Below are 61,684 nucleotides of genomic sequence, written 5' to 3' on the forward strand. Positions count from 1 at the left end.
TAAACCCACAATCCGATCCAAGTATCCAAATTAACCACAGCTCTCGACCCGGCAATCCGGACACTTTAAAAATTAAGCATCATTATATATATATAGATGATATGTAGAATTGATAAAGTCAGGGACGAATCTATGTAGGGTTCGGGTGGGCTAAAGCCCACCCTGAAAAAAAAAAATAATATATAATTTTTTTACGGTAGAAATATGACATTACCCTTAATTTCTTAAAAAAAATTAATATAATTCATTATTTTTTTTATCTAATTATTAAAAAATGGTAAAATTTACTTTTATATCATTATTTTTTTCAAAAAATTTTCGTTATTATTTTAAGTTCACCCTAAATTTTTTTCGGTCCACACTAGTTCAAAATCCTGAGTCCGTCTCTGGATATAGTCTTTCATGACATTTTATGAATTAATAATTTTTAAGAGACAAATCTCTTAATGAATTTGGCTCATATGACACTAATTAAATAATTATGGGTATTATTATCGAAAAAAAAGGTGATTTTAATATTGGGAAGAGAGGATGAGTATTTGATAATCTACTTTAATCTCAACCATAAATAATCATTTTCAATGGGTTCTAATAAAAAGTATTTTTTAATAAATATTTTGATTTTTTTTTTCAACTTTTTAAAATGAATATAATAATTTTCATCTAAAGATTTATTTGAATTTGATGAAATATTTGTAAATAAAAGTGAATAAAAAATATGTTTTTAATAAATAGTATTTTTTTTATAATAAAAAGTATTTTATAATAATAAAAAAGTTGGTTTAATAATAATAAAGTTTTTTTAATAATATTTTTTTAATAAAAAGTAAATAAAAAAGTAATACTTTAATAAATATTTGGATAAGTTACTACTTTTTTTTTTTAATTTTTTCTAAAAAAAATATAATTAATTTTGATCTAGAGACTTATTTGTGAAATTTGATGAAATGACATTAGATACCTCCTTAAAAGTGCCAGTTAAAAAAAAAAAAAAAGAAAAAAAAAAAGAAAAAAAAAAGAGAGCCAGAGACACTTTTAATTTTTTTCGGACGATTTTGCTCATGTCGCGAGACGTACACAATCGCGAGACGCAATCGGCATTCGCGAGACAATCTTTATTTTTTATTTAAAAAAAAAAAATTCGTCATACGAATACTGTTTGCGTCTCGCAACAGGGGCATTTTCGTAAAAAAAAAAAAAAGTGTCACCAACGTCTTCTTTGACATTGATATAAATATTTTTAAATAAAAAGTAAATAAAAAAGTATTTTTTTAATAAATCTTTAGATAAGTTAATTACTCATTGTTTTCAAACTTTTTATAATATACATAATTAATTTTAATTTAAATATTTGAGATTTATATAATTTTTTAAAAAAAAAAAGTGGATGAAAAAGAAATTATGTAATAAATTTTATATTAAATTACTATATTTTTTATAACTTTTTTATAATGATATAATCTTTTGATTTACAGATTTATTTAAAACTTTTTTAAATGAAAAGTGAATATAATAATAAACTTTAGATAAACTTCATATAAAAAAATGATATTTTTAATAAAAGTTTGGATTAAACTTAAGAATATTTTTTTTATTAACAATCAATCTTATCTTTGAGATGACCAATTTTAATTTGAGTAAAAATATTATCAATAAGTTTAATTCAATTATATGAATAATATAATTAACTATGGTTAAATCTTAACATTGGGGTATAGTTCCCTCTCCTATTTAACCGCCTTCTTCTCTGATCATCTTCTCCACACCGAACAATTCTCTCTCTATAGTTTCCATAATGAGTCCTGAAATTCTCTCCCTGTTCGGGCCCTTGGCCGGTTACACTTCTCTACTGACCTTTGATTTCATCCTGTTTGCTTCTCTCTTCGCCGCCGTTTCGTTTCTGTTCCTAGCTCCCGGCGGTCTAGCATGGGCTCTTTCCAAGAGCCGACTAGGGTCCCAGCAGGGATCCGCCATACCTGGCCCATCCGGGTTACCTTTACTAGGCCTTGTTTTCACTTTCACCGGCTCTCTCACTCACCGTGCCCTGGCTAAGCTGTCCGAAAGCTTAAAGGCCACCCAGCTCATGGCGTTTTCTATCGGTTTCACCCGTTTTATTATCTCGTCGGAACCCGAAACGGCGAAAGAAATCCTGAGTAGCTCCGCCTTCGCCGACCGTCCGGTGAAAGAATCTGCTTACGAGCTTCTTTTTCACCGGGCGATGGGGTTCGCTCCGTTCGGTGAGTACTGGAGAAATCTGAGAAGGATTTCGGCCACTTATCTGTTCAGTCCCAGACGTATCAACGCTGCGGGTGAGTTCCGCGCTGAGGCTGGGCTTAAGATGGTTAATCAGGTGAAGAGTTCCATGGCTGTAGATGGTCGTGTTGGAATCAAAAGCATCTTGCATTTCGGATCGTTAAACAATGTGATGATGACCGTGTTTGGGAAATCTTACGAGTTTGATCAAAACAGAGCCGAGTCTGCTCAGCTTGAAAGCCTTGTTAGCGAAGGTTATGAACTGTTGGGTATCTTTAACTGGAGCGATCATTTCCCACTTCTGGGTTGGATGGATCTTCAAGGTGTGAGGAAGAGATGCAAGGCTTTGGTTGACAGGGTCAATGTTTTTGTTGGTAAGATCATTGATGATCACAAGATGAAGCGTATGAATGATGACGGTGCTGTAACCGACGTCGAAAGCTCCGGCGATTTCGTTGATGTTTTGCTTGATTTGGAGAATGAGAACAAGCTTAGTGACTCTGACATGATTGCTGTTCTTTGGGTATATATATCATTCTCTATTCTTCTTCTTTTCTTTTTTCTTCTTAATCTGTATCCAAATTAAGTCGACATTGGAATCACAATCATTAATTATAAGCAGCAGCAGCAGCATATGATATATGATGGAGAAAACAAGATTTCAATCTCTCTCTGACTTGACTGACGAACTCTTTATTTATTTATTTATTTCAGGAAATGATTTTCAGAGGAACAGACACAGTTGCCATTCTCCTTGAATGGATTCTCGCAAGAATGGTCCTTCACCCCGACATACAATCCAAAGCTCAGGCCGAAATCGACGCCCTAAACCGACCGATAACCGACCAGGACATCCAAAACCTACCATACCTCCAGGCTATTGTCAAAGAGACACTCAGGATGCATCCTCCGGGTCCTCTGCTCTCATGGGCAAGGCTGGCAATTCACGACACCAAACTCGCCGGCGGTCACTTTATCCCTGCCGGAACTACTGCCATGGTCAACATGTGGGCCATAACCCACGACGAGAAGGTGTGGGCTGACGCCGCCTGTGTTCAGGCCCGAGAGGTTTGTTGAGGAGGAAGTTAGCATCATGGGTTCTGATCTAAGGTTGGCTCCCTTCGGCGCCGGAAGGAGGGTTTGTCCCGGGAAAGCCTTGGGTTTGGCAACTGTTCAACTATGGCTTGGACAGATGCTTCAGAACTTCAAATGGATGCCTGTCGAGGATGAAGCTGTTGATTTGTCTGAGGTTCTTAAGCTTTCAATGGAGATGGAACACCCTCTGGTTTGCAAGGCCGTTGTTAGGGCTTAGACAACAAGGTGGGCGGCGATGGGCGGCGATGGGCGGCGGTGGTGGTTTGTTTGAATTGATCTCAACCATGATTTTGAAAGCTGTGTGTATGGAAGAGATCATAGTCTTTTAGTAGTTAAGTGTCATGTGTTAGGGATATAGAATCATATAACTATAATATATGATTAATGGTTTGAAATAAAACGAAGAAGGTGTTTGGTTTGTTGTATGTTTTGTGCTTTATGATATAAATGGATTATCTATATTTGTTTTGTAATGGTTTCTTTTATGAGTCAACTATGAAAGATTTGTATTTTGTCTTTAATCATCTTATTCAACTTTAATATTTGGAAGAGAGGAGTATTTGACAATCAATTTTAATCTCTAACAACAAAATACTTCACCAGTAATCTATAATCTACTGATATGACATGGTTTTAAGTGGGGACAATGGATATTGAGTGTCACGATAATTCTTATTTAATTTCAAAAAAAATCCTTAACAAAAAAAATAATCATTTTCAAATCCAAGTTGGGATTCTTAGGAATTGAAAAAAATGTTTTAATTAGACTATCAAATTAATAAAAAAAAATATTTTATCACAATTATCATTATTATATTACATTTAAAAATTATCGTCCAATTGTTTAATGTATTACACGATATGCGTTGTACAACGTCATTTGTACCCATAGAGTATTATGTGGAAATATTAACCAATGAGAAATGATCTGTTCCAAATTTGAGCGATGATGCAAGATGATGAACCTAGGTTCACGAGATCGATCCTTCTCCCCGACGACGAGGTCCCTTTCAAGGGTATGCATCATGGGGACGCGAATAAATTCCCAATTGATACGACACTTTCTCTTAGTCATCAATATTTTATGCTCTCCGACGGGGTGAATGAATCCTTTCTTTTGATTTCTCCATAGAAACAAAATTACAGTTACGATTTCCAAGACCTTACCGTTCGCCGTTCCTGAACGGTCAAACCACGTCGAAAGCCTTTATGTGCCTACTATATTTATATAAATAAGTGTATGCATTATAGTTGAGATAAATGTCCAAGAGTACATTCTGACTTAAAAAAACAACATTTGCTTGTCTTTGTTGTTTGTTTTGTAGGTTGATCAATGCTCGACGCCACAATGTTTTCTATTCAGATCGCCCATCGCAAGTGTTATGGGCTTCAATACGATGTTCAAGTTAGACGATATGCCATCTCCCGAGGCATTCCGAGGACGATGCCTAGTCATGAAGGTCATTATCAACCACAAGTCACATGCCTCATATTCTTCTAAGTGGATCGACACGAAGATGATGACGATTGATAAGAGAGATCTGACCTTTATGGTTAAGTTTTTATAAGAGGCATGCCAAAACAAACGAAGAAGACGAAAGACCAAATGACGAGGAAAATATGAGTTCCAAGAAGACTATATTTTATTTTTCTATCCATTGAACGTCAATCATTTCTATACGTTGCAAAAACATTGTGTGCATTTTTAAGATGTGACAAGGGTTGAATACTTGTGAGAATTTATCTTGTTTACTATTAACCCCACATTTAAATACTTTAATTTTAACTAAAAACGACGATTTAGCAAGTGTGCACATATTTCCCCTTAAGAACACGTATGTGCCTAGATGATGACACAGGTCATCATGTGATTGATGCGAATTCTCTTCTTAACCATATTTAGAGATCTACAAGTTGTTCATGACGAACCAAAAATGAGATCCGCCGTTTCTAAGCATCACAAAAATCACATTGTTGATTAGGCTTCACATACACTATATTTGCATTTAAATATAAGCATTGAAGGGTCATCATTCCAAATGATGCACTCATGACATTTGTCTTCCCCTTGCTTCGAGATAAGGACGATCATGTCATCTAGACAATGACATTTATCGATCCAGACAACGATAATGAGAAATGCAAGGAAAAGAATGAAAATCATTTACTCAAAATCATGTACATTGGTATGTTCTACAAAGGACTAAATAACGATGTAACATAAGACATCTATCCCCGATAACGCATTCTAAGTCATCCAAACAAAAAAGAAAAAAAGGCAAAAAAGATATGTGATGTAAGATGTATATCCTCGATAATCCGTTGTAAGCCATCTTAAAATGAAAAAATGGTAATGAAACGTAAGTCGTTTACTACAAGTAGCGCATTCTAAATCATTCAAAAAGTAAAGAAAAAAAAGAAAAACCTAGCATACTAGGGGTATTCCCCCAAAAAGAAAGAATATAATCTTAGTTCACATTAGGGGAATTTAAAAAATAAAATCGACGCGTTTGTACATTGAACTACGGTTTAACATAATTCCTCTCTCAATATGATACATAGACATCATTGTCTAGAGGCCCAATTGTAACCATTCGTTTTCCAAAAAAACAATATGAGGAGAGGTCGCCACGATCCCTCTCTCAAAAAAAGTAAGACAAGAAAGTAAAATAAAATCGGATATTAGAAAACAAGTATGAGTCGAGATAATAGTGTCCCTTTGATAATCGTTTAAAAAGAACTCGATAATTTTCTCGACGGTTCGAACAAAGAATATTTGATTGCATCGTTTCATGTACTCGCAACTAATTCTTGAAAAAAGGAAAAAAAACAAAGAAAATGGAAGTTCGTGGAAAAAATCAAAGCCTAAGCTCAAACCACATGAATAAAGAACATTGTTCCACTTCCTAAAAGAAAAAAAATGTTTCAAAAAAATTGAAAGATGACTCGAAACTTGATGCTTGAAAAAATAATAATAGGTGAGCCAAAGTAGTCATCAAGGTTGATGCATTGAAATCACCACTACGTGTTCATCTAGACTATTGTCTTTATTGCCCAAAAGAGAGAACACAAGTGTATCGATTTTGTCAGATATACCCATGCTGCTAAAAAACAAAGAGCTCCCCTCATGGTTGAGATATTGAAATCACCACATATTGCTCACCCAAACTCTTGTTTTGATTGCTAAAAACAATAATATAGGTGTACCGATTCTATCAGATATACCGTATTGCAAAAAATATATAATAATACTCAAAATGGACGAGACATTGAAATCACCACTCGATGTTATTGAGACCCACATCTTGATTTGTCTCAAAGTAACACGATTTTACCAATTATGTTAGATTTCATCCCAATTATAATAAAAGCTCTCTCAAGACGAGAATGACAAAGAATCTCTCCAATAAAAAATATTTAATAAAGAAAGCGGGACGAAATTCCAAAACACGTGGCGCAAAGATGAAAGATTGATTTAAGACGTTAGAAATAATATTTGGGAAAGAAAATTCCCTTCCATACAAAAAAATAATTGCGAGAACACGAATTCAAGTGCATTATTATTGATCTTTGAGCCGAAAAGAAAAGATAAGAAAATTTGGCCTCCTTTTGGAACGGTCAAAAAGCGACACTCGAAATGAGACTCCGTACATGTTTTGATCCAGAATTCCTTTTAAAATGAGAGAGATGAAGGCACGTCTTAAATCGCAATAAAAAAGAAACAAACATATGAAAACCTTAGACAAGTGTTAGGGCATTTTCCAAAAATAAAAAAACAAAAAGTTAAGAACTAGAACATTTTCAAAAAAAATAGAGCATCAAAGTCTTATTTTAAAGAGAAACCCTCCAAAGTCATTCACCAAGGGAATTTTCGAAAAAATAAAGTGTCTATATTTTCAAATAAAAAGAGAAACCAAAATCATGATATAAAATGTTTCTACAATAAAAAGTAATCACGACCTGAAAGTTGAAAAATTGAAAAAAATGATGAAATAATTTGAGACAATCTCCTTAGGATTATACCGTTTGGGTTCCATATTTATAGGGTATTGTGAAATGTGTACACCAAATAAACATTTAAATATATTTTTGTACATAAGTGTCACACCGATGCATGAATCATGAATCAATTGCAAATATTTTGTAGTAAGCCGTTCATTGTGCAAATGACGCAATCCAAACCACATTTGTGTGATCATGCGTCTAGCTCCCCGAACTACACTTCATATGACCGGTAAAAATTTTCAGACGTTATTCTACCAAGCCGACGCAAACTTCTAGCTATCTCACGAATTCTATCACGTAAATCTGATTAGTTTGACACGTACACTCAGACTAATTATATACACACTCAAGACTAGGACCGTGAGGTTAAAATGATGCAATCGCATACCTGAGGAAGGGCGTCAACCCTCTAGCTATCTACGTAGCTGGTTTACGGACTACATTGGCGTAATATTAATATATTTAGTTTTCCACTCGATTCGAAAAACAATGAAAACCCCATTGTCTATTTCACACAACTGGTATACGGACTATAGTGGCGTGAAATTATTGTAAGTATAAGACGTCCACCCGCATAAGAACGCAAACTCTTCAATTATCTCACATTATTGGTCCTCGGACTATAATATCTTGAGATCAATACATTGTGTTCATCAATACATAGGATAATGAAAACACTTTGACTATCTCACATAACTGGTTTCCGGACCGTAATAACTTGAGATTAATATATTGTTTCCTCAGTTCGAGAGATGACGTGAACCTCGTGCAACATTTCGTAATATCTTGATATCAATGCTCGAATGAGATATTTGCATCACCACTTAACATATTGGCATGAGTTAAACGCCAATCCAATAATATTTCACATATGAAGAAGGCAAACATCTTTCAAGATTCAAACCCTTCGACAATGCAACCAACGAGCACCGAAATCGGGTATCATTGATCATGTGATCGCAGTATTTTATCTTTCAATATTTTTAATTATTTTCTAAATAAATAAAAACGAGTCTAAGTAGATTATAAATCAAGTTGTTTGTAAATGTGGTGTCTATGGTGTTACACTTGGACATGCGTTTCTAAAACTCTACCATAATTTCTAAACTTTTTTCAAGTGGGGCAGTATTTAATAACCAACATTTTACACCCATTTTATAATTTAAATTTGAACTACTTTATCAAAATAAATTATGTGAATGAATCAAACAAGTTAAAAATGGATTTGAAATAAATTATCTCTATTTTAATTAATTTGTTTAATGTGTTTTGTAGGTAAAATAAAAAAAGAAGAAGGCTGAACACACCTAACAAGGTCTAGGCTCAACAACACTCAGACCCCAAATTGCCAAATCAAATAAGGCTTAGATGTGTCAAGCGTCTAGACCCAACAAAAACCCTTCCCAAAATGATCATGAGCGTGCATTTGCCCAGACCTTCCTCTAGCAATCCAAAAGAGTGAAAAAACTTGAGAGTTTCTTCATTTGGCGATTCTAGGCAGAGGGCTAGGCAGAGGGGCCACGAAGAACCCTCGAGGCAAAGACCAACAAACAATAAATTCATCCACACGACCGAAGGTCCACATATAGAATCGCGCGTTTAATGCTATGTAAGAGTCTGTGTTTTCCCTACATGGTGTTGTCAAAAGAAAAAGGAAGAAAGCTTCACACCAAGGAAACCGTTCCAATCGAGTTTTTCTCAAGGCGGTAACGCCAAACTAGGAACCATACCATGCTTTTGACCGATGCGTTTTGGGAATGTTTTATGAGGAAACCTTAAAGTAGGATAGACCTGTACTAGGTTGGGTCAGGGGTAAAACAATTTCGACCAACATGAGAGATTCACTCAACTTACAAAAAGGAGATCAGAAAAGCACACTAACATATCATTTTTAGAGACCGGACATGGGAGATTTCGGTGGACAACTCTACACAAGTGAAGGAAAGGTGATTCCTATTCGAAGCCCTTAGAAGAAAAACTCCTAAAGACGTTTGTAAATGCTGTGTTGTAAAATCTCTTGGTGTGTATATGGTTATGCTGTAAAATACAAAAAGACAGGAATATTTGTTTTCGAGCTTTCGTGATTTGTTTAAAAGTATTATGCATTTTTTTTACTGTTTTAGCTTTGAGACCAATGATATAGACAAATGTCTTAATAATAGAATGATACAAAACTAGATACATGTTTATGTTCAATAATGTGACATGCACTTTAGACATTGGGCTATAGCCATTTCTTGTGTGTAACCAAACTTTGAACCAAGAATATAATATCTAAATAGCGTTTGAACACGCGCAATATTTTTTTCATAATCTCTCGAGTAGTAAATTATATGACTATTTTAAAAAGTCAAAGTTAGTAAAATCGACGTTTTTAAATACATTCTAGTTAATCCTACCATTTTGGTTACTTGTCTCAATCGAGAGGAATGTGAGTTATGGATGCGATTATCGAGTGATAAAAAAATTCTTAGGAATGATTGATTTTTGGCATTACAATTTGGATAAAATTACTAATTTTTTTTCTATTTTTTATAATAAATATAATTAATTTTTATTTAAAATTTTATTTGACTTAGAAAAAAAGTAAATAAAAATAATTTTTTTAATAAATATTTAAAAAGTTATTATTGTTTTTCCAACTTTTTATAATATACATAATTAATTTTAATTTAAATATTTTAGATTTAGATGATTTTTTGTTGGTGAAAAAGTAGATGAAAAAGGAATTTTATAATAATTTTTTTAATATTAAATTACTATTTTTTTTATAACTTTTTATAATATATATATAATCTTTTGATTTAAAGATTTATATAAAACTTTCTTAAGTGAAAATAATAATAAAAAAATAAATATTTTAGATAAACATCAAATAATAAAGCTTTTATCCTTATCTTAGAGATAACTAACCTATTTTAACTTGAGATAAATATTTTTAGTAATAAATTTAATTCTTTAACTATGGTTAAATCTTAACAAAGGGGGGACCCATCCCCTCTCCTATTTAACCGCCCGTTTTCTCCACACTCTCATCAGCACCACCTAACAATTCTCTCTCCATAGTTTCCATAATGAGTCCTGAAATTCTCTCCCTGTTCGGGCCCTTGGCCGGTTACACTTCTCTACTGACCTTTGATTTCATCCTGTTTGCTTCTCTCTTCGCCGCCGTTTCGTTTCTGTTCCTAGCTCCCGGCGGTCTAGCATGGGCTCTTTCCAAGAGCCGACTAGGGTCCCAGCAGGGATCCGCCATACCTGGCCCATCCGGGTTACCTTTACTAGGCCTTGTTTTCACTTTCACCGGCTCTCTCACTCACCGTGCCCTGGCTAAGCTGTCCGAAAGCTTAAAGGCCACCCAGCTCATGGCGTTTTCGATCGGTTTCACCCGTTTTATTATCTCGTCGGAACCCGAAACGGCCAAAGAAATCCTGAGTAGCTCCGCCTTCGCCGACCGTCCGGTGAAAGAATCTGCTTACGAGCTTCTTTTTCACCGGGCGATGGGGTTCGCTCCGTTCGGTGAGTACTGGAGAAATCTGAGAAGGATTTCGGCCACTTATCTGTTCAGTCCCAGACGTATCAACGCTGCGGGTGAGTTCCGCGCTGAGGCTGGGCTTAAGATGGTTAATCAGGTGAAGAGCTCGATGGCTGTAGATGGTCGTGTTGGAATCAAAAGCATCTTGCATTTCGGATCGTTAAACAATGTGATGATGACCGTGTTTGGGAAATCTTACGAGTTTGATCAAAACAGAGCCGAGTCTGCTCAGCTTGAAAGCCTTGTTAGCGAAGGTTATGAACTGTTGGGTATCTTTAACTGGAGCGATCATTTCCCACTTCTGGGTTGGATGGATCTTCAAGGTGTGAGGAAGAGATGCAAGGCTTTGGTTGACAGGGTCAATGTTTTTGTTGGTAAGATCATTGATGATCACAAGATGAAGCGTATGAATGATGACGGTGCTGTAACCGACGTCGAAAGCTCCGGCGATTTCGTTGATGTTTTGCTTGATTTGGAGAATGAGAACAAGCTTAGTGACTCTGACATGATTGCTGTTCTTTGGGTATATATATCATTCTCTATTCTTCTTCTTTTCTTTTTTCTTCTTAATCTGTATCCAAATTAAGTCGACATTGGAATCACAATCATTAATTATAAGCAGCAGCAGCAGCATATGATATATGATGGAGAAAACAAGATTTCAATCTCTCTCTGACTTGACTGACGAACTCTTTATTTATTTATTTATTTCAGGAAATGATTTTCAGAGGAACAGACACAGTTGCCATTCTCCTTGAATGGATTCTCGCAAGAATGGTCCTTCACCCCGACATACAATCCAAAGCTCAGGCCGAAATCGACGCCCTAAACCGACCGATAACCGACCAGGACATCCAAAACCTACCATACCTCCAGGCTATTGTCAAAGAGACACTCAGGATGCATCCTCCGGGTCCTCTGCTCTCATGGGCAAGGCTCGCAATTCACGACACCAAACTCGCCGGCGGTCACTTTATCCCTGCCGGAACTACTGCCATGGTCAACATGTGGGCTATAACCCACGACGAGAAGGTGTGGGCTGACGCCGCTGTGTTCAGGCCCGAGAGGTTTGTTGAGGAGGAAGTTAGCATCATGGGTTCTGATCTAAGGTTGGCTCCCTTCGGCGCCGGAAGGAGGGTTTGTCCCGGGAAAGCCTTGGGTTTGGCAACTGTTCAACTATGGCTTGGACAGATGCTTCAGAACTTCAAATGGATGCCTGTCGAGGATGAAGCTGTTGATTTGTCTGAGGTTCTTAAGCTTTCAATGGAGATGGAACACCCTCTGGTTTGCAAGGCCGTCGTTAGGGCTTAGACAAATTTCTCTGTTTGAATTGATCTCAACCATGAGTTTGTAAGTTGTGTGTAGGGAAGATATCAGACTTTGTATGTCATGTGTTATGGATGTTGAAATAAAACGGAAGGAGATGCATGTTTTGTGGTTTATGATATTAATGGATCGATTATCTATCTTTGGTTAGTAATGGTTTCTTTTATGTGTCAACTGTCAACTATGAAAGATTTGTATTTGGTCTTTAATCATCTTATTCAACTTTAATATTGGGAAAATATTGGGAAGAGAGGAGTATTTGATAATCAATTTTAATCTCTATCAACAAAATACTTCACCACTCTCAATAGTTTTAAGCGGAATTTTGAATATAGGATGTCACTATAGTTCTCATTTAATTTAACAAAAAAAATCGTCAACAAAAAAATAATCATTTTCAAATCCAAGTTGGGATTCTTAGAAATTGAAAAAAAATGTTTTAATTAACCTATCAAATTAATAAATAATATTTTATCACAGTTATCATTATTATATTACATTTTAAAATTATCGTCCAATTGTTTTCATGTATTACACGATATATGCGTTATGCGACGTCATTTGTACACATAGAGTATTATGTGCAAATATTAACCAATATGAAATGACGACCTGTTTCAAATTTGAGCGATGATGCGAGATGATGAACTTAGGTACACGTGATCGATCCTTCTTCCCGACGACGAGGTCCCTTTCGAGGGTATGCATCATGGGGATGCGAAGAAATTCCTAATTGTTACGACACTTTCTCTTAGTCAGCAATATTTTATGCTCTCCAACGGTGTGAATGAACCATCTCTTTTGATTTCTCCATAGAAACAAAATCCCAGTTACGATTCCCAAGATACCGTTCGTCGTTCTTGAACGGTCAAACCACGTTGAGAACTTGTATGTGTCTACTATATTTATGTAAATATGTGTATGCATTATAGTTGAGATAAATGTCTACAAGTACATTATGACTTACAAAAAAAGTTTGCTTGTCTTTGTTTTGTAGGTTGGTCCATACTCTACGCCACAATGTTTGTCATTCGGATTGCCCATCGCAAGTGTTATGGGCTTCATCACGACGTTCAAGCTAGACGAGATGCTATCTTCCGAGGATGATGCCTTAGTCATGAAGGTCATTATCAACCACAAGTCACATGCCTCATATTCTTCTAAGTGGATCGATATGAAGATGGTGTCGATCGAAAAGAGAGATTTGACCTTTATGGTTAAATTTATATAAGAGACATGCAAAAATAAACGAAGAAGACGAAATACCAAATGACGAAGAAAAGAGGAGCTCGAAGAAGACTATATTTTCTTTTTCTATCCATTGAACGTAAATCATTTCTATACATTGCAAAACATTGTGTGTTTTTTTAAGATGTGACAAGGGTTGAATACTTGTGACAATTTATCTTGTTACTATTAATCCCACATTTAAATACTTTCATTTTAACTAAAAATGACGATTTAGCAAGTGTGCGCATATTTCCTCTTAAGAACACATATGTGCCTAGATGATGACATGGGTCATCATGATTGATGAAACTTCTCTTCTTAACCATCTTTAGAGATCTACAAGTTGTTCATGACGAACCAAAAACGAGATCCGTCGTTTTTAAGCATCACTAAAACCACATAGTTGATTAAGCTTCACATACACTACATTTGCATTTAAATATAAGCATTGAAGGGTCATTATTCCAAATAATGCACTCATGACATTTATCTTCTCCTTGCTTCGAGATAAGGACGATCATGTCATCTAGACAAGGACATTTATCGATCCACACAACGATAATGAGAAATGCAAGGACAAGAATGAAAATCATTTACTCAAAATCATGTACATTGGTATATTCAACAAAGGACTAAATAACGATGTAACATAAGACATCTATCCCTGATAACGCATTCTAAGTCATCCAAACAAAAAAGAAAAAATGGGAAAAAAGATATGTGATGTAAGATGTATATCCTCGATAATGCGTTGTAAGTCATCTTAAAATGAAAAAATGGTAATGAAACGTAAGTTGTTTACTACAAGTAGCGCATTCTAAATCATTCAAAAAGTAAAGAAAAAAGAAACATAGCACACTATGGGTATTCCGAAAAAAAGAAAGAATATCCCTAGTTCACATTAGGGGCATTTTCAAAATAAAATCGACGCGTTTGCACATTGAACTACGATTTAACCTAATTCCTTTCTCAATATGATACATAGACATCATTGTTTAGAGGCCCGATTGTAACCATTCATTTTCCAAAAAAACAATATGAGGAGAGGTCGCCACGATCCCTCTCTCAAAAAAAGTAAGACAAGAAAGTAAAATAAAATCGGATATTAGAAAACAAGTATGAGTCGAGATAATAGTGTCCCTTTGATAATCGTTTAAAAAGAACTCGATAATTTTCTCGACGGTTCGAACAAAGAATATTTGATTGCATCGTTTCGTGTACTCGCAACTAATTCTTGAAAAAGGAAAAAATAAAGAAAATAGAAGTTCGTGAAAAAAAATCAAAGACTAAGCTCAAACCACATGAATAAAGAACATTGTTTCACTCCCTAAAAGAAAAAATATTTTTAAAAAAAATTGGAAGATGACTAGAAACTTGATGCTTGAAAAAAATAATATTAGGTGAGCCGAAGTAGTCATCAATGTTGATGCATTGAAATCACCACTACGTGTTCATCTAGACTATTGTCTTTATTTCCCAAAAGAGAGAACACAAGTGTATCGATTCTGTCAGATATACTCATGCTGCTAAAAAACAAAAAACAAAGAGCTCCCCTCATGGTTGAGATATTGAAATCACCACATATTTCTCACCCAAACTCTTGTTTTGATTGCTAAAATCAAGAATATACGTGTACCGATTCTATCGGATATGCTGAGTTGCCAAAAATATATAATAATACTCAAAGTGGACGAGACATTGAAATCACCACTCGATGTTATTGAGACCCACGTCTTGATTTGTCTCAAACTAACACGATTTTACCAATTCGGTTAGATTTTACCCTAATTATAATAAAAGCTCTCTCAAGTCGAGAATGACGAAGAATCTCTCCAATACAAAACATATTTAATTAAGAAAGCGGGATGAAATTCCAATACACTCGAAATGAGACTCCGTACATGTTTTGATCCAGAATCCTTTTAAAATGAGAGAGATGAAGGCACGTTTTAAATTGCAATAAAAAAGAAACAAATAGGTGAAAACCCTAAAAAAGTGTTAAGGCATTTTCCAAAAATAAAAAAAATAGAAAGTCAAGAACTAGGAGCATTTCCAAAAAAATAGAGAATTAGTCTTAAAAAAAAAAGAAACCCTCCAAAGTCATTCACCAGGGGCATTTTCATAAAAATAAAGCATCTACATTTTCAAATAAAAAGAGAAACCAAAATCATGATAGAAAATGTTTCTACATAAAAAGTAATCACGACCTGAAAGTTGAAAAATTGAAAAAAAATGATGAAATAATTTGAGACAATCTCTTTAGGATTATACCTTTTAGGTTCCATATTTCTAGGGCTTTTTGAAATGTGTACGCCAAATAAATATTTAAATATATATTTTGCACAGAAGTGCCACACCGATGCATGAATCAATTGAAAAAATTATGTAGTAAGTTATTTATTGTGCAAATGACGCAACCTAAACCACTTTTGTGTGATCATGCGTCTAGCTCCCAGAACTACACTTCATAAGATCAATAAAAATTTTCAGACGTTAATCTACCAAGATGACGCAAACCTCTAGCTATCTCACGAATTCTATCAAGTAATCAAACTAGTTTGACACGTACACTCAGACTAATTAGACACACATTCAAGACTAGGATCGTGAGGTTAAAATGATGCAATCGCCTACTTGAGGAAGGGTGCCAACCCTTTGGTTATCTACGTAGCTGGTTTACAGACTACAATAGCGTAATATTAATATATTTAGTTTTCCACTCGATTCGAGAAACGATGAAAACCCCATTGTCTATTTCACGCAGCTGGTATACGAACTATAGTGGCGTGAAATTAATGTAAGTATAAGACGTCCACCCGCATAAGAACACAAACTCTTTAGTTATCTCGCAATATTGGTCCTCAGACTATAATAGCTTGAGATCAATACATTGTGTTCATCAATACATAGGATAATGAAAATATTTTGGCTATCTCACATAGCTGGTCTCCGGACTGTAATAACTTGATATTAATAAATCGTTTCCTCAGTTCGAGAGATGACGTGAATCTCGTGCAACGTTTCGTAATATCATGATATCAATGCTCGAATGAGATACTTGCGTCACCACTTAACATATTGAAATGATTTATACGCCAATCCAATAATATTTCACATATGAAGAAGGCAAACATCTTTCAAGATTTAAACCCTTTGACAATGCAACCAACGAGCGCCAAAATCGGGGTATCATCGATCATGTGATCGTCGTGTTTTATCTTTCAATCATTTTAATTATTTTCTAAATAGATAAAAACGAGTCTAAGTAGGATTATAAATCAAGTTGTTTGCAAATGTGGTGTCTATGGTGTTAAACTTGGACATGCGTTTCTAAAACTCGACCATAATTTTTAAGCTTTTTTCAAGTGGGACAGTATTTAATATCCAACATTTTACACCCATTTTATAATTTAAATTTGAACTATTTTATCAAAATAAACTAGGTAAATGAATCAAACAAGTTAAAAATGGATTTGAAATAAATTATATATATTTTAATTATTTTTTTTTTTATGTGTTTTACAGGTAAAATAAAAAAGAAGAAGACTGAACACACCAAACAAGGTCTAGGCGCAACAACACCCAGACCCCAAATTGCCAAATCAAATAAGGCCTAGACGTGTCAAGCGTCCAGACCCAACAAAAACCCTTCCCAAAATGATCAGGCATGAGCGTGCATTTGCCCAGACCTTCCTCTAGCGATCCAAGAGAGTGAAAAAACTTGAGAGTTTCTTCCTTTGGCGATTCTAGGCAGAGAGGCGACGAAGAACCCTCGAGGCAAGACCAACAAACGATCAATTCATCCACACGACCGAAGGGCCACAAAGAGAATCGCGCCTTTAATGCTATGTAAGAGTTTGTGTTTTCCATACATGGTGTTGTCAAAAGCTTCACACCTGTTGTCAATGAAACCGTTCCAATCGAGTTTTTCTCAAGGCGGTAACGCGAAACTAGGAACCATACCATACTTTTGACCGATGCGTTTTGGGAATGTTTTATGAGGAAAACCTTAAAGTAGGATTGACCTCTACTAGGTTGGGTCAGGGGTAAAACAATTTCGACCAACATGAGAGATTCGCTCAACTTACAAAAAGGAGATCAGAAAAGCACACTAACACATCTTTTTTAGATACCGGACATGGGAGATTTCGGTGGACAACTCTACACAAGTGAAGGAAAGGTGATTCCTATCCGAAGCCCTTAGAAGAAAAACTCCTAAAGACGTTTGTAAATGTTGTGTTGTAAAATCTATTGGTGTGTATGGTTATGCTGTAAAATTGAAAAAGACGGGAATATTTGTTTTCGAACTTTCGTCACTTGTTTGAAAGTATTATGAGTTTTTTTTAATGGTTTAGATTTGAGACCAATGATATAGAAAAATATCCTAATAACAGAATGATAAAAAACTAAACATATATTTATGTTTTGATTTATCTTTAGACAGATGCCTTATGATTGAATAAATAAATAAATAAATAAATTGTAAAATAATATTATTTTAAATGGTTAAAAGTTTAGAGTAAATTCATATGACATATGACATGCACATGAGACATTGTCGCTGTAACCATTTCTTGCGTGTAACCAAATTTTGAACCAAAAATATAATCTATAAATAGCGTTTGAATACGTGAAATATTTTTTTTATAATCTCTCGAGTAGTAAATTATGTGACGATTCTAAAAAGTCAAAGTTAGTGTAAATCGACATTTTTAAATACACTCTAGTCAATCCTATCATTTTGGTTACTTGTCTCACTCGAGAGAAATGTGAGTTTTGGATGCGATTATCGAGTGATAAAAAATTCTTGGGAATAATTGATTTTTGGCGTTACAATTTGGATCAAGTTACTATTTTTTTTTTTCAATTTTTTATAAGAAATACAATTAATTTTTATGAAAAAGGAATTTTATAATAATTTTTTTTATATTAAATTACTATTTTTTATAACTTTTTATAATATATATAATCTTTTGATTTAAAGATTTATATAAAACTTTCTTTAAGTGAAAATAATAACAAAAAAATAAATATTTAAAATAAACATCAAATAATAAATATTTTATCCTTATCTTAGAGATGACTAATGTATTCTAACTTGAGATAAATATTTATTAATAAGTTTAATTCTTTAACTATGGTTAAATCTTAACAAAGGGGGACCCATCCCCTCTCCTATTTAAAACCACCGAGAAAGAGAAAATTAGAGTTTGAAAGACAACCCACGGATCAAATTAAGGAAGAAGAAACATGTCACAAAGTCTTCTCTCTGCTCTGCCGGCGACAGTTCCAAGTTCATCTTCCACGGCAAAGTGGTTGATCGGTGACCGCCGTTCTTTTGGAAATCCCAATCCGTCTTTACCTCCTCGCCACATCCCGCCGCCGCTATCCCGGAAAGTTCTCCGGCCCTTTCTTCCTCAAGTCTTCTGTAGTAACAATCTAGCTTTAGAATTCAAGAGTGGTCAAAGGTACTTGTACTTTCTTCCTAAATTAATTAATTAGCTTTCGTTTTTTTCTTCTGCAATTTACCTGAATGAAAGGGTTTTCAGTATGCGTGGGTTCCATGAAATTGAGCTACAAGTGCGAGACTACGAACTCGATCAATTTGGTGTCGTAAACAATTCCGTGTATTCAAGTTATTGTCAACATGGTAAATATCATTGTTCAGTCAATCCAATTAAATATTGCTGTGTTTTCATGTATATAATATAAATTCTCTGCCATTCCCTACTTCTAAAGGACAAAAAGAATTGATGGGACTGATAGGAATAAACGCAGTTGACGTTGTTAGTTCAGGCGAGGCCCTAGCCTTGTCTGAGATGACACTAAAATTCCTCAATCCACTAAGAGTAAGACCTACTATATATGATGTTTTTTTTTTAATTGAATACTAATCTAAACGACCCTCAATCAATATGTTATCTAGAGTGGAGACAGGTTTGTTACGAAGGTGAGAATATCGAATTCATCAGCAGACAGATTCTACTTTGAATACTACATCTTCAAGTTGCCAGATTATGAGGTTTAATTTGTTCTAGGCATGTTTGTTGATTAAAATCTTTTGTTCTGCAACATGAATCATGCTTAATTTGTTTCTTTTCTTTGTAAAACAAAAGCCTATTCTTGAAGCCAAATCGTCTGGAGTTTGGCTTGACAAGAACCATCGCCCTGTTCGATTACCAGCAGATTTGAGGTCCAAATTTGTCAAGTTTATTCGAGAAGAGGATAAATCCAACTAAATCTATAAAGAGCAGGAGAAGGATTTGAAAAATTAGAGTTCGGTGAGTTTTAATATATATATATATATTAAAATGATACGAACTTTACGATATTTTAAAATATAAAACTCTATCTTTAATAAAATTATCACTGATATCTTTAATTAAATTTTGTTTAATAAAGTGTCAAACAATGGAAAAAAGAATAATTCTCAATTTTATTGCGAACTTTCATCTTCAAAGTTTTTATTGTTAAAAATGTTCGTTGAATAACGGTAAAAATATGTAATATTAAAAAAAAATTAATATAGTCAACATAAAATAAAATTTTGATAACTATAAAAACCTTCAAGTTCTGCCTCACAATAATATCTTGATTCGTGAAAGTTTGATGATAAGATTTTGTTGCAAGCTTGTAAATATTATCATATTGAATGAATTTTTTGTTCCAAAAATGTAGTAAGAAAAAAGGTTTAATTTAATTTTTGCAATTTTTTTTTATTAAAGGAGAGAGCTAACATGACACCCCCACAGTTATGGATGACAACGAATACTCTACCCCTACGGGTAGTTAAATACCCATCCCCGAACCCGATTTTTATTTCACTATCCGACCCCGAACCCGACGGGTATCTCTACTTCTATCCTCATCCCCGATTTGTCGAGTTCCCGATCCCCGACGGGTACCACATTACCCGATTAAAAATTATAAATATTGAATAAAAGAAACACAAATTTAATAAATAATTTTAAAATTAATAATATAAAAATGATAAAAATACAAATAAAAACATTACTTACCTATATTTTTTTTTATAGATCTTAAAAAAGATAAACTAGAGTATAGAAAAATGATAATGAAATTGAAAAAAAAAATTAGAGATTCAACATGAAGAACATGAGAGAATAAATATTTTGCTTTTAAAATAAAAATTGAAGTTTAAATATTAAAATAAAGAAATGTTCTTTTTGAGAATATCAAAAATTGAATGTTGGAGTGTATTATTAATTATGACGATGTGGATAAGAGAAGGTGTGGGTTGACGCTGCTGTGTTCAGGCTCGAGAGGTTTGTTGAGGAGGAACTATCTTTTGATTCACTCAACCATTTGAAGTGAACTATCATTGAAAAAATCTTTGAGTTAGATTTCCAAAGACACCAAGTAGTGCCCATGGCTCGACCTACAGTCCACAACAGGTTTCCTGTAAGCCAACGTGTCCAATTCAGGGTCAATAACATTCTATCGGAAAATACATGGACATGCAACTTGTCTTGACATTGATGAGAAACATGAGAGTTGTAGCTAACTGGATGACCTTTCCATCAAGCCCAAGCTTAGCTCTTGTCATGGCCTGATTCGTCCAGGGTAGCTCGACAAAAGTTTTGTTTTCATAAAATGGCTGGAAACAAATTCTAAAAAAGACTAAATTTGAAAAATCACAACTTGGACTATAAGGCATGGAACTGAGTGATTAAAACTTGACTTGTTACCTACACATGCCACTTCACCAAAACTCATCCTAAGGCCCAAGTGACCACCCAACTGACTTGTTGAGCCGTTACCCAATGTAATCGGCTTATCTAATGCCTGGTTTGTTGTCGATTGTTGAGACTTTTTAATTTAGAATATATATATATATTATAAGATGTGTTTAGTTTTGTCATAAATATAATATGAATGAATTTAAATTTATTAGTAAGTAAACGTCCCATGCATAAGAAAAATAAAATAAAATAATATATATTAATTTTTTTTATTCATTCAAATATTTTCCTTTTCTTCTTATTTTTATTTTATTTTGATACTTGACTTTTTGACTTTTTGTAACCTTGTAACCTTGGAAATCTTTTATTTTGGAAAAGTTAGAGATTCAAAATTTTTTATATTTTTTTATTCTCGATTGGTGTGTTAAGAATATTTTTTAATAAAAAATTATTTTAAAAGATTTATAAGAATATATTTTTACATTTTAAAATTAATTAAAACATTAACTTTTATGATCAAATTTAAATAATCTATTATAATTTGAATAAAAAAAATCTGTATTTTAAATTAATTATTTTAAATTAATTATTTTAAATTAATTTAAAAGATTATTTTTTTGGAAAAAGTTAAAAGATTATTAATTTGATGAAAAAATCGCCAATTAATTTTTAATTTTAATATCAATAAAATATTTTTTATACGTATATAAATGTATATTTGATTAGAGATTATTTTAAGTTCGATGTTTGGTATGCCCGGGAAAGGATTTTCGCACTATATCCTCCGTACAGGTTAAATAATAGTCTTTACTTTATAAAATCTTAACTTTTGAAAATTTAGTTTTATTACGTTTTACTTAATTAATTATTCTTCAAGTTCTAAACATGCACATGTTTTTTCATGCATATAAAATTATGAAATAATATTTAAATGCTGGTATCTGTGATTGATGTCAATGATTATTGAGAAAGTTACCTGAAAAGATTAATTTAAGGCATTAAAATTTAAAAATAAATCCAAATAGGCCTTTATTAAAATAATTTTATAAGAATATTCTAAAAATATTTTGAAATTAATTTTCACTTTTTTAGATATTTAGAAAATGGTTTGGGACTTTTAAGTTTAAAAAAGAATTAAACTAAAATTCCAACCAAACAAACCCCGACCGGTCCTTTCGATCGAGGGTGCTGATTCCTCGGTCGTAGGCTAAAATCCCTCGGTCTTGGGCATTAGACTCTCGATCGAGTGTGTGGGATCCTCAATCGAGGCTAAGACCTCTCGGTCGGATGCGGGGAGTTCTCGATCGAGGTGCGGGGAGCTCTCGGTCGGGTGCAAGGGAGCTCTTGGTCGAGGCTAAGATCTATTGGTTGGATGCGAGGAGCTCTTAGTCGAGGTGCGGGGAGTTCTCGGTCGAGGTTAGAAATCCTCGATCAAGTGTAGGGGAGTTCTAGGTCGGGGCTAGAAATGATCAGTCAAAAACTAGGTCGAACTTGTTTTCTCAATCGAAAATCAAGCATATGATAAAAATGGTCGGGTGCGAGGTTTCTCAGTCGGGTGTAAGGGAAGTTTCAATTTTCTCGATTAGAAATCGAACTCAAGTGGAACCCTCGGTCGGACGTCAAAAAAATCAAAATGCAGGTTCATCTAGTCCAAAGGCATGTGCAACTTCGTCTAGTCCCAATGATAATTTATAATATCATCTTGATGCATCATTCGATTGTGATGATGTCCTATTCGAATCAAACGGGTTTCAAGAAAAAAACTAGGATTTTGATTTTTAGGGTTTAATAGAGTGTGAGGAGTTTGCCAATAGCTTTCTTATATCTCATAAGATCAAAATAGACAAAAAAACATGAACATTAGGTGTTCATTTTAACCAATTCAAGAACTGAATTTTTTTTTTTTTATAAAAAATTTAATTTTTGATCAAACATGATTGAGATTGCTTGGAATTAGTTTGGATATTCTCTTAACATCCTTAGAAACGTGTTGGTAAGGTTTTTGGGTCATTGTTCTTGAGTTATAACTAAAGAATAGAAACCTCATTTTGAAAATTTTAAAAATCAAATTTGGGTACCTTTGATTTAGATTGATTGATTCAAATTAGTTTCGACAGAAAGCTTGTAAATGATCTTAGGATCCTTTCTCAATAAAGAAATTGAACTCACAAACAATATATAAAACTGGTCGAACTAAAATATGAAAATTTGAATTTGAATTCATAAGTTAAATTACAACATGATTGGAAGCTTATAGTGAGTTGGAGAACACTCCTGAACTCTTTTAGCATCTTTGTGATTACCTAGAATCGAGTCTTTGAGCTTTATACAAAGTTTCAAAATTTTCAAGAAAAAACTTGAAAATGATGGATTTCGTATGGAGTGGATTGAGGGCTTGAGATTCTGATCATTTTCTTCGGTTTTCTTAAGGGGTATTTATAGTCTCTTTAGGTCGGTTGATCAATCAAGTGGATCGAATTTCAAACAAAATGCCATGAATGACTTTTGTCTATTCTTCATCTAACTTGATTGTCCATGCGATGATGAAGCGTATGATCACTATGTTGGGTATCATTTCAGCTTTTGAATCAGCCAATTTTGTTGAGTATCGGAAGAGTTCCACTTTTGAATTTCGTTCGAGGAGTTCGTCGCGAGGAAGAAGAAAAACCAGAGAAAAAACGACGGCGTTTGCTTCTTCCGTGTTTGAACGTTGAGGGGGTCTTGAAACAATGTAATTTCTGGCCAAAGCGCGAATGCTTGGGCGTTCCGTCCGCGTTCCATAAGTGATGCACACTTCGTGTACGTTTTGACTAACGACGTTGAGACGCGCGTTAGTCGATCCACTTTTTCGCGGACACGTCTTTTTTTTGTTGCAGTAGGCGACGCGACCAATTGTTGGGCGTTGGATGAGATTTCAGCGCTCATCCAATGGCTGTGAAGTTTGCTGTACTAGTTTCTTTTAATTCCTCTGCAATGGATCACAATCCTTTTTCAGCCTTAGGGCTTGTTTGAAATTGATTTTTCTTTATATTTTAGCTTTATTTTCAGCATACAAAATCTTTTAAATAGACATAATATTTATTTTTCCTATTTATTTTATTTTATATATTTTTTAGGGGTTTATAAATAATTAATTTAGGATAAAAACAGATAAAATCTTTATCCTAAATTATTTATTTTAATTTCTTTTGACCTCTTAAAATTAATTTGAGATAAAATGAATACAACATTTATCTCAAATTATTTTATTTATCTTTCTTAGCCTTTATTTTAATTAATTGAGATTTAATTACTACAATCATTATTCCAATTAATTATTTAATCATGTTTTAACCTTAATTTTAATTATCTTAAATTTATTTATTTAAAATAATTATTTTAATATTTATAAATTATGTAGGTAAAATTTTAGTGTTTACAAAGTACCTCTTTCGAATCGAGTTTGATTACAACAAACTGGTTTTTGAAAACTTAGGTTCAAGTATGACATTTAACACTATGTTTTTCCATCCAATTTATATTTTTGCCTAATGGTAATGAAAATATAGAACCTAGAGGATGCTAGTGTTTTCTTTGTGTTGCCGAGTATAGCATTTTGTCGATGTTTTCCTGAGAATCCATCTATAGTTTTTTTTATCTTTCTTTGGTAATTAACCTAACAATAATTAATTATTTTTTTTTATCAAAAGTGGTCTTGATCTTTGGATCATTTTTAGAGATCTTAACAATGTATCCACGAAGTTTATAGGATGATGGTATAAGAATGATCATAAATATTGCTGAGAATAAACTTTTATCTTGATTTCGACGTGAATATCAATAGATTATTCGTGTTAGATGCACTTTTTTACTATCGGCCGATAATATTTGGTTAATGTTTGTTGGGATGAAATGATCATAGTTAATGTCATAGACAAGACATAAATGGACATTAAAGTTGATAAACTTATTCATACGAGTTACTTAATAAGTAATGTACGAAATGATCGTAGTACTATCAACATATATGTTTAATTTTTACGTGAGTGTCAATAAATTATTCACGGGAGTTACTAACAAGTAACGTTTAGAGCGATCGTGTATAAATGATTGATGTACTATCAACATATAAGTTTAATTTGAACGTGAAAGTTGGTAGGCTTTTCCATGCAAGTTACAAACCAGGATTATTTTGAGTAATCATGTCTAAATGATCATTGTATTATTAACATATATGTTTAATTTTGGCGTGAATGTTAATAAACTATTCACAAGAGTTACAAACTAATAACGTTCAAAGCGATCATTTTTAAATGATCGAGGTTCTATCAACATATATGTTTTATTTGACTGTGAAGGTTGACGAACTTATCACGAAAGTTACTAACAAGTAACATGTAGTGCGATAGCGACAATAAGATGTGGATATCCCTAACCTCTTTGAGAGGTCTTGGGTTCGAGTCTGTCAAGCACCAAATTCTACGCCTAATTAAATGATTAAGTGTATTTGCATCGTTAATACTTTTTTCTCGTACAACAAATTCGAAAATACTTTATTTATTTATTTATTTATTAAAAAATACATATTATTAAAAAATAATTTATTATTATTGAGAAATGTCTTTTATTTACATTTTATTAAAAATGTTTTTTTATTCACTTTTATTTAAAAATATTTTAGCTAAGTCAAATAAATCTTTAGATCAAAATTATTATATTCATAAGATTAAGTTGAAAAAAATTAAATAAGTTAGATCCAAATATTTATTAAAAAAATATTTTTTATTTACTTTTTATAAAAAAATTATTGTTTTATTCCCTTTTATCTAAAAATACTTTATCTAAGTCAAATAAATTTTTAGATCAAAATTAATTATATTTATTATAAAAATTGATAAAAAATTAAATAACTTGAATTAAAAATTTATTAAAAAACATTTCTTTCATCCACTCCTCACTTAAAAACTTAAAAAGGAAAATTCGAGGAAATGACCCAACTGATAGGGGGAATAACCGATTGTGTGGGTGTATAATTGAAATAGCGCTGATGATCATCTTTTTTTTAAATGACAATTGTACTCTTGCGTAACGTAACTCTAGTTGCGTGATGCAACCGGATTTTTTTTAAATTTTTTTTTTAATTTTTTTTTTCAATTTTTTTTTTCGTCTAGCGATTGCGTGACGCAACTGGGGTTGCATGACGCGATTGAGTGACGCAACTGGAATTGCGTGACGCGATTGCGTAACGCAACTGGTGCATTTTCGTCCAAAAAAAATTCATAATTAAATTTTTTTGAAAAATAAAAAAATAAAAATTTGCGTAACGCAACATGAGGTTGCGTGACGCAATTGTGGCATTTTCGTCCAAAAACAGTAAAAGGAGTCACCAGCGCTTTCTTTTTTATCCTCTGTACTTTCCGCATTTCAGGGTCATCTCCTCAAATTTTCCCTTAAAAAAAGTTTTATATAAATCAATTATTTTTTTTTTTATTTTTTTTAAAAAATCAATATTTTAATTTTTTATTAAAATTACTTTTATACATTAATTTTTATCTTAAAAAAGTTTTCATTAAAGTTAATGAAATTTTTGTATCAAATACAAACAAAATAATTTTAATATTTTGTTTGATAATTTAAAAATGTAATATAGTAACGATGATTGTGATAAAATATTATTTTTTTAATTAATTTGATAGTCTAATTAGAACATTTTTTTTCAATTCCTAAGAAGCCCAATTTGGAAAGGGATTTGAAAATGATTATTTTGTTGATGAGATTAAATTAGATTATCTAATCCACTAAAACCATCTCTAATCAAACCTAAACTCATACTCAAATCCTCTTTTTCCCTCCAACTGTACCAATACTTAAACCCAAAATTATTTTTCCCTATTTTCTCTCTCTAAAAAACTCATATTTGCATTTGTACTTTAACTAATCTCATTTTTTTAAATTTAATCTCTAGACTAATTTAGGTACCATTTATAAATTAAACTTATTATATAATTTATTATTTTAATTTATTTATATAATTTATTTATGTAAAATAAATTCATTTATATAATATTTTTTATATAACATAAATTTATAATAATGTTTAAAAAAATTATAATAATGTTAAAAAATTATAATAATAATAAAAAAATAATTTTAATAATTTAAAAAAATTATAATAATAAACAATATTTAATGATGTTTATTTTTTTTAATAATGTTTGTTTTATTATTATTTTGTACAATATTTTTTTTATAATGTTTATTTTGTGTTGTAATTTATTTTTTATTTAAATATAATTATAAATAATATAAATTATAAAATACAAAATATAATTATAAAAATTACAAAATACATTACCATAATAAACAAAATACGAATAATTTTTATTTTGAAAATTTATCTCTTTTTATATGTACGAATAATTTTTATTTTTATTTTAGGTGTATATTTTTTTAGTATGTGTAGTGTAATTTTTGAATTTTTATAATTAATTTATAATAAAATTTAAAATAATAAGTTAATATTAAAATATTTTGATATAATTTATAAAAATGTAAAATATATGAGGTGATATTAAAACTTATAAAAGTTGATGTATGAAAAATATTATAAGAATATTTTTTGAGTATGGGAACGAGTTTTTCGATTGTAGAAGAATTCCTGTTTGATATAATATCTATATCGAAATAGTTTGAAAAAATAGTTTTAGTTTAAGAGATAAAAGAAACCATTACTACCAAAGATAGAGATATCATACACCACAAAACATACATCTCCTTCCGTTTTATTTCAACATCCATAACACATGACATACAAAGTCTGATATCTTCCCTACACACAGCTTACAAACTCATGGTTGAGATCAATTCAAACAGAGAAATTTGTCTAAGCCCTAACGACGGCCTTGCAGACCAGAGGGTGTTCCATCTCCATGGAAAGCTTAAGAACCTCAGACAAATCAACAGCTTCATCCTCGACAGGCATCCATTTGAAGTTCTGAAGCATCTGTCCAAGCCATAGTTGAACAGTTGCCAAACCCAAGGCTTTCCCGGGACAAACCCTCCTTCCGGCGCCGAAGGGAGCCAACCTTAGATCAGAACCCATGATGCTAACTTCCTCCTCAACAAACCTCTCGGGCCTGAACACGGCGGCGTCAGCCCACACCTTCTCGTCGTGGGTTATAGCCCACATGTTGACCATGGCAGTAGTTCCGGCAGGGATAAAGTGACCGCCGGCGAGTTTGGTGTCGTGAATTGCCAGCCTTGCCCATGAGAGCAGAGGACCCGGAGGATGCATCCTGAGTGTCTCTTTGACAATAGCCTGGAGGTATGGTAGGTTTTGGATGTCCTGGTCGGTTATCGGTCGGTTTAGGGCGTCGATTTCGGCCTGAGCTTTGGATTGTATGTCGGGGTGAAGGACCATTCTTGCGAGAATCCATTCAAGGAGAATGGCAACTGTGTCTGTTCCTCTGAAAATCATTTCCTGAAATAAATAAATAAAGAGTCGTCAGTCAAGTCAGAGAGAGATTGAAATCTTGTTTACTCCATCATATCATATCATATGCTGCTGCTTATAATTAATGATTCTGATTCCAATGTCGACTTAATTTGGATACAGATTAAGAAGAAAAAAGAAGAATATATTACCCAAAGAACAGCAATCATGTCAGAGTCACTGAGCTTGTTCTCATTCTCCAAATCAAGCAAAACATCAACAAAATCACCGGAGCTTTCGACGTCGGTTACAGCACCGTCATCATTCATACGCTTCATCTTGTGATCATCAATGATCTTACCAACAAAAACATTGACCCTGTCAACCAAAGCCTTGCATCTCTTCCTCACACCTTGAAGATCCATCCAACCCAGAAGTGGGAAATGATCGCTCCAGTTAAAGATACCCAACAGTTCATAACCTTCGCTAACAAGGCTTTCAAGCTGAGCAGACTCGGCTCTGTTTTGATCAAACTCGTAAGATTTCCCAAACACGGTCATCATCACATTGTTTAACGATCCGAAATGCAAGATGCTTTTGATTCCAACACGACCATCTACAGCCATGGAACTCTTCACCTGATTAACCATCTTAAGCCCAGCCTCAGCGCGGAACTCACCCGCAGCGTTGATACGTCTGGGACTGAACAGATAAGTGGCCGAAATCCTTCTCAGATTTCTCCAGTACTCACCGAACGGAGCGAACCCCATCGCCCGGTGAAAAAGAAGCTCGTAAGCAGATTCTTTCACCGGACGGTCGGCGAAGGCGGAGCTACTCAGGATTTCTTTCGCCGTTTCGGGTTCCGACGAGATAATAAAACGGGTGAAACCGATCGAAAACGCCATGAGCTGGGTGGCCTTTAAGCTTTCGGACAGCTTAGCCAGGGCACGGTGAGTGAGAGAGCCGGTGAAAGTGAAAACAAGGCCTAGTAAAGGTAACCCGGATGGGCCAGGTATGGCGGAACCCTGCTGGGACCCTAGTCGGCTCTTGGAAAGAGCCCATGCTAGACCGCCGGGAGCTAGGAACAGAAACGAAACGGCGGCGAAGAGAGAAGCAAACAGGATGAAATCAAAGGTCAGTAGAGAAGTGTAACCGGCCAAGGGCCCGAACAGGGAGAGAATTTCAGGACTCATTATGGAAACTATGGAGAGAGAATTGTTAGGTGGTGCTGATGAGAGTGTGGAGAAAACGGCGGTTAAATAGGAGAGGGGATGGTCCCCCCTTTGTTAAGATTTAACCATAGTTAAAGAATTAAACTTATTACTTAAAATATTTATCTCAAGTTAAAATAGGTTAGTTATCTCTAAGATAAGGATAAAAGCTTTATTATTTGATTTTTATCTAAAATATTTATTTTTTTATTATTATTTTCACTTAAGAAAGTTTTATATAAATCTTTAAATCAAAAGATTATATATATATTATAAAAAGTTATAAAAAATAGTAATTTAATATTAAAAAAATTATTATAAAATTCCTTTTTCATCTACTTTTTCACTAACAAAAAATTATCTAAATCTAAAATATTTAAATCAAAATTAATTATGTATATTATAAAAAGTTGGAAAAACAATAGGAACTTAAATAAATATTTTTTTTGTTTAAAATATTTTATCTAAGTGAGATAAAACTTTAGATAAAAATTAATTATATTTATTATAAAAAAATAGAAAAAAAAATAGTTAATTATCAAATTGTAAAACCTCAAATCGATCCTTCCTGAGAATGTTTTCCTTACTTGATAATCGCTTCCGTAACTCACATGTCTCTCGTGTCTCAAGTGAGACGAGAACCAAAATATTAGAATTGACTAAAGTAAATTTAAAAACGTCGATTTAGACTAATTTAGACTTTTTTAAAATCGTCACAAAATTTACTACTCAAAGATTATGGGAAAAAAAATATTGAACGTGTTCAAATGAGATTTAGAGATTATATTATTGGTTCAAAGCTTGATTAGTTGTAAGAAATGACTATATCTCCGTGCATGTCACATTACAGTCTTTACTTTAAACTTTTGACCATTTAAGATAATATTAGTGTACATCTTATTTATTTATTCAATCCTAAAACATCTGTCTTAAGATAAATCCAAACATAAATATGTGTCTAATTTTGTATCATTACGTTAATAAAAAATTTGTGTATATAATTGGTTATAAATCTAAAAGAATATTAGTGTACATCTTATTTATTTATTCAATTCCTCTCTCTTTTAAATATCTAAAGGAAGGTAAGGGCAAATACACGCTCATGCCTAATCATTTTGGGGGAACGTTTCCCAAATAACCTTGTTTGGCGTTCATTTTCCCAAACTAACCTAGTTTACTATTTAAATTTAGTTTTATTTATTTTTTTTATTTTTTTTTATATTTAAAATTTATTATATATAAAGTTTATATTTTGATATATATTTTAAATTATTATTTATATAAACTAAATTATTTATATTTTGATATATATTTTAAATTATTTTTTTTATAAATTAGATTATTTATATTTTGATATATAATTTAAATATAATTATTTTTTATAAATTTGATTATTTATATTATATATATATATAATTGTTGGATACTAATAAATTTATAATATTTTAACCATAACAATATAATAATTAAATATTCGCGTTTTTTAATTTTTCAATTATTTATAAAATATTATAAAAAGATTACCATATTTCTAGGGTTAAAATATTAATTAAAAATGTTATTATATTTAATAAATAATCGATAAATTTAAAAACGTTTTTATGAATATATAATTATTATATTATTATAGTTAAAATATTTTAAATTTATTAGTATTTATCAATTATTTATTAGAATGTTAAAGGGAATATTTATTATATATATAAATAATAATTAAAATATAAATATATATATATATATTAAAATATAAATATAAATATATATATATATATATTAAAATATAAATAATCAAATTTATAAAAATAATAATTTAAATTATATATCAAAATATAAATAATTTAGTTTTATATATAATGAATTTTAAATGTAAAAAGAATAAATAAATATAAAAAAAATTGAGTTTGAATAGTAAACTATGTTAGTTTGGGAATGAATGAACAAATTAGGTTAGTTTGGGAAAGTTAACGTCAAAAAAGGTTATTTTGAAAACTATCACATTTTGGGAGCCTTAGGCCTGGTTTGATTTGGTAATTTGGGGTCTGGCTATTGTTCCGTCAGCCATGCATTGTGTGTACAGTTTGTTTTTTCTTTTACCTACAAAATACATCAAACAAATTAATTAAAAAATATATAATTTGTTTCAAATCCATTTTAACTTGTTTGATTCATTTATCTAATTTATTTGGTTAAAATAGCCCAAATTTAAATTATAAAATGAGTGTAAAATGTTGGTTATTAAATATTGTTCCACTTGGTAAAAGTTTGGAAATTATGGTCAAGTTTTAGAAATACTTGTACAAGTTTAACACCATAGACACCACATTTGCAAACAACTTGATTTATAGTCCTACTTCGACTCGTTTTTATTTATTTAGAAAATAATTAAAATGATGGATAAATAAAACTCGGCGACCACATTAATCGATGATACCCCGATTTCGGTGCTCGTTGGTTGCCTTGTCAAAAGGTTTGGATCTTAAAAGATGTTTGTCTTCTTCATATGTGAAGTAATATAGGATTGGTGTTTAACTCATGTCGATATGTTAAGTGGTGATGTAAATATCTCATTCGAGCATTGATATCAAGACATTACGAATCATTGTACGAGGTTCACGTCATCTCTCGGACTGAGGAAACAGTTTTTTAATCTTAAGTTATTACGGTGTAAAGACCATTTATGTGAGATAGACAATATGTTTTCATTATTCTATGGATCGATGAACACAATGTATTGATCTCAAGCTCTTATGGTCCAATGACTAACTACGCGAGATAACTGAAGAGTTTGCGTTCTTATGCAAGATAACTGAAGAGCTTGCGTTTTTATTGAAACGATCGTCGAAGGGACACTCTCATCTCGACTCGTACTTGTTTCTAATATTCGTTTTATTTTTTTCTTGTCTTATTTTTTTGAGAGAGGGATCGTGGCGACCTCTCCTCACATTATTTTTTGGAAAAACGAATAGTTACAACTGGCCCTCTAGACAATGTTGTTTACGTATCCTATTGAGAAAAGAATTATGTCAAACCGTAGTTCAAGATGCAAACGCGTTGATTTTAGTTTGGAAATGCCCCTAATGTGAACTATAGTTATATTCTTTTTTTTGAAATACCTCTAGTGTGAACTAGGTTTCTTTTCTTTTTTCTGAATGGTTTAAAATGCGCTATTTGTAGTAAATAAGTTACATTTTATTACCATTGTTTTTTTTCCATTTTAAGATGGATTAAAACGCATTATCGAGGATATACTCTTACATCGCATATCTTCTTTGCCTTTTTTCTTTTTTATTTGGATAACATAGAATGCGTTATCGAGGATAGATGTCTTATGTTACATTGTTATTTAGTCCTATGTAGAACATACAAATGTACATGATTTTGAGTAAAGGATTTTTATTCTTGTCCTTACATTTCTCATTATCGTTGTGTGGATCGAGAAATATTCTTGTCTAAATGACATGATCGTCCTTGTCTCGAAGCAAGGCGAAGACAAATGTCGAGTACGTCATTTGGAATGATGACCCTTCAATGCTTATATTTATATGCAAATATTGTGTATGTGAAGCCCAATCAACTATGTGGTTTTTGTGATGCTTAGAAACGAAGAATCTCATTTTTGGTTTGTCATGAACAACTAGTAGATCTCTAAAGGTGGTTAAGAAGAGAAGTTGCATCAATCACATGATGACCCGTGCCATCATCTAGGCACATACGTGTTCCTAAGGGGAAATAAGCGCACACTTGTTAACTCGTCATTTTCAGTTAAAATGAAAATATTTAAATGTGGGATTAATAGTAAACAAGATAAATTGTCATAAGTATTCAACCTTCGTCACATCATACAAATGCACACAATGTTTTGCAACATATAAAACGAATTTATGTTCAATGGACATAAAAAGAAAATATAGTCTTCTTCGAGTTCCTCTTTCCTCGTCATTCAGTCTTTCATCAACTTTGTTTGTTTTGGCATGCCTCTTATAAAAATTTAACCATAAAGGTTAGATCTCTCTTGTTGATCGGCATTGTCTTCGTGTCGATCCACTTAGAAGAATATTATGTTGGAATTCTAAACTAATTCCATTAATTAAATGGAAATGTGAATTTGTATAAATAAATTAAATGCAATTTAATCCAAATAAATATAAATTCATACCCAATTAAAATTTGAATTTTTTTGTGAAATTTAATGTAGTGATAAGATCGAATGTCAATGGATAAGATCGAATGCCAAGATTCTTGAAACATCAAGAGTCTAGAATTGACACTCGTTGCAAGAATTATCAATTGTTGGATTGATAAATGAATTTATTGTGATGGTTTAATTTACAGCTATATATATCTCATTCATGTTGAAACTCTTAAATAAAATATTTCACATATTTTCTTCACTCATTTCATTATCTCTCTAGAATTCGAAAGGTTTTTCTTTGTTTTCTTGAGAGTTTTTTGAGTTCTTTACTCAACTGAGTGTTCTTCGAGTTGTTCTTAATCGAGTGTTTTTTGAGTTCTTGACTCGTCGTATTTCCGTTGAAACCTAGTGATTGATTCAGGTACTTTGTCAAGTTAGTTGCGTAGTGATTCCGGTGCTGAATCACTACTAGATTCGTTGTACCCTAGGAGACAACCATCTACGATAAGCTCCAGCGCAAGAGGAGACAGTGTAACTGTTTTAAGGGAAATGTGTCAAGCACATGTCTCGAATCAACATTTTATTCTAGTGATTTTGTTCCTTGTATATTCTAGTTTATTTAATTTATTTGTAATATCAATTTATAAATATATTTCTGTTATTTCAATACACAAGATTTTTAACAATCTTAAAACATGTTTCATGTGCTAATTTATTTAGTAGCTTTTACCGTCGAAAATCTTTGACTTTAATGTTTCATAAATACGAGTTCTAATGTTGCAAAAGAGATGATAGCTCATTTTGACAAGTTGAAATTATTCATTTTAAAAAAGATAAAATCTACTTTATAATTATATATATATATATATATGCAATAAGAGGTGGATACTCACCCTAATGTCTTGTGTTCGAGCCCATCAGACGATAAGTTCTACGCCTGGTTAAATGGTTAAGTGTGTTTACGGGTTACATACTTGATCTGTTGTCTCATTTTATCCTCTCTTCTAGCTTAGCAGTAACAAAATGTGATATTCTCATTTTAAGGTTCTGGGTTCGAGCACGTTAGGCGACAAGTTTTGTGCCTAATTAAATGGTTAAGTTTATTTGTGAGCTACATGTTGTCCCATTATATATATATATATATGTTGATTATTAACAATTTTATGTTGTTAAAAGCTTAATTTTATAAGTAATTTATGTTGTCATAAATTTTTTCAAAGAAAAATTGTATGTTCAATATACAAAAAGTTATCTTGAAAATTAATCAAAAAACAATAATTTGTTTTCTTTTAAATTAAATATTTGTTGGTTACTAAAATTATTATTAATGATGAAAGAAAAGTAACTAAAAGGTTAGTTTTTAATTTTCAGAAATTAATGGTTATATTTATTAATAGTAATTAAAATTAAAACATATAGATTCAGTTTTAAAATAATTATATATACCTTCTTAAATTAGTTAAGCGATATAATTATTTTAATAAGAATATATATATATATATATATATATATTATATACTACATTTTTTATTATTGTATTAAGATATCAATTTTAAATGTATATATTTGTTTGTTGACATAGTTGAGTCAAGGAAAAAGAATAAATTCTTTTAATTAAAGGAAATAGAATATCGTAATAGCGATAAAACTAGAGACCAAGAAGTTGAAGAGTTGTGTAGAATGAATTTGTATAGCAAAAAAGAAGACTCATAATTATGCGATATTAATAGAGGCCTATTTGGTTCTAGATCTCAATAATAAGTTCTTATTTGATTTGGTCTTACAAGGAACAATCTTAATTGATTTGAGAAATGATATGGCATATGTGCCGACATCATCGGATGCAAACGTGCAACCAAAAATAAATGTTCAGCGGTTTTGACGAAAAATGCTTGAACATTATGATTTCTTTTGTAGAAATAATGTGACATGATGATGAATATTTATTAGATTAAATATTTTAATTATTTTTATAGAAATAATATGTTAAAATGAATATTTTAATTGATTTAACATTATAGTTTCTTATATAGAGATTATGTGAAGATTGATTTATATATGAATAAACATTCTAATCTCTTATATGGAAAATATATAAATAATTTATTTAATTAAATATTCATAATATTAGTTATCTTATTAATTTAATGATAAGTATAACATATGAATTGTGTAGTAATCTCTTAATTAAAAAATTTTTGGATTTAATTCACATAAATGTGTGTTTTAAAATGTGTCAACACGAATATGGGGGCAAATGTTTTTATTGATAATAACACAAAGTATTATTGTGTATATTATGATAAATAAAAGGATGGTCTAATGTAAGAGAAATATATTTTCTACAAAAGAGAAAGTTGCGCAACTTAACATAACAAAAAAATGTCTTGTTTAAATTTGCTTAGTTGATGCTCAATTTGATTTTATGAGGGTTTAAAATTAAGAGATGCGTTTTCTTTAATATTATTTTCATACAAATATGAAGAGCAAATATCTTTAAATTAGATTTTATGAAATGAATTAATAAAAAAATTTGACTTTTAAAGTTTTTTTATGACTTATAACGATATTACAATAATGATATGAAAAATTTTATCATATTTTTATTTTAACTGAAAAGTTAATAAATGTGACATTAATTGTGTATACATGAAGACAATGAAAGTGGTTATTTCATTACGTGTTTTTATACGATATTTTTATCGTTGGAAATTATGATAAAAATAATTAAATTCATTAAGGACGTGTGTTGTACTAAACAAGGTATCATGTTATTATCAAATGATAAAGTGATATGAAACACTTTACATCTACAAGTGTAAACGAATATATTTACACTTGAAAGTGCAACTATATGGGTGAAAATCTTTTAACGAAAAATATATTTTTTGTGAAATATGTAATCGTTTACACGAAAGCACAATAGTTCAAAGATATTTTGTCTACTAGTTAGCCAAGTAAACAATATTTTCACAAAAGAATATTTAAATGATAAGTATGTATGAATGACTATGCTTATTAGAAGATATTTCAAAATTGTCTAAAAGGAAGTTTCTAATTATTGTGACATGAAATTAGACAAACTTAGAGTAAATGAAAAATTTAGACATGCACGTCTTAGAATAATGTCAATAGACTGTACTCTCTAATAGAGTTATCCAATTTGACTATATTAGTCAAGAATAATATTGTGGATCCACTAACCAAACTATTGAATAGAGAGTTAGTTTGAAAGTCTTTTAAAAAATTAGCCTACTATAAGTTAGTAAGAAGTAAAACCCAACCTTTGCAGACTGGAGATCCCAAGAACTAGGTTCAATAGGACAACCTAATTGTAATGACTTGAAAGTTTATTGTTGAGGATTAATCATATAACAAAACAATATATATTTTGACGAGGATAAAACATATCGCTTTTAATGACTCTTTATGAGCAAAGAGATCACCTATGTGAGGGAGAAGTGAGGTCAATTCGAAAGAATTGCACGGCTCAATTCTAGATTCTCTCACATAACCAAGCGCATGTTTCATGGCCAAAACGAACACAACCATGAGAGCTAGATATGTATCAGAAATAATTCTATGTGAAAGTATGTAATTGTTTACACAAATGACAGAATAGTTCAAAGACATCGAGTCTACTAATAGGCTAGTAAAGTTATATATATACTTTCATAAGAGAAAGTTCAAAGGGTTACACCTACCTATCCTATATAGGATGCAACTATTGAACCGTTGAATTAATCTTTCAATTTTCCATTAATGTGGGGATTATTGGAATTTTATACTAATTTCATTAATTAAATGAAAATATGAATTTGGATAAATAAATAAAATGTAATTTAATCCAAATAAATATAAATTTATACGAAATTCAAATTCATATTTTTTTTTGAAATTTAATGTCAGTGGATAACATCGAATACTAATGGATAAGATCTAATGCCAAAAATCTTGAAACGTTAAGAGTTTGGATAAATTATTAGTTTTGTTGATTGATAACTGAATTTATTATGATGATTTAATTTCCAGCTATAAATATCACATTAATGTTGGAACTCTTAAATAAAATATCTCACATCTCTTCTTCACTCATTTCATTATCTCTCTAGAATTCAAAAGGTATTTCTTTGTTTTCTTGAGTGTTCTTCGAGTTTTTCATTCAACCGAGTATTTTTCGAGTTCTTGACTCTTCGTATTTCTGTTGAAATTCGGTGATTGATTCATTTACTTTGTCAAGTTCGATGCATAGTGATTTCGGTGTTGAATCACTCTTAGATTCGTTATATCCTATGAGACAGCCATCTGCGATAAACTCTAGCATAAGGGGAGACAATATAACTGGTTTAAGGAAAATGTGTTAAGCTCATGTCTCGAATCAATATTTTATTGTGATTTCTTTCCTTGTATATTCTAGTTTATTTAATTTATTTGTAACATCAATTTATAAATATATTTATGTAATTTCAATACAAGATTTTAACATATTATGGATGTGACTTGTGGTTAATAATGACCTTCATGACTAAGGAATCGTCCTTGGAAGATGGCATCTCGTTTAGCTTGAACATCTCTTGGTGAAGCCCATAACACTTGCGATGGGCGATCCGAATGGGAAATGTTGTGGCGTCAAGCATGGACCAACCTACAAAACAAACAACAAAGACAAGCAACATTGTTTTTAAAAAAAAGCCAGAATGTACTCATGGACATTTATCTCAACTATAATGCATACACATATTTACATAAATATAGTAGGCACATAAAGGCTTTCGACGTGGCTTGACCGTTCGGGAACGACGCTAGTTAGGTCTTGAGTATCGTAACCGGGATTTTGTTTCTTTAGAGAGCATAAAATATTGTCGACTAAAAGAAAGCGTCGTCTCAATTGGGAATTTCTTTGCATTCCCATGATGCTACCCCTCGAAAGGGACCTCGTTGTCGGGGAGAATGATCGATCACATGTACCTAGGTTCATCATCTTGCATCATCGCTCAAATTTGAACAAATCATTAGTCCTCGTTGTCAGCTGACGTCACACAACGCACATCGTGTGTCACATCCAAATATTATTTTAAATTGTGAAAAATTTAAAATTAAAATAAAGACTATAATGTGACAGACACGTGAAACATAGTGTTGGAGCTAATGATTCTAATTTTGAGCTCATCGCCCCATTGTTTCGAGATAATACTCTATGTACGTTGTAGAAAAGACGATATGTTTAAAATTTGAGTGATGATACTAAAGAATAAACCTAGGTACACCTCATTTTCGATCAATAGTTTGATTTAAAATTTTATCAACTTTCTTTTTTATACATTAAATTCAAATAAAATCAAAATTATTTTTATTTGATAAATTTTAAATATAATATTAATGATAATCATGATAAAATATTAATTTTTAAATAATTGATCAGTCTAATTAGATATTTTTTTAAATTCCCAAGAAGCCCAACTGAAAATTATTATTTATTAAAAAAATGTTTGGGTTTGAATAAAGACATAATGCAACCTTTTATAGTTTAAAACATAAAAGAAACCATTACTAACCAAAGATAGATAATCCATTAATATCATACACCACAAAACATACATCTCCTTCCGTTTTATTTCAACATCCATAACACATGACATACAAAGTCTGATATCTTCCCTACACACAGCTTACAAACTCATGGTTGAGATCAATTCAAACAGAGAAATTTGTCTAAGCCCTAACGACGGCCTTGCAGACCAGAGGGTGTTCCATCTCCATGGAAAGCTTAAGAACCTCAGACAAATCAACAGCTTCATCCTCGACAGGCATCCATTTGAAGTTCTGAAGCATCTGTCCAAGCCATAGTTGAACAGTTGCCAAACCCAAGGCTTTCCCGGGACAAACCCTCCTTCCGGCGCCGAAGGGAGCCAACCTTAGATCAGAACCCATGATGCTAACTTCCTCCTCAACAAACCTCTCGGGCCTGAACACGGCGGCGTCAGCCCACACCTTCTCGTCGTGGGTTATAGCCCACATGTTGACCATGGCAGTAGTTCCGGCAGGGATAAAGTGACCGCCGGCGAGTTTGGTGTCGTGAATTGCCAGCCTTGCCCATGAGAGCAGAGGACCCGGAGGATGCATCCTGAGTGTCTCTTTGACAATAGCCTGGAGGTATGGTAGGTTTTGGATGTCCTGGTCGGTTATCGGTCGGTTTAGGGCGTCGATTTCGGCCTGAGCTTTGGATTGTATGTCGGGGTGAAGGACCATTCTTGCGAGAATCCATTCAAGGAGAATGGCAACTGTGTCTGTTCCTCTGAAAATCATTTCCTGAAATAAATAAATAAAGAGTCGTCAGTCAAGTCAGAGAGAGATTGAAATCTTGTTTACTCCATCATATCATATCATATGCTGCTGCTTATAATTAATGATTCTGATTCCAATGTCGACTTAATTTGGATACAGATTAAGAAGAAAAAAGAAGAATATATTACCCAAAGAACAGCAATCATGTCAGAGTCACTGAGCTTGTTCTCATTCTCCAAATCAAGCAAAACATCAACAAAATCACCGGAGCTTTCGACGTCGGTTACAGCACCGTCATCATTCATACGCTTCATCTTGTGATCATCAATGATCTTACCAACAAAAACATTGACCCTGTCAACCAAAGCCTTGCATCTCTTCCTCACACCTTGAAGATCCATCCAACCCAGAAGTGGGAAATGATCGCTCCAGTTAAAGATACCCAACAGTTCATAACCTTCGCTAACAAGGCTTTCAAGCTGAGCAGACTCGGCTCTGTTTTGATCAAACTCGTAAGATTTCCCAAACACGGTCATCATCACATTGTTTAACGATCCGAAATGCAAGATGCTTTTGATTCCAACACGACCATCTACAGCCATGGAACTCTTCACCTGATTAACCATCTTAAGCCCAGCCTCAGCGCGGAACTCACCCGCAGCGTTGATACGTCTGGGACTGAACAGATAAGTGGCCGAAATCCTTCTCAGATTTCTCCAGTACTCACCGAACGGAGCGAACCCCATCGCCCGGTGAAAAAGAAGCTCGTAAGCAGATTCTTTCACCGGACGGTCGGCGAAGGCGGAGCTGCTCAGGATTTCTTTCGCCGTTTCGGGTTCCGACGAGATAATAAAACGGGTGAAACCGATCGAAAACGCCATGAGCTGGGTGGCCTTTAAGCTTTCGGACAGCTTAGCCAGGGCACGGTGAGTGAGAGAGCCGGTGAAAGTGAAAACAAGGCCTAGTAAAGGTAACCCGGATGGGCCAGGTATGGCGGATCCCTGCTGGGACCCTAGTCGGCTCTTGGAAAGAGCCCATGCTAGACCGCCGGGAGCTAGGAACAGAAACGAAACGGCGGCGAAGAGAGAAGCAAACAGGATGAAATCAAAGGTCAGTAGAGAAGTGTAACCGGCCAAGGGCCCGAACAGGGAGAGAATTTCAGGACTCATTATGGAAACTATGGAGAGAGAATTGTTAGGTGGTGCTGATGAGAGTGTGGAGAAAACGGGGGTTAAATAGGAGAGGGGATGGTCCCCCCTTTGTTAAGATTTAACCATAGTTAAAGAATTAAACTTATTACTTAAAATATTTATCTCAAGTTAAAATAGGTTAGTTATCTCTAAGAAAAGGATAAAAGCTTTATTATTTGATTTTTATCTAAAATATTTATTTTTTTATTATTATTTTCACTTAAGAAAGTTTTATATAAATCTTTAAATCAAAAGATTATATATATATTATAAAAAGTTATAAAAAATAGTAATTTAATATTAAAAAAATTATTATAAAATTCCTTTTTCATCTACTTTTTCACTAACAAAAAATCATCTAAATCTAAAATATTTAAATCAAAATTAATTATGTATATTATAAAAAGTTGGAAAAACAATAGGAACTTAAATAAATATTTTTTTTGTTTAAAATATTTTATCTAAGTGAGATAAAACTTTAGATAAAAATTAATTATATTTATTATAAAAAAATAGAAAAAAAATAGTTACTTATCAAATTGTAAAGCCTCAAATCGATCCTTCCTGAGAAAGTTTTCCTTACTTGATAATCGCTTTCGTAACTTACATGTCTCTCGAGTCTCAAGTGAGACGAGAACCAAAATATTAGAATTGACTAAAGTAAATTTAAAAACGTCGATTTAGACTAATTTAGACTTTTTTAAAATCGTCACAAAATTTACTACTCAAAGATTATGGAAAAAAATATTGAACGTGTTCAAACGAGATTTAGAGATTATATTATTGGTTCAAAGCTTGATTAGTTGTAAGAAATGGCTATGTCCCCGTGCATGTCACATTACGGTCTCTATTTTAAACTTTTGGCCATTTAAAAGAATATTAGTGTACGTCTTATTTATTTATTCAATCCTAAGACATCTGTCTTAAGATAAATCCAAACATAAACATGTGTCTAATTTTGTATTGTTATGTTAATAGAAAATTTGTCTACATCATTGGTCCTAAATCTAAAACAATAAAAAAAGTTCATAATACTTATAAACAAGTAACGAAGTCTCGAAAACAAATGTTTGTCTTTTTTCTTTTATAGTAGAACTAGGGGTGTTCAATATTTGGTCTGAACCGAATATTCGACCGAATTCGGATTCACCGAATTCGAATAAACCGAATTCGAATTACATGTTCGGTTTTCGAATCGAATTTTAAACCAATTCGAATTCAAATACGATTTTCAGTTTGGTTTTCGAGTTTAGGTTTTAACTCGAAAACCAAATCGAAAACCGAATTCAATTTTATTATTTATTTTTATTATGTATTATATAACTTATTACATATTATATATTAAATTATTATGGGCCTCCTACTATATCTCTAAATTAAATCCATAATCCCTCATTCATTTTTTCCTTTCTCTAGCTGTCCACATCTCTCAACCGCTATATATTGTCATCGTCGACACTATTTTACTTTCGTCGTTCAATTGTCGAATATATATTAGTGTTAGTCACTATGTTAAGTTTGCGTGATTTATATTTTTTTTTATAATTTAAGTAAATAAGATCTCTTTAACAACTTATTTATTTTGTTAACTCTTTAAAAAAATTTATAGGTATGTGATGTTCTTTATTTGGTCTAAACCGAATATCCGACCGAATTCAAACCGAATTCGAATTCACCGAATTCGAATTTATTCAAATCGGTTCAGTTTTCGATTTTGCTTAAAAAATTTAAAATTCGAAGAACCCGAACCGAAAACTCGAATAACCCGAAAACCGAACAAGATATTTTACAGCACAATATTTCCAAACGTCTTTAGGAGTTTTCCTTTTATTGGTATCTGAATAGGGATCACCTGTGTAGAGTTGTCCTCTAAATTCTCCCCATGTTCGGTCTCTGAAAAAAGGTCCCTCGGTGTGAAAATATTCTAAAAATATTTTTAAAACTTTTTCTATTTTTTTGGATTTTTAAAAAATGGTTTAGGTTTCCAAAATTATAAAAATAATTTTGAAAACTAAAAAGTAGAACCAAATAGATCATAGGACCGGTGCTCTCAGTCATATGTGTTATTTTCATCGGTCGGGGTTAAGACTCCCGATCCTAGGTCGAAACCCCCTCGGTTGATGTGCGGGAATTCTCGATTAGGGTGCTAAAGTCCCTCCCTCAATCGGGATGTTGAACTCTTCGGTCCGGTGCAACAATCCCTTTGTCGGGTGTAAAAATCCCTCAGTCGGGATGTAGAACTCCTCGATCCTAGGTTGGCCTAATATTGTCGGTCCTAAGTGCGAAGGATTCTCAGTTGGGTGTGGGAATTCTCAGTTCTAAGTTAGCCTTAGGCTAATTTTTCTCAGTCCTAGCTAAACCTGGACTATGTTTCTCGGTCCTCAAGAACACCAAATTGTAGGTTTGGTAATTTTGTTTTAGGCCCGGATCCTTTGATCCAAGGGCATGAGAAGCTTCACAAAGTTCCCAAGATCATTTTGAACATCATCCTGATGTGTCATCCAATCGGGAAAATGTTCCATTTAAACCAAATAGTTTTGTTACAAAAAAACGTGTTTTTTGTTTTGAGGTTGTAATGAAGCGCAATGAGTTTTTCAACATTTTCCTTATGCTTCATACGGTTGAATGAAACCAAAACATGAACACTGGTTGTTCAGTTGGACCAATTCAAGAACTAGATCTTTTTCTTATTATAAATTTTTAGTTTTTTATCAAACATGATCGAGATTGATTGGAACTGGTCCAAATAGGTTTATAACATCATTAAAAATATGTTGGAAAACTTTCTAGACTGTTGTGCTTGAGCAATAACTCAAGAACAATAAACCCGATTTTGAAAATTTTCAAATTCAAATTTTTTAGTTTCTGATTTAAGTTGATTGATAGGGTCTTGCTTCAATATAAAGTTTACAAACGATCCTAGAATTGTTTTTCAATCAATAAATCAAACAACCATGTAGTATATGAAACTGACACAACTGAAATATAATTTTTTTAATATAAATTGGTACTTCGAAATAGAGTGCAATGGAAAGCTTACTTGGAGTTAGAGAACACTCTTTAACTCTTAGTGAAGCTTCCTGAACGACTAGATAAGATCCTTAAGGCCTTACACGAAAATTCGAAAATTAAAAAAAAAACTTGAAACTTTAATGGCACACTTTTATATAGAGCTTAATTTAGGGTTTGAAAGTGAATCTCTTGCCTTCTTTTTTCTCACAGGAGGCTGTTTATAGCTTCCCAAGATCTTAATTTTAAATGCAAAAAAAACACGTCCTAGGGATTTGTTTGGTTGCACTTTTAATTTTCAAAATTATTTTAAAATTATTTTTAAAAGTGCAACCAAACAAACCACTAGGACTGTGTTTTTCTTGCATTTAAAATTATAAAATAATATTTAAATACTAGTATCTTTGATTGATGTCGATAATTATTATGGAAGGAACTAAAAATATCAATTTAAGGTGTTAGAATTAAAAAAAATAATTCAAATGGGCCTTTATGAAAATATTTTAAAATCCCTAAACAAATAGGTCTTAAGGCAGGTGTCGGGTTACAAATCGGGTTGGACGCACAGGTTTGAGTTAGTTTTAGCCTGGTTTTCTTAGTTGAAAACCAAACAAGAATGAATTCATTCTCAATCGGATGTAGGGAGTGGTTGGTTTTCTCTATCAAAAACCAGACCAAGGTAACACTTCTTTCGGTCGAATGCTTAGATTCCTCGGTCAAACATCAAGAATACCGACTGTAGGTTTTTGGAACTTTGATTGGAGTTTCCATTATTCGATTTGAAGGTATGAGTAGCTTCATCTAATCTCATGAATCATTTTTAACAACTCCTAGAGATATCAATCAATCATGAAGAAGTTCAATTTGATTTGAGAAGTTCTGGAGTAAAAATATGATTTATGGTTTTTAGCCTTTCATTTAGCAGTTAAAGCTCACCAATAGCTTCAATGTGTAGGTTAGAATGAAAGAAGACCAAAATATGAACATTGACTATCAATTTTAGCCAACTCAAGAATATGTTTTTTCTAGATTTTTAGAAATTTTTTATTTTTGAGTTAAACATACCTTAAAATAATTATAATTGATCCAAAATTACTCATAACGTCTTTTAAAAGATGTTAAGAAACTTTTAGGATTGAAATTCATAAGCTACAACTCAAAAACATTAATTCGATTTAAAAAAAATTAAAATCAAATTTGGTTTTTTCTATTAAACTTGATTCGTTCAAATTGATTTTAGGAGAAAGCTTTGAAACAATTTTAGGATCAAATTCAAATCAAGAAAATAGATAATCAAGTAGTAATCAAGACTGGTCAAACTAAAATGTAAAATTTTCAATTTGAATATGTAAGGATTAAAATTTTACTTACCCAATTTATAAATTGTTTTAAATAAATAAAATCAAAATAATTAAAATTAAGGCTAAAACATGATTAAATAAATAATTATATTAGTTATTGTAATAATTAAGCCCCAATTAATTAAGGTTATGGCAAAAAAAAAAAATTAAATAATTAGGGATAAATTTTGTACACATTTTATCTCAAATTAATTTTAAGAAGATTAAGGGAATTAAAATAAATAATTTAGGATCAATGTTGTATCCATTTTATTCCATATAAATTATTCATTAAACCCTAAAAATATACAAAATAAAATAAAATAAATGGACAAAATAAATGTCATATTTATTAAAAAATATTTTATATTTTGTAGGTTGAAAATGGAGCAAAAAGGGATTATAAAAAATAATTTCAAACAAGCTCTAAGCTGGAAAAGGGCAGAATCTGCTGCAGCCGAAATCTGAAGAGATCAATGCAATAGACCTCACAGCCATCGGATGAACGCTGTATTATCATCCAACGCACAATAGATAGTCGTGTCGCCCACTACAATGAAAGAGACGCGCATTCGCAAAGTAGAGGAACAATTAATGTGTGACTCAACGTCGTTAGCCCAGACGCAACGGAATGCCCAAGCATAGACAGAACACCCAAACATCCACGCTTTGGCCTGAAATGACGTCATTATCGCCTGGTTTGTCTTCTTCCTCGCGACGAACGACAATGATGAACAACCAGTGTTCATGTTTTGGTTTCATTCAACCATATGAAGCATAAGAATGCTATTGACAAGTTCTTTATGTTTCATTAAACCTTAAAACTCAAAAACAAATTTTTTATATCAAAATTGTTTGAGTTGAATGGGACATCATCCCGATCGAATGATACATCGGGATGATGTTATAAATGATCTTCGGTATTAGGCGAAGCTTACAATGCACTTTGATCAAAGGAATAAGGCCCCAATCGAAAACATCAAACCTGCAATTTGATTTTCTTGACGACCGACCAAGACTCTAACTTAGGTTCGATTTCCGACCGAGGAAACTTAGCCCATGTCAAGCCTAGAGTTAGTTTAGGACCGAGGAAAAATATAACCCTCCCCTACATCATACCGAGGAAAATTAACCCAGGTTTAGTCAAGTCTAGCCTATGATTAGCCTAGGACCGAGAGCTCTTTCCACCCCGATCAAGGTATTTTGCACCCGACCAAGGGTTCCCGAACTCCAACCAAGAACTCCCTCACCTCGATCAAAGAACCTTAGCCTAGTACCGAGGAAAATTGCACACAATACCAAGACCCCAAATTGCCAAAACAAACAAGGCCCATGTGGTAAGCATCCAGACCTAACAAAGCCCTTCCCAAAATGATTAGGCATGAGCGTGGATTTTCCCAAACCTTCCTCTAGCGATCTAAAAGAGAGAAAAAACTTGATAGTTTCTTCATTTGGTGATTCCAGGAAGAGAGGCGACGAAGAACCCTCGAGGTAAAAGACCAACAAACAATCAATTCATCCACGCGATCGTAGGGCCACCTAGAGAATCATGCCTCTAATGCTATGTAAGAGGTTGTCTTTTCCTTACGCGGTGTTGTCAAGAGGAAAAAGACAAAAAGTTTCATATTTGTTGTCGTGGAAATCATTTCAATCGAGTTTTTTCCAAGGTGATAACGTAAAACCAGGAACCATGCCATGTTTTTGACCGGTGCATTTTAGGAAGTTTCCTAAGGAAAACCCTAAAGTAAGACGGACATCTATTGTGTTGGGTTAGGGGGAAGATTTCAACAATAAGTGGAAGATTCGCTCAACATAAAAAAGGAGATCATAAAAACACACTGAAAGGTCTTTGTTTAGATACCGAACATGGGAAGATTTTAGAGGACAGTTCTACACAAGCAAAGAAAGACAATTCCTATACGGAGACCCTTAGAAGGAAAACTCCTAAAGTCGTTTGTAAATATTATGTTGTATAATCTCTTGTTGAGTGTGTTTTTATTGTAAAAGAAAAAAAAGACATAAACATTTGTTTTTTAGCTTTCGTTACTTCAAGTATTATAAGTTTATTTTATTATTTTAGATTTATGACCAATAACATAGACGAATGTCCCAATAACATAATGATACAAAACTAGACACATATTTATGTTTGAAATTATCTTTAGAGGGATTCCTTAATATTGAATAAATAAATAAGGTGTAAAATAATATTTTTTTAAATTACCAAAAGTTTAAAATAGAGACTGTCATTTGACATGCACGTGAGACATAGCGATGTAGCCATTTCTCATGTGTAACCAATCCTTGAACCAAAACTAGAATCTCTAAAACGCTTTTGAACATGCGAAATATTTTTTTCCATAATCTCTGAACAATAAATTAGAAGATGACTAAAAAAAATCAAATTAATTTAAATTGACGTTTTTAAATGCACTCTAATCAATCCTAACGTTTTGGTTACTCGTCTCAATCGAGAGGGATTGAGAGGAATGTGAATTATGGATGCGATTATCGAGTGATAAAAAAAATTCTTATGAATGATTGATTTTTGGCGTTACAATTTGGATCAAGTTACTAATTTTTTTTCTATTTTTTATAATTAATTTTTATCTAAAATTTTATTTGACTTAGAAAAAAAAATAAAAATAATTTTTTTAATAAATATTTAAAAAGTTCCTATTGTTTTTCCAACTTTTTATAATATACATAATTAATTTGATTTAAATATTTTAGATTTAGATGATTTTTTGTTAGTGAAAAAGTAGATGAAAAAGGAATTTTATAATAATTTTTTTAATATTAAATTACTATTTTTTATAACTTTTTATAATATATATATAATCTTTTGATTTAAAGATTTATATAAAACTTTCTTAAGTGAAAATAATAATAAAAAAATAAATATTTTAGATAAAAATCAAATAATAAAGCTTTTATCCTTATCTTAGAGATAACTAACCTATTTTAACTTGAGATAAATATTTTAAGTAATAAGTTTAATTCTTTAACTATGGTTAAATCTTAACAAAGGAGGGACCCATCCCCTCTCCTATTTAACCGCCGTTTTCTCCACACTCTCATCAGCACCACCTAACAATTCTCTCTCCATAGTTTCCATAATGAGTCCTGAAATTCTCTCCCTGTTCGGGCCCTTGGCCGGTTACACTTCTCTACTGACCTTTGATTTCATCCTGTTTGCTTCTCTCTTCGCCGCCGTTTCGTTTCTGTTCCTAGCTCCCGGCGGTCTAGCATGGGCTCTTTCCAAGAGCCGACTAGGGTCCCAGCAGGGATCCGCCATACCTGGCCCATCCGGGTTACCTTTACTAGGCCTTGTTTTCACTTTCACCGGCTCTCTCACTCACCGTGCCCTGGCTAAGCTGTCCGAAAGCTTAAAGGCCACCCAGCTCATGGCGTTTTCTATCGGTTTCACCCGTTTTATTATCTCGTCGGAACCCGAAACGGCCAAAGAAATCCTGAGTAGCTCCGCCTTCGCCGACCGTCCGGTGAAAGAATCTGCTTACGAGCTTCTTTTTCACCGGGCGATGGGGTTCGCTCCGTTCGGTGAGTACTGGAGAAATCTGAGAAGGATTTCGGCCACTTATCTGTTCAGTCCCAGACGTATCAACGCTGCGGGTGAGTTCCGCGCTGAGGCTGGGCTTAAGATGGTTAATCAGGTGAAGAGTTCCATGGCTGTAGATGGTCGTGTTGGAATCAAAAGCATCTTGCATTTCGGATCGTTAAACAATGTGATGATGACCGTGTTTGGGAAATCTTACGAGTTTGATCAAAACAGAGCCGAGTCTGCTCAGCTTGAAAGCCTTGTTAGCGAAGGTTATGAACTGTTGGGTATCTTTAACTGGAGCGATCATTTCCCACTTCTCGGTTGGATGGATCTTCAAGGTGTGAGGAAGAGATGCAAGGCTTTGGTTGACAGGGTCAATGTTTTTGTTGGTAAGATCATTGATGATCACAAGATGAAGCGTATGAATGATGACGGTGCTGTAACCGACGTCGAAAGCTCCGGTGATTTTGTTGATGTTTTGCTTGATTTGGAGAATGAGAACAAGCTCAGTGACTCTGACATGATTGCTGTTCTTTGGGTAATATATTCTTCTTTTTTCTTCTTAATCTGTATCCAAATTAAGTCGACATTGGAATCAGAATCATTAATTATAAGCAGCAGCATATGATATGATATGATGGAGTAAACAAGATTTCAATCTCTCTCTGACTTGACTGACGACTCTTTATTTATTTATTTCAGGAAATGATTTTCAGAGGAACAGACACAGTTGCCATTCTCCTTGAATGGATTCTCGCAAGAATGGTCCTTCACCCCGACATACAATCCAAAGCTCAGGCCGAAATCGACGCCCTAAACCGACCGATAACCGACCAGGACATCCAAAACCTACCATACCTCCAGGCTATTGTCAAAGAGACACTCAGGATGCATCCTCCGGGTCCTCTGCTCTCATGGGCAAGGCTGGCAATTCACGACACCAAACTCGCCGGCGGTCACTTTATCCCTGCCGGAACTACTGCCATGGTCAACATGTGGGCTATAACCCACGACGAGAAGGTGTGGGCTGACGCCGCCGTGTTCAGGCCCGAGAGGTTTGTTGAGGAGGAAGTTAGCATCATGGGTTCTGATCTAAGGTTGGCTCCCTTCGGCGCCGGAAGGAGGGTTTGTCCCGGGAAAGCCTTGGGTTTGGCAACTGTTCAACTATGGCTTGGACAGATGCTTCAGAACTTCAAATGGATGCCTGTCGAGGATGAAGCTGTTGATTTGTCTGAGGTTCTTAAGCTTTCCATGGAGATGGAACACCCTCTGGTCTGCAAGGCCGTCGTTAGGGCTTAGACAAATTTCTCTGTTTGAATTGATCTCAACCATGAGTTTGTAAGCTGTGTGTAGGGAAGATATCAGACTTTGTATGTCATGTGTTATGGATGTTGAAATAAAACGGAAGGAGATGTATGTTTTGTGGTGTATGATATTAATGGATTATCTATCTTTGGTTAGTAATGGTTTCTTTTATGTTTTAAACTATAAAAGGTTGCATTATGTCTTTTATTCAAACCCAAACATTTTTTTAATAAATAATAATTTTCAATTGGGCTTCTTGGGAATTTTAAAAAATATCTAATTAGACTGATCAATTATTTAAAAATTAATATTTTATCATGATTATCAATAATATTATATTTAAAATTTATAAAATAAAAATAATTTCGATTTTATTTGAATTTAATGTATAAAAAAGAAAGTTGATAAAATTTTAAATCAAACTATTGATCGAAAATGAGGTGTACCTAGGTGTATTCTTTAGTACCATCACTCAAATTTTAAACATATCGTCTTTCCAATTTGGCTAATATTTGCACATAAGTCTACAACGTACATAGAGTATTATCTCGAAACAATGGGGGCGATGAGCTCAAAATTAGAATCATTGGCTCCAACACTATGTTTCACGTGTCTGTCACATTGTAGTTTCTATTTTAATTTGAAAATTTTGACAATTTAAAATAATATTTGGATGTGACACACGATGTGCGTTGTGTGACGTCAACTGACAACGAGGACTAATGATTTGTTCAAATTTAGGCGATGATGCAAGATGATGAACCTAGGCGTACATGGGATCGATCATTCTCCCCGACGACGAGGTCCCTTTCGAGGGGTAGCATCATGGGAATGCAGAGAAATTCCCAATTGAGACGACGCTTTCTCTTAGTCGACAATATTTTATGCTCTTTAAAGAAACAAAATCCCAGTTACGATTCTCAAAACTTAACTATCGTCGTTCCCGAACGGCCAAGCCACATCGAAAGCCTTTATGTGCCTACTATATTTATGTAAATATGTGTATGCATTGTAGTTGAGATAAATGTCCATGAGTACATTCTGACTTTTTTTTAAAAAACAATGTTTGTTTGTCTTTGTTGTTTATTTTGTTGGTTGGTCCATGCTTGACGCCACAACATTTGCCATTCGGATCCCATCGCAAGTGTTATGGGCTTCACCAAGAGATGTTCAAGCTAGACGAGATGCCATCTTCCAAGGACGATTCCATAGTCATGAAGGTCATTATTAACCACAAGTCACATCCATAATATGTTAAAATCTTTTATTGAAATAACATAAATATATTTATAAATTGATGTTACAAATAAATTAAATAAACTAGAATATACAATGAACGAAATCACCAGAATAAAATGTTGATTTGAGGCATGAGCTTAACACATTTCCCTTAAAATAGTTACATTGTCTCCCCTTATGCTGAAGTTTATCGCAGATGGCTGTCTCATATGATATAACGAATCTAAGAGTGATTCAGCATCGAAATCACTACGCATCGAACTTGACAAAGTAATGAATCAATCACCAAATTTCAACAGAAATACAAAGAGTCAAGAACTCGAAAAACACTCGATTGAGTGAAAAAATCGAAGAACACTAATGGGATATTTATAGCTGGAAATTAAATCATCATAATAAATTCATTTATCAATCCAACGAATAATAATTTATCCAACGACTGTCATTCCTAAACTCTTAACGTTTCAAGATTCTTGGCATTCGATCTTATCCACTGACATTAAATTTTAAAAAAAATCAAATTTGAATTTCGTATGAATTTATATTTATTTGGATTAAATTATATTTTATTTATTTATCCAAATTCACATTTCCATTTAATTAATGAAATTAGTATAAAATTCCAATAATCTCCACGTTAATGGAAAATTGAAAGATTAATCCAATGAAAGGTTCAATAGTTGTATCCTACATAAGATAGGTAGGTGTAACCCTTTGAACATTCCCTTATGAAAGTATATATATAACTTTACTAGCCTATTAGTAGACTCGATGTCCTTGAACTATTCTGCTATTTGTGTAAACGATTACATACTTTCACATAGAATTCTTTCTGATACATGTCTAGCTCTCATGCTTGTGTCCGTTTTGGCCATGAAACATGCGCTTGGTTATGTGAGAGGGTCTAGAATTGAGTCGTACAATTCTTTCGATGTGACCTCACTTCTCCCTCATATATGTGATCTCTTTGCTATAAAGAATCATTAAAAGCGATATGTTTTGTTAGGATCGAGATGGCCGATAGGGGACCGGGGTCCGGCTGATCGGTAATCGCTTACAACACAACACAAACTAGAACTAATCCAGTTAATGACTAGAACCGCTCTTAACACTACACAGATTGTCACAGACTCTTGAACCGAGTTCAATGGCGGAAATGTCCGTTTCAATCTGAAGCAACGTATGCAATTCGGTTTGGAAGGTATCTAGGAGAAATCAGTTTAAGGAGAAAGCCAGTTCGATTACGGGAGTTATTAGTTATTTCGGTTGAGATTTTAGGTGTTTCAGTTCGGTTAGTAGATAAGCTGAAATGTAAAGATGAAGAACACGAGACAAGATTTTATGGATGTTCGGAGTTTAATCTCCTATGTCACCCCTTTTTCTCAAATAGTGAGAAGGATATTCACTAACTAGAATATTACACAACACACTACATAATCCGAACGAGTCTTATTTACTGCTCGACGGTTACGCCACTCACACAGTGATGTAATACTTTTACACTTGGTAAAATACACAGATTTCTTCTTAGAACAATTTAACTTTGAGAATAGAATAGCTATATCAACTCAGGAGGTTCTTTGTGTTTGAATATGTGAAAAACTTGGTTGATTCTTGCTCGCGCGCGTTGTGTTGTATTTTACTGTTCTTGGCTTCCTTTATATAGAGAATATGACAACGGTCATATTTCTCTCTCATTCATTGATTAGTCAGCCAAACCGGTCAGGTTCAGGTGGCGTGTACGCTTTGTCATTTTGGACATCTGGAAGACATGCATTAGTCGGCCGCCTGTTTCAGAAGGTTGCGTGTGATCTTGGATAATTAATCATCATTGATTTTGTTACATGCTTCTGACTCGGATCACGAATCCTTCTTGTGTTCATTATCCAAGAAATTCATTACGTCATCTTTCACAGATTTCATCGATTTGAGTATTTTCCCGTTTGGCCTTAAGATCTTTGATTTTTGAGCTAGCCGGAAAGGATGCTTCATCCGACTTTTCATTTTAGCCGATCCGGTTTAGGGAAGTAGCACCGATTTTATTGATTGTCCGGAATTCTTTGATACAGGGTATCTCAACCGGTCCGGTGCGGTACCTACAAAAAAGGATTTTTGAGACTAGTTAAGTTTTTTGTCCAGTTAAAATTAACTTACTTAATTTTTCTAACATGTTTTATCCTCATCAAAATATATATTGTTTTGTTGTATGATTATTCCTAAATAATAAACTTTCAAGTTAGTACAATTAGGTTGTCCCATTGAATCTAGTTCTTGGGATCTCCAGTCTGCATAGGTTGAGTTTTACTTCTTACTAACTTATAGTAGGCTAATGTCTTTAAAAGACTTTCAAACTAACTCACTATTCAATAGTTTGGTTAGTAGATCCACAATATTATCCTTGACTAATATAGTCAAATTGGATAACTCTATTAGAGAGTACAGTCTATTGACATTATTCTAAGACGTGCATGTCTAAATTTGTCATTTACTCTAAGTTTGTCTAATTTCATGTCACAATAATTAGAAACTTCCTTTTAGACAATTTTGAAATATCTTCTAATAAGCATAGTCATTCATACATATTTATTATTTAAATATTCTTTTGTGAAAATATTGTTTACTTGGCTAACTAGTAGACAAAATATCTTTAAACTATTGTGCCTTCGTATAAACGATTACATATTTCACAAAAAATATATTTTTTGTTAGAAGATTTTCACCCATATAGTTGCACTTTCAAGTGTAAATATATTCGTTTACACTTGTAAACGTAAAGTGTTTCATATCACTTTATCATTTGATAATAACATGATACCTTGTTTAGTACAACTCACATCCTTCATGAATTTAATTATTTTTATCATAATTTCCAACGATAAAAATATCGTATAAAAACACATAATAAAATAACCACTTTCATTGTCTTCATGTATACACAATTGTCACATTTATTAACTTTTCAGTTAAAATAAAAATATGATCAAAATTTTCATATCATTATTGTAACATTGTTATAAGTCATAAAAAACTTTACAAGCCAAATTTTTTTTATTAATTCATTTCATAAAATCTATTTTGAAGATATTTGCTCTTCATATTTGTATAAAAATAATATTAAAGAAAACGCATCTCTTGATTTTAAACCATCGTAAAATCAAATTGAGCATCAACTAAGCAAATTTAAACAAGACATTTTTCTTGTTATGTTAAGTTGCGCAACTTTATCTTTTGTAGAAAATATATTTCTCTTACAATAGACCATTCTTTTATTTATCATAATATACACAATAATACTTTGTATTATTATCAATAAAAACATTTGCCCCATATTCGTGTTCACACATTTTAAAACACACATCTATGTGAATTAAATCCATTTTTTTTAATCAAGAGATTAATACACAATTCATATGTTATACTTATCATTAAATTAATAAGATAACTAATATTATGAATATTTAATTAAATAAATTATTTATATATTTTTTATATAAGAGATTAGAATGTTTATTCATATATAAATCATTCTTTCACATAATCTCTATATAAGAAACTATAATGTTAAATCAATTAAAATATGCATTTCAACATATTATTTCTATAAACAAAATTAGAATATTTAATCAAACAAATATTCATCATCATGTCACATTATTTCTACAAAAGAAATCATAATGTTCAAGCATCTTTGGCCGAATCCGCTTGAACTTTTATTTTTGGTTGCACGTTTGCATCTGATGATGTCGGCACATATCATTTCTCAAATCAATTAAGATTTTTCCTTGTAAGACCAAATCAAATAAGATCTTATTATTGAGATCTAGAACGAAATAGGCCTCTATTAATATCGCATAATTATGATCTTCTTTTTTGCTATACAAATTCATTCTACACAACTCTTCAACTTCTTGGTTTCTAGTTTTATCGCTATTACGATATTCTATTTCCTTTAATTAGATGAATTTATTCTTTTTCCTTGACTCAATTATGTAAACAAACACATATATACACATTTAAAATTGATATCTCAATACCATAATAAAAAATGGTAGTATATAAATTAATTATATCGCTTAACTAATTTAAGAAGGTATATATTATAATTAATTATTATAAAACTGAAACCATATGTTTTAATTTTAATTAAAATTAATAAATATAACCATTAATTTTTGAAAATTAAAAACTAACCTTTTAGTTACTTTTCTTTCATCATTAATAATAATTTTTGTAATCAACCAATATTTAATTTAAAAGAAAACAAATTATTGTTTTCTGATTAATTTTCAAGATAACATATTGAACATACAATTTTTCTTTGAAAAAATTTATGTCAACATAAATTACTTATAAAATTAAGCTTTTAACAACATAAAAATGTTAATAATCAATAAATATATATATATATATATATATTGGGACAACGGATTAAGCATTTAGCATGTAGCTCACAAATAAACTTAACCATTTAATTAGGCACAAAACTTGTCGCCTGACGTGCTCGAACCCAGAACCTTAAAGTGAGAATATCCATATTTTGTTACTGCTAGGCTAGAAGAGGGGATAAAACGGGACAACAGATCAAATATGTAACATGTAAACACACTTAACCATTTAACCAGACTTAGAACTTATCGTCTGACGGGCTCGAACCCAAGACCTTAGGGTGAATATCCACATCTTATTGCATATATATATATATATAATTATAAAGTAGATTTTCTCTTTTTTAAAATGAATAATTTCAACTTGTCAAAACGAGCTATATCTCTTTTGCAACATCAGAACTCGTATTTATGAAACATTAAAGTCAAAGATTTTCGACGGTAAAAGCTACTAAATAAATTAGCACATGAAACATGTTTTAAGATTGTTAAAAATCTTGTATTGAAATAACAGAAATATATTTATAAATTGATGTTACAAATAAATTAAATAAACTAGAATATACAAAGAACAAAATCACTAGAATAAAATGTTGATTCGAGACATGTGCTTGACACATTTCCCTTAAAACAGTTACACTGTCTCCTCTTGCGCTGGAGCTTATCGCAGATAATTGTCTCCTAGGGTACAACGAATCTAGTAGTGATTCAGCACCGGAATCACTACGCAACGAACTTGACAAAGTACCTGAATCAATCACTAGGTTTCAACGGAAATACGACAAGTCAAGAACTCAAAAAACACTCGATTAAGAACAATTCGAAGAACACTCAGTTGAGTAAAGAACTCGAAAAACTCTCAAGAAAACAAAGAAAAACCTTTCGAATTCTTGAGAGATAATGAAATGAGTAAAGAAGATATGTGAGATATTTTATTTAAGAGTTCCAACATGAAGGAGATATATATAGTTGTAAATTAAACCATCACAATAAATTCATTTATCAATACAACAATTGATAATTCTTGCAACAAATGTCATCCTAGACTCATGACATTTCAAGACTCTTGGCATTCGATCTTATCCATTGACATTCGATCTTATCCACTACATTAAATTTCACCAAAAATTCAAATTTTAATTATGTATGAATTTATATTTATTTAGATTAAATTACATTTAATTTATATATACAAATTCACATTTCCATTTAATTAATGGAATTAGTTTAAAATTCCAACATAATATTCTTTTAAGTGGATCGACACGAAGACAATGCCGATCAACAAGAGAGATCTAACCTTTATGGTTAAGTTTTTATAAGAGGCATGCCAAAACAAACAAGGTTGAGGAACTTTGAGGAAAGACTGAATGACAAGGAAAGAGGAACTCGAAGAAGACTATATTTTCTTTTTTTGTCCATTGAACATAAATTCACGAGTTAAGAAATGTGCGCTTATTTTCCCTTAGGAACACGTATGTGCCTAGATGATGGCACGAGTCATCATGTGACTGATGCAACTTTTCTTCTTAACCACCTTTAGAGATCTACTAGTTGTTCATGACAAACCAAAAATGAGATTCGTCGTTTCTAAGCATCACAAAAACCACATAGTTGATTAGGCTTCACATACACAATATTTGCATTTAAATATAAGCATTGAAGGGTAACCATTCCAAATGACGTACTCGACATTTGTCTTCCCCTTGCTTCGAGACAAGGACGATCATGTCATTTAGACAAAAACATTTCTCGATCCACACAACGATAATGAGAAATGTAAGGACAAGAATAAAAATCCTTTACTCAAAATCATGTACATTGGTATGTTCTACATAGGACTAAGTAACAATGTAACATAAGACATCTATCCCCGATAACACATTCTAAGTTATCCAAATAAAAAAGAAAAAAGGCAAAAAAGATATGCGATGTAAGAGTATATCCTCGATAATGCGTTGTAAGCCATCTTAAAATGAAAAAAAAAACAGTGGTAATGAAATGTAACTTATTTACTACAAGTAGCGCATTCTAAACCATTCAGAAAAAAGAAAAGAAACCTAGTTCACACTAGGGGTATTTCAAAAAAAAGAATATAACTCTAGTTCACATTAGGGGCATTTTTAAACTAAAATCAACGCGTTTGCATCTTGAACTACGGTTTGACATAATTCTTCTCTCAATAGGATACGTAAAGAACATTGTCTAGAGGACCAGTTGTAACTATTCGTTTTTCCAAAAAATAATGTGAGGAGAGGTCGCCACGATCCCTCTCTCAGAAAAATAAGACAAGAAAAAAATAAATGAATATTAGAAAACAAGTACGAGTCGAGATGAGAGTGTCCCTTCGACGATCGTTTCAATAAAAACGCAAGCTCTTCAGTTATCTTGCATAAGAAGGCAAACTCTTCAGTTATCTCGCGTAGTTAGTCATTGGACCATGATAGCTTGAGACCAATACATTGTGTTCATCGATCCATAGAATAATGAAAGCATATTGTCTATCTCACATAAATGGTCTTTACACCGTAATAACTTAAGATTAAAAAACTGTTTCCTCAGTCCGAGAGATGACGTGAACCTCGTACAATGATTCGTAATGTCTTGATATCAATGCTCGAATGAGATATTTACATCACCACTTAACATATCGACATGAGTTAAACACCAATCATATATTACTTCACATATGAAGAAGACAAACATCTTTTAAGATCCAAACCTTTTGACAAGGCAACCAACGAGCACCAAAATCGGGGTATCATCGATTAATGTGGTCGCCGAGTTTTATCTATCCATCATTTTAATTATTTTCTAAATAAATAAAAACGAGTCGAAGTAGGATTATAAATTAAGTTGTTTGCAAATGTGGTGTCTATGGTGTTAAACTTGGACAAGTATTTCTAAAACTCGACCATAATTTCCAAACTTTTACCAAGTGGAACAATATTTAATAACCAACATTTTACACCCATTTTATAATTTAAATTTGGACTATTTTAACCAAATAAATTAGGTAAATGAATCAAACAAGTTAAAATGGATTTGAAACAAATTATATATTTTTTAATTAATTTGTTTGGTGTGTTTTGTAGGTAAAAGAAAAAACAAACTATACACACAATGCATGGCTCGACGCAACAATAGTCAGACCCCAAATTACCAAATCAAACCAGGCCTAGAGGTGTCAAGCCTTAAGACCCAACAAAGGCCTCCCATACTTTTGTTGACGTTCATTTTTCCAAACTAACCTAATTTGTTCCTTCATTCCAAAACTAACCTAGTTTACTATTCAAACTCAATTTTTATTTATTTATTTATTCTTTTTACATTTAAAATTCATTATATATAAAACTAAATTATTTATATTTTGATATATAATTTAAATTATTATTTTTATAAATTTGATTATTTATATTTTAATATATATATATATTTACATTTTAATTATTATTTATATATATAATAAATATTCCCTTTAACATTCTAATAAATAATTGATAAATACTAATAAATTTAAAATATTTTAACTATAATAATATAATAATTATATATTCATAAAAACATTTTTAAATTTATCAATTATTTATTAAATATAATAACATTTTTAATTAATATTTTAACCCTAGAAATATGAAATATGGTAATCTTTTTATTATATTTAATAAATAATTGATAAATTTAAAAACGCGAATATTTAATTATTATATTATTATGGTTAAAATATTTTAAATTTATTAGTATCCAACAATTATATATATATATATATATATATATATAATATAAATAATCAAATTTATAAAAAATAATTATATTTAAATTATATATCAAAATATAAATAATCTAATTTAAAATATATATCAAAATATAAACTTTATATATAATAAATTTTAAATGTAAAAAAAATAAAAAAATAAATAAAACTAAATTTAAATAGTAAACTAAGTTAGTTGGGAAAATGAACGCCAAACAATGTTACTTTGGGAAACCGTTCCCCCAAAATGATTAGGCATGAGCGTGTATTTGCCCAGAGGAATTAAATAAATAAATAAGATGTACACTAATATTCTTTTAGATTTATGACCAATTATAGACACAAATTTTTTATTAACGTAACGATACAAAATTAGACACATATTTATGTTTGGATTTATCTTAAAACAGATGTTTTAGGATTGAATAAATAAATAAGATGTACACTAATATTATTTTAAATGGTCAAAAATTTAAAGTGAAGACTGTAATGTGACATGTACGGGGACATAGCCATTTCTTACAACTAATCAAGCTTTGAACCAATAATATGATCTCTAAATCTCGTTTGAACACGTTCAATATTTTTTTTCCATAATCTTTGAGTAGTAAATTTTGTGACGATTTTAAAAAAGTCTAAATTAGTCTAAATCGACGTTTTTAAATTTACTTTAGTCAATTCTAATATTTTGGTTCTCGTCTCACTTGAGACTCGAGAGACATGTGAGTTACGGAAGCGATTATCAAGTAAGGAAAACTTTCTCAGGAAGGATCGATTTGAGGCTTTACAATTTGATAAGTAACTATTTTTTTTTTCTATTTTTTTATAATAAATATAATTAATTTTTATCTAAAGTTTTATCTCACTTAGATAAAATATTTTAAACAAAAAAAAATATTTATTTAAGTTCCTATTGTTTTTCCAACTTTTTATAACTTTTTATAATATATATATAATCTTTTGATTTAAAGATTTATATAAAACTTTCTTAAGTAAAAATAATAATAAAAAAATAAATATTTTAGATAAACATCAAATAATAAAGCTTTTATCCTTATCTTAGAGATAACTAACCTATTTTAACTTGAGATAAATATTTTTAGTAATAAGTTTAATTCTTTAACTATGGTTAAATCTTAACAAAGGAGGGACCCATCCCCTCTCCTATTTAACCGCCGTTTTCTCCACACTCTCATCAGCACCACCTAACAATTCTCTCTCCATAGTTTCCATAATGAGTCCTGAAATTCTCTCCCTGTTCGGGCCCTTGGCCGGTTACACTTCTCTACTGACCTTTGATTTCATCCTGTTTGCTTCTCTCTTCGCCGCCGTTTCGTTTCTGTTCCTAGCTCCCGGCGGTCTAGCATGGGCTCTTTCCAAGAGCCGACTAGGGTCCCAGCAGGGATCCGCCATACCTGGCCCATCCGGGTTACCTTTACTAGGCCTTGTTTTCACTTTCACCGGCTCTCTCACTCACCGTGCCCTGGCTAAGCTGTCCGAAAGCTTAAAGGCCACCCAGCTCATGGCGTTTTCTATCGGTTTCACCCGTTTTATTATCTCGTCGGAACCCGAAACGGCCAAAGAAATCCTGAGTAGCTCCGCCTTCGCCGACCGTCCGGTGAAAGAATCTGCTTACGAGCTTCTTTTTCACCGGGCGATGGGGTTCGCTCCGTTCGGTGAGTACTGGAGAAATCTGAGAAGGATTTCGGCCACTTAT

The 61,684-nt window shown here is 32.2% G+C and overlaps 7 protein-coding genes across 7 annotated transcripts in view; 5 read left to right on the plus strand and 2 right to left on the minus strand.

Moving 5' to 3' along the window:
- The first annotated feature begins 1,803 nt into the window (after window positions 1-1,803).
- On the plus strand, window positions 1,804-3,769 carry LOC124936026 (cytochrome P450 78A5-like). Its single transcript, XM_047476477.1, is given in 3 exon segments — window positions 1,804-2,776; window positions 2,968-3,297; window positions 3,299-3,769. Coding segments are annotated over 3 exon segments (1,290 nt in total). The 5' UTR covers window positions 1,804-2,083; the 3' UTR covers window positions 3,566-3,769.
- Window positions 3,770-10,417: 6,648 nt separating this feature from the next.
- LOC124936104 (cytochrome P450 78A5-like) lies at window positions 10,418-12,196 on the plus strand. Its single transcript, XM_047476564.1, has 2 exons — window positions 10,418-11,408; window positions 11,600-12,196. Exons 1-2 carry the CDS (start codon window positions 10,428-10,430, stop codon window positions 12,194-12,196), a joined length of 1,578 nt encoding a protein of 525 aa, XP_047332520.1. The 5' UTR covers window positions 10,418-10,427.
- Window positions 12,197-18,680: 6,484 nt separating this feature from the next.
- Window positions 18,681-19,680, plus strand: LOC124935583 (acyl-acyl carrier protein thioesterase ATL3, chloroplastic-like). Its single transcript, XM_047476008.1, has 5 exons — window positions 18,681-18,909; window positions 18,991-19,091; window positions 19,181-19,290; window positions 19,368-19,463; window positions 19,558-19,680. Exons 1-5 carry the CDS (start codon window positions 18,692-18,694, stop codon window positions 19,678-19,680), a joined length of 648 nt encoding a protein of 215 aa, XP_047331964.1. The 5' UTR covers window positions 18,681-18,691.
- Window positions 19,681-27,990: 8,310 nt separating this feature from the next.
- On the minus strand, window positions 27,991-29,758 carry LOC124936272 (cytochrome P450 78A5-like). Its single transcript, XM_047476755.1, has 2 exons — window positions 28,768-29,758; window positions 27,991-28,603 (listed from the first exon to the last, which is right to left on the minus strand). Exons 1-2 carry the CDS (start codon window positions 29,746-29,748, stop codon window positions 28,007-28,009), a joined length of 1,578 nt encoding a protein of 525 aa, XP_047332711.1. The 5' UTR covers window positions 29,749-29,758; the 3' UTR covers window positions 27,991-28,006.
- A 9,836-nt stretch (window positions 29,759-39,594) lies between these two features.
- Window positions 39,595-41,362, minus strand: LOC124936324 (cytochrome P450 78A5-like). Its single transcript, XM_047476811.1, has 2 exons — window positions 40,372-41,362; window positions 39,595-40,207 (listed from the first exon to the last, which is right to left on the minus strand). Exons 1-2 carry the CDS (start codon window positions 41,350-41,352, stop codon window positions 39,611-39,613), a joined length of 1,578 nt encoding a protein of 525 aa, XP_047332767.1. The 5' UTR covers window positions 41,353-41,362; the 3' UTR covers window positions 39,595-39,610.
- A 7,469-nt stretch (window positions 41,363-48,831) lies between these two features.
- Window positions 48,832-50,599, plus strand: LOC124936393 (cytochrome P450 78A5-like). Its single transcript, XM_047476891.1, has 2 exons — window positions 48,832-49,822; window positions 49,987-50,599. Exons 1-2 carry the CDS (start codon window positions 48,842-48,844, stop codon window positions 50,581-50,583), a joined length of 1,578 nt encoding a protein of 525 aa, XP_047332847.1. The 5' UTR covers window positions 48,832-48,841; the 3' UTR covers window positions 50,584-50,599.
- A 10,592-nt stretch (window positions 50,600-61,191) lies between these two features.
- LOC124936249 (cytochrome P450 78A5-like) overlaps window positions 61,192-61,684 on the plus strand; it is a 1,768-nt gene continuing 1,275 nt past the window's right edge. The window contains exon 1 of the mRNA XM_047476733.1: window positions 61,192-61,684. This exon is cut by the window's right edge and continues 498 nt beyond it. Within this exon, the coding sequence (XP_047332689.1) occupies window positions 61,202-61,684 (483 nt within the window). The 5' untranslated portion in view covers window positions 61,192-61,201.

This window comes from Impatiens glandulifera, chromosome 4, assembly GCF_907164915.1.
Source record: "Impatiens glandulifera chromosome 4, dImpGla2.1, whole genome shotgun sequence".
In the NCBI taxonomy this organism is placed as follows: Eukaryota; Viridiplantae; Streptophyta; class Magnoliopsida; order Ericales; family Balsaminaceae; genus Impatiens; species Impatiens glandulifera.

Coding starts and splice junctions, on each gene's coding strand:
- LOC124935583 (XM_047476008.1), top strand. CDS start 18,692: ATGTCACAAAGTCTTCTCTCTGCTCTGCCGGCGACAGTTCCAAGTTCA. Junction 18,910..18,990: donor GAATTCAAGAGTGGTCAAAG/GTACTTGTACTT, acceptor AAGGGTTTTCAG/TATGCGTGGGTTCCATGAAA. Junction 19,464..19,557: donor TCAAGTTGCCAGATTATGAG/GTTTAATTTGTT, acceptor GTAAAACAAAAG/CCTATTCTTGAAGCCAAATC.
- LOC124936104 (XM_047476564.1), top strand. CDS start 10,428: ATGAGTCCTGAAATTCTCTCCCTGTTCGGGCCCTTGGCCGGTTACACT. Junction 11,409..11,599: donor ACATGATTGCTGTTCTTTGG/GTATATATATCA, acceptor TATTTATTTCAG/GAAATGATTTTCAGAGGAAC.
- LOC124936324 (XM_047476811.1), bottom strand. CDS start 41,352: ATGAGTCCTGAAATTCTCTCCCTGTTCGGGCCCTTGGCCGGTTACACT. Junction 40,208..40,371: donor ACATGATTGCTGTTCTTTGG/GTAATATATTCT, acceptor TATTTATTTCAG/GAAATGATTTTCAGAGGAAC.
- LOC124936272 (XM_047476755.1), bottom strand. CDS start 29,748: ATGAGTCCTGAAATTCTCTCCCTGTTCGGGCCCTTGGCCGGTTACACT. Junction 28,604..28,767: donor ACATGATTGCTGTTCTTTGG/GTAATATATTCT, acceptor TATTTATTTCAG/GAAATGATTTTCAGAGGAAC.
- LOC124936393 (XM_047476891.1), top strand. CDS start 48,842: ATGAGTCCTGAAATTCTCTCCCTGTTCGGGCCCTTGGCCGGTTACACT. Junction 49,823..49,986: donor ACATGATTGCTGTTCTTTGG/GTAATATATTCT, acceptor TATTTATTTCAG/GAAATGATTTTCAGAGGAAC.